General features: G+C 34.7%; 2 protein-coding genes and 1 long non-coding RNA gene across 3 annotated transcripts; 2 read left to right on the top strand and 1 right to left on the bottom strand.

Moving 5' to 3' along the window:
• The first annotated feature begins 21756 nt into the window (after nucleotides 1-21756).
• Nucleotides 21757-22346, top strand: LOC112777605 (uncharacterized). Its single transcript, XR_003190497.2, has 3 exons — nucleotides 21757-21988; nucleotides 22075-22192; nucleotides 22290-22346. It is a non-coding gene; the product is annotated as an uncharacterized lncRNA (long non-coding RNA).
• An 18069-nt stretch (nucleotides 22347-40415) lies between these two features.
• On the top strand, nucleotides 40416-41700 carry LOC112778220 (protein MAIN-LIKE 1-like). The gene is made up of 4 exons (XM_025822567.1): nucleotides 40416-40508; nucleotides 40691-41214; nucleotides 41332-41419; nucleotides 41512-41700. The coding sequence occupies exons 1-4, from the start codon at nucleotides 40416-40418 to the stop codon at nucleotides 41698-41700; spliced, it is 894 nt and encodes a 297-aa protein (XP_025678352.1).
• Nucleotides 41701-43494: 1794 nt separating this feature from the next.
• Nucleotides 43495-44909, bottom strand: LOC112779605 (nicotianamine synthase). Its single transcript, XM_025823932.3, has one exon. The coding sequence runs from the start codon at nucleotides 44903-44905 to the stop codon at nucleotides 43883-43885; it is 1023 nt and encodes a 340-aa protein (XP_025679717.2). The 5' UTR covers nucleotides 44906-44909; the 3' UTR covers nucleotides 43495-43882.
• Between the last annotated feature and the right edge of the window lie 27180 nt (nucleotides 44910-72089).

Raw genomic sequence — 72089 nt, forward strand, 5'->3', positions numbered from 1 at the left:
ATTAATAAAAATATATAAATTTTTTATTAAAAGAGATTAAACAAAAAATATATATAATAATTATTACTATAAATATTTTACAAAGTTATAATTAAAATTAAAATTTAATTATTTTTAATGTTAAAAATATTAAAAATAATTAGTATTTGTCTGAACTGATTTGGATTGATTGAGTAGTCATCTCACTCGTCTACTTAAGTAAGTATTAGAGTTTCGAATCCTGCCTTGTGTATGTAACAACTCATTGGCTAGCAGCAGACTCTTAATAAATGGAGATTCAATTCGTGGAGAATTAGTTCTCGACCTGCCGAGTTGAAAAATACAGTAAAAGAAAATAATATTTGTCTTGAAAGTAGAACAATTCTCATTAATGATAGCAATACTTATGGAGATTTTCCTTTGTTAAAATTTAACTGTGACAGTTTTATTTGTTGGTATCATATTCATTCAGGAAGTCAAATAATATGATCAACGTTATTACCGATTAAAATTTTATATTTTATGACATAATTTTCAAGTTTTTAAACTTATAAACTTATGTCATTACAAAAGCTATTATATTGATTAATATTTTTTAGCAATATTACCAAAACACAGTAGTTGAGTATATTAATTTGTGTAAAAAGAAATTATAATAACTTTTGTTATTTAATATATAATTTATTCTATTGAAAAATAAATTATTATTCCTAGATTGAAATATATTTTTTCTCTATTTTTATATCATTTTATTTGACAATAATTACCATTAAAAAAATAAATGACTACACTATTTTATAATATGATGTATAAAATAATTTTTTTTAAATTATTTCTGGTTAGTGAAAAAAATTCAAAATATTTTCTTACAAAAATTTAAATTTAAATTTGAATTCAGAATTGATTAACAGCTCACTTTTTTTTTAAAATTTTAATAACAAAAACAAAATTAGTTAGATGCAAAATATTCAGCATTTAATAATTTCAATTATTTAAATTTTAATTACCAAAAGTTGAGTAAGAAATTAGTTATAATTTAATAATCGATAATATATATATATATATATATATATAAATAATAATATCTAATATATCATTTAATTTTTTTAACAGAGCTAATGTATAATTTATTGAGGATTGATTTATTGTTTAAATTTTTTTTATAAACTTTGAGGTATGTGAAAATAGTGATCTTATTTTTTATTATTATTTAAAAAATTATTTATAATTTTTTTATTATGTAATTAACTTAATTAATAACATTTATTATTATTTTTCTACCAAAAAAATCATGTTTATATTATTTATATATTTTTTAATACTAATAAATATGTAGGTATTTATACTATTATATTTATTGTCTTAGATAATGACTTAATTTACTTATTTCGTATGTTAAATAATATAAATTATATTTTATATATTAAATTCATCAATTTATCCATATTAAGAAGAGAAAAATTATGCAATAGATCGTATGTTATAAAGATTAGTTAATTTACATATAAATTATCTTTAGAAAAATAAAGAAATAATTTATCACATATAATAATCCTTGATATATGTAGTGTCATGTATATATGAGGATGATCTATTTTAATTCTATGAATGATTATTATTATTCACTTTTTCAATAAGATAGTAAATAATATTTAAAATTAAAAAAAAAAGATAATTAAAATTTTTTTAGTTTGATTATAAAATCTATTGTAAGTATACCTAATTTTTATATATACTAAATATAATCATATTTAATAGTATAATATTTTTATAGTAATGACTCAAAATATTTAGTCAAGTAAGTAAGATCAACCTAGGTCTATTGTTAGGATCCCAAATCCGAATTAGGTTCATTGTCTTAAAACCCGATGTAGATAAAGTTCACGTGTCCTATCTCAAATCGGCTCAAATTGAATTTTCGTTGTTAGTTAGATATAGTAAAAGATACTCGTGTAGGCACAGCGACGGACCCCTTTTCCCGTCCTTTGCTTCCGTTTAAAAAAATATATATCCCCCGTTCGCTCTCCATCTTCGTTGCAAGTCCCCCTATTTAATTATCCCCTTAGCGAATGCAGATACCCACGATTATTTATGGATATTCTTAGAAAATTTTTGAAAAAAATAACAAAGAAAACTATAATATAATAATAATAAAATAATCAATTCAATATAATTCAACACAACTCATAATATATTCATTATAAAAAATAACATTTAAAAAAAATATAAAAACATCTTCCAACATAATAACATAATATAATATTTTAGAGCGAGATTGAGCGACATAATGATGAACTTAAGAGGCAGAGAAAGTGAGTTAGAGGAAGAGCAGATACAAAATTAAGGCTAAGGATGAGTCTAGAAAGAAAAAAAGAGTTTAAATTAGAGATGAAAATTAGGATGACCAAATTTAAGAAATGAATAGGACTCTTTCCATTTTTGGGATTTCACTCTTTCCATTTTTGGGATTTCACTTAAAAAAAGATTGGATATATATATATATAAAAGTAATTTATATTTACGTGGATTTAATGGGTCTTTTGAAAAGGGTACCTATGTTCCTATCCTAGTCTATTTTACATAGATAGGTCTTCGTCTATTTTACATAGATAGGTCTTCACCTGTAAAAATTTTACTAATTCCCATTTTGTCTCAGATTGGCTAGTCTTTTTTTATCATTCCAATTACTAGCATTTGTCGGTTCGTGATGTGAAACTACTCTAACGACTTAGTAAATTCCTAGATGACCAAAGTTCAAACTATATTATTCTCATAAAATAGTAACACCCTTAAAAACTATTAATCAAAATACATAAAAAAATATATAAAACAAAATCATAGAAAATTTTGGCAAAATAAAAAAATTACAAAGATTATAACAGAAGTACAAAAAAAAAAAGAAAGTATAAAATACATTCTAATTATATATATATAAAATAATAGGTAAAAAATTTAAATTAAATTCATTTATTTTATTTTCTTATTCATTATTTATTAAATAATTTAATATTTATTTTGGTCAAATCAAATAATTAGTATAATTAATTATTTACACTTAATATTATTTATTTAGTAATATAACTGAAACATATTGAAATATCAAAAATAAAACTAAATTTAAATATTAAAATAAAATTTAAAAATGTATATTTACTATTTTATAATTTTTTTAAATAAAAAGAGGAAATAATATATTTATAAATAAAAAAATTATTATTAAAAATTGAATATTCAGATAAAACAAAAATAAATTATAACATGTAAAAATAATTTATAAGATTTGTTAAATAAATATTAAAATGTATGAACCGTCGTGATGTCACTAACATAAATACAAATCACACAATATAAACAAATGTATAAAAGTAGAAATAAAATCTTCAAACTCAATTTGTAAAACCTAGTTTAACGGTAATTAATTAAATAACAAATTAGATAAGAGCGAATATAGTTAGAAAATTTAGCAATCGAAATTTAATAATTTAAATATGATATTTGGATTTAATGAATTTTTCTGAGTCGGAAAACATAGTTTTCTGCGTAAAAATGCGGATTGGAATTTTGACCTCTAGTACCGACTGAGATATGTCTGGTACTGCAGTTGAGAAAATTGATTATAAGTAAATGAGGTTAAAAAATTAGAAATTATAATTAGAGAAGGTAGAAATATTTAAAGTGCGATTTAGAGCGCTAATCTTAAAGGTTTTGGCCCAAAATTGGGCCAATGGACAAAAATAAGTGAACCAGGCCTAAGTGGGCTCAAGACCCAACATATATAAATATTAGTTATGACCATTTCAGGTCATTTACCCTAAAGGAAGAGGGTAGGGGCGCTGAAATAGAGAAGAAAGGAAGAAGAGAGAAAACCCTAACTCTCTTTGATCTTCAAATCACCATAACTTTCCCCTCCGGAACTCCGATTGACAAGCCGTTTGCGGTCATACATCACTCTTCTCCTCCTCTTCGAGTCTATCTAAGTTTTGTGATGAGTATCTAACTCTCCTCTGTCCAGTTTCGATTTTCTTTCGAATTTGATTTAGGTTTTGAGGAAATCTTGTGATTTTGGTTGTTTAGGAATGGTCTAGTATGAGCCATTAGTGATATTCATCACAAAATTTTATGGGTTAAGGTAAGAAACCCTCCAACTCTTGTAATATATCATTTTCATGAACCCTAGGTTAATGTATATATGTGAAATTGGTGGAGACTCTCAAGAAGAAGCTCAATTATCTTGGCTATAAGAGGTACGATTTAAGTTTTATTTAAGTACCGTGTGGGGTGATGAGAATTCCTAGGCTAGATGCCCCTAGAAATAAGTTTGGGTTGTGTGAATGGTTAGTACTAATATGCATAGTTGTGATGTAATGAGAATTGATGATTGAGTTGAGAATTGTATGAATTTGTATGTTTGGTGTGTTGAGAATTTGATGAATTGAACAATTAATATTGGTTTGTGGAATATACATTTAAATTGTGAATTTAGACCGGAGGCCGAAAAGAGGTAAGGAAGGTAAGTTGATATGTGTATGGTGTGATGATATAAGAGATTGGATGGATTTTAGATATTGAATGTGTGAATAATTGGTTTGGTTAATGAATAATAAGATTTGAAGAATTGAGCTGTGGAGTTTGATAGTTTTGGGTGAAATTATGTAGATAAGATATGGTTGATTTGGTTGAGTGTAATTATGTGAATGTAGTTGGGTTGTGGTCATTTGGATGAGTGAAAATGAATTTGACTTGTGAACATTAGAAAAATTGGTGATTTCTATTTTTGGGTGAAAACTAATTTTTGACCAACTTTGGAAGTCCATAACTCGGTCCACGGAGTTTGGAATTCTTCAAAATTAGATTTTTATGAAAGTTTATTCAATGATCTTTCCAACGGTTCAGAAATGGTTGAAAAAGAAATTTTGTAGAAGAAGTTATGTATGTTGGAAGTTTGGAGTTTGAAACTGTAAATTCTGCAGCTTTTAACTTAGTAAAAATTTTGGCAGATCGCACTCCCACGCTTACGCGTGGCCGATGCGCACGCGTCGTTTTCAAATATTCACTACCCACGCGTGCGCATGGCCGACGCGTACGCGTCGATGTGCTGATTCAATTGCCTAGCCAAACTTCCCGAGAGTTGTGCGGGAATCGTGCTGGTTTTGTGCGTGGGCCACAAAACGCACCCACGCGTACACGTGGCTGACGCGTAGGCGTCACTTTACTTTTCTCCAATCCACGCGTGCGCATGGGCGACGCGTACGTGTCACTGGAACTTTGCTGCCTTCCACGCGTGCGCATGGGCGACGCGCACGCGTGACCCTGTTTTCACCCTAAAGCTGATTTTGAGTTTTTAAAGCCAATTTTCAGACTTCTAAGCCTCTATTTACATCCTTTAAGTCCTAAATCTTTATAGTATTCCTAGTAATGAAAAGAAGCCAGGACATGTGATAACTTGTGAATGAATTAAAGTGAGAATCAATAATGAATGATGAGTAATAATTGTATGAGTTGCTAAGGATAAAGGTGGGAGTGCTGTATATGCCATGAGCCGAAGGGCTGCATTTGTTAGTGATTTAGGGCTGGTTGTGTATTATGTTGTGAGCTGGATGGCTGTGATCAATATTGGCTTATGGTGGAGTATGTATATACATATGATTGAATGAGATAGAGGTGCCGGGTAAGAGGCGGTGGAAATGACCACTCGCTCCGGGTATATGATTAAGAAGTGTAGAGATGTTGAGAATGTATGGAAAATGAATTGATGAATTAATGATTATGAAGAAATTGGAATAATAATGAAAATAAGCTTGAATTTGATTGTGATATACCTCCAGGTAAGACGCAGTGGTGTCATCCACTTGCTCCGGGTAAGAGGCAGGGACACCGGGCAAGATGCAGTGGTGTTGTCCACTTGCTCCAGGATGTGATGAGATATACCTGCCTGGGTAGATACAGTGGCACTGATTCCACTTGCTCCGGGTTTGGTTTGCAACTCCTGGGGTAGATGCAGTGGTTAGCCCCCACTTGCCCCCAGTCGAGGTTGATTTGAGATTTGTGAAATTATCTGAGTTTCAGATTTTCTTGGGTAGATGCAGTGGGTCGGCTCCACTTGCTCCAAGTTGAGATTCGAGATTCTGTTGATCCTATGTCGTAAGTGTGGCCGAACACTGTGAAAGTTCCAGATGAGCTCGCCCCCATGGATAAACACCAGTGTGGGTGTTGTGTGATTATGATTATAATTGTGAATAACTCGAGTTGGGGATGCACGACAGAGGGACAGTCCAATGGTTAGCTATCAGGACTTGTCGGGTTGGCTTTATAACCGACAGATGAGTCTCATCAGCCATAGGGCATCCTACATCATTTGCATATGTTTGAATTATTTGGGTTTGTCTATTTGTCTTGGATTGCTATATCAAATATGCTATGTTACCTGACTATATGTTATCTGTTCTACTTGTACCCTAATTGTGTATTACTTGTCTGTATTGTTTGTGTTTGTACAACTAAGGGGTCCCTCATGCTGGTGTCGGTTGACGCTGAGGGATGTCCTTGTTGGAATGGAATAATGATATGATTAATTTGAAATGATGATTATTGAATGAGATAAATTGAGTTCTCTGGGTAGATGCAGTGAAGTGATTTCACTGCTCCAGGTTGATAATGAGATAACTTGAGCTCCCTGGATAGACGCAAGTGATTTCACTTGCTCCAGGTGAGGATATGAAGTAATGATATGGTATTGCTGAGATAGAATAGCTGGGGATGGTTTTGTGTATAATTCTGATCCTGGTTTGTTGGAGGGTTAGAAAGTCAGGAAGTATGAGAAATATGAAATAGATTTAGCATTCCCTTATGACAGTTGCCTATTCATGGATTAGTGATAACCTAGGATGGATATTTGATGAAAAGAAGTTTAGGATGCTTAGTGAGTTTTTATTACAATGCATTGTATTTATTTGGCACTTTTACCGTACTAGGAACCCATGGGTCGGGGGTTCTCATTCCGTATATATCTCTTGTTTTTCAGATACAGGTCCAGGTGCTCAGAAGTGAGCTGTGGCACATCTGAGAGATGGCGAAGATCTTTATATTTTCTACTTTATATTTTGCTTAGAATCTCTCCACCTCTATCTTGAAAAACTTATATTATATATTGAACTCTTTTGGACTTGCCTATAGAGGCTTTTATGTTTTATTTGGGAGAGATTAGGAGGTATTGTCGTCATCTACTTTCATATTGTATCCTAGCCGGCCTAAACTTCGTGGGTCGCGACTAGTGACTATCTACTTATGTTATATATCCATATATTGTACTTCTCTTACTCTTCTTTATGCCTTTATCTGTATACCGTTTTTGACTTCATGCTTTAACTTTTAGTTGTCGATGCGTGAGTGACACGAGTTCGCGATTTTATTTTTATCCTTTTCAGGCTTCTCGATTAATACTCCATTCAAATATACTTATAATTATATATTAAAAATCCACCTGAGAGTCATACAACCGTAATATCATTGACTTATGACTCGAGCATAAGGATTTGAATATTAGGGTGTTACATTATGGTATCAGAGCAGTTCGTCCTCATGAGCCTGAGGGATGGAACTGCTTATGTTTAAATGCATACTCTGAGTCTGTGCCTGTGCTAGTTAGAGTATCTGACTAATACGTCTAGCATGAAGTTCATGAGTGTACATTTGGTAAAATAAAGCACTTTACTTGAGATATTGAGACTGATCAACTTGATATCGATTGTTTGGTGTGTATAGAAACCAGATGGCGTCTCGTGGACGCGGTCGGGGACGTGAGAAAGATCGTACTAGTACTCAAGAACCAAAAACCAACCCGAATAACCGATAAACCTTATGGCGGCATTGGAGAACATGGCTGCTGCTATGCAGGCCACTGCGGAGGCTCTTAGGCAACAGATAAACAACAATGGCAATAGTGGAAGTGGAACTCAAGGCCCGATGACACTGGCAACCTTCTTAAAGGTTAATCCATCTAAGTTCAAGGAAACCACCAATCCGACTGAAGCTGATACCTGGTTTCATACTATGGAGCGAGCACTGCAAGCATAGTTGGTACCTGAGGATCAGTGTGTTGAATTTGCTACCTATCTGCTTACTGGGGAAGCATCGCATTGGTGGCAAGGAGCCCAACGTCTCTTGCAGCAGGGTAATGACCCTATCACCTGGGATGCCTTCTAGGTGGAGTTCTATAAGAAGTACTTTCCAAATTCTGCCAGAATGGCCAAGGAACTCGAGTTACTACAGCTGAAGCAGGGTGCTATGTCCGTATCTGAGTATACTGACAAGTTTGAGGAGCTATTCAGGTTTTCCTACATGTTTCAGGGAGCTTCCGGAGACTTCGAGGAATGGAAGTGCATTAAGTATGAAGGAGGGCTCCAGAGCGACATCTTCAGTGCAGTGGGACCAATGGAGATCAGAACCTTCTCAGAGTTGGTGAATAAGAGCAAGGTTGCTGAAGAATGTGTGAAAAAGGTGGCCGCAGAGAGAGGAAGTCATAGAGGACCTTTTCAACAGAACCGAGGAAGGGACCTTGCTCCAAGGGGTCAAGAATTTAAGAGAGCAGGTTATAATCCACGCCTCAACAAGCCCAAGACAATTCCCGAAGGAACAACAACAACAATCATCAAGGGAGGGGGTATGGAAAGCAACCTCAGAATGAAATGACTTGCAGGCGGTGTGGACACTATCATCCGGTGACTCCGTGTCGAGCTGGATTGGGACTTTACTATAGTTGTGGAGGAGATGGACACATGTCTTGGAACTGTCTTGAGAAGGCCACTCGGAATGCTACTAAGGCCCAACAGCCAGGTCGTGTGTTCACCATGACGACGGAGGATACCGCTAGATCCGACGGTTCGGAAAAAGGTAAGTAAATGATTGGTAACAACGTGTTAAAAGTACGCTTAAGTTGGTATTTGATTTGACTATCTTAGATTGAAATCTAAGGAATGTCGGTCATGCTAAGTTGTGGTCTAGTACTTGAGGAAATAAGTGATATGATTAGTACTAGACGAGAAATCAGAGTGACGCAGTGGAAGCAGTGACACAGGATAGTTACGTATGGGAGGTGTAAAGTTGACTAGAATGCCTTAAGCTTAAAATACTTGAAGGGTCTAGTGGGTTAATGCGGGTAATGATTCTCAAGTACTTGAATTGAATGTGGCTATAAACTTTGACTGATTCCGGAGTGGATACGGAAATGATTGTTGGTGTGTAATTAGAATTAGGCAACAAGTGAGTACCAATCGTCGTGTTTGAGAGATGAGTATTACAATTTGATCACGATGACCTTGGATTTAGATTGAAATGTATAATGATTGGATTCAAAGACGAATTTGGTAAACATTAAATTGAAATGCTGATGTTGTACTGAGATTGGCTTTAGAAAAACCATGAAGGGCGGTGAACCCAAATTTATAGGGGAGATTCGGCTGGAATTTTGAAAGAACTTGAAGAGTTTAGAAATCTTAAGTTATGATATTAATCAGTAGTTTTAACTTAAAGGTTTTATGAAGGGTAAGAAGAGCATAACATTTGGTTGTTATTGAGAGAAGCATATAAGAAGCTAAGAGTATAACGGATAGATACAGTCTTAGCTGGAATTAGGAATGGGGTGTTAGAATTGATGTTTAAGAACAGTTAAAGAATGGTAAGAGGTCAGTTGAATATGAGCCTTCTTATGTGAAGCATTAATAGCGAATTTTCGAGGGCAAAAATTTCTGTTAGGGGGGTAGAATGTAAAACCCGATTTAACTGTAATTAATTAAATAATAAATTAGATAAGAGCAAATATGGTTAGAAAATTTAGCAATCGGAATTTAATAATTTAAATATGATATTTGGATTCAGTGAATTTTTCTAAGTCAGAAAACATAGTTTTCTGCGTAAAATGCGCATTAGAATTTTGACCGGTAGTACCGGCTGAGATCTGTCTAGTACTGCAACTGAAAAAATTGATTATAAGTAAATGAGGTTTAGAAATTAGGAATTATAATTAGGGAAGGTAAAAATATTTAAAGTGCGATTTAGAGCGCTAATCTTAAAGGTTTTGGCCCAAAATTGGGCCAACGGACAAAAATAAGTGAACCGGGCCTAAGTGGGCTAAAGATCCAACATATATAAACATTAGTTATAAGTATTTCAGCTCATTTACCCTAAAGGAAGAGGGTAGGGGCGCTGAAATAGAGAAGAGAGGAAGAAGAGAGAAAACCCTAACTCTCTTTGATCTTCAAATCACCATAACTTTCTTTCCGGAACTTCGATTGACGAGCCGTTTGCGGCCACGCATTGCTCTTCTCCTCCTCTTTGAGTCTATCTAAGTTTTGTGGTGAGTATCTAACTTTTCTCTGTCCAGTTTTGATTTTCTTCTTATATTTTAAATTTGGTTTGGGTTTTGAGGAAATCTTGTGATTTTGGTTGTTTAAGAGTGCTCTAGTATGAGCCATTGGTAATATTCATCACAAAATTTTGTGAGTTAAGGTAAAGAACCCTCCAACCAATGGCGGATCCAGAAATTTTATAAGAGGGGGCCAAATTAAATACAAAATAAATTAAAATATAACATAACAAAAAATCAACAAAATATAATTTATAGTATATAGGTCAAAATTAATGATTATATTATATAGAAATTAACATTTAACTACATACTTTAAGATTTTGGTATTTTTAAATTTGTTCTGTAATATTTCATATAACTAAAATGATCAATTTATCATCTGAAATAAATTTTGAAGCATTCTATTTTTCAACATATACAATTATATAATCGCTAAATATTTATCTTTTATCTTGTTTTAAAGTTTTGTTTTAATAATTTTTATTGTTTAAAAAGTCTATTAAATTATTATTATTACCATAGAAAAAATTAAAATAATTTTTTTTATAGTTGTTACTTTTTTACATTAATACAAACCTATATTTTTTAATAATATTTTTATACGTTTTTATTTTTTTAAAACCTATTTGTTAATTGCTACTAATATATTATGATACACATTATAATTTATACATATTAAATCACTAACATGTAAATTTTTTTAATGTGTTAATATATTAAAATATATTTAATCTATAATATATATATATATATATATATATATATATTAATTATATAATAATAATAAACTAATAATATTAATTTAAAAAAAAAAATAGGGAGACCATGGCCACCTTAGCCCCCCCCCCCCCGGTAAATCCGCCATTGCCTCCAACCCTTGTGATATATCATTTTCATGAACCCTAGGTTAATGTATATATGTGAAATTGGTTATGTTAGTGTATTTGGTGATTTTGGTGCACAATTGGGAGGTTGGTGTTGCTTGTGGAGCTTTGGTGAGGCTTGGAGCTAAGGGTTGGTGGAGACTCTCAAGAAGAAGCTCAATTATCTTGGCTACAAGAGGTACGGTTTAAGTTTCATTTAAGTACCGTGTGGGGTGATGAGAATTCTTAGGCTAGATGCCCCTAGGATTAAATTTAGATTGTGTGAATGGTTGATACTAATATGCATAGTTGTGATGTAATGAGAATTGATGATTGAGTTGAGAATTGTATGAATTTGTATGTTTGGTGTGTTGAGAATTTGATGAATTGAATAATGAATATTAGTTTATGGAATATGCGTTTAAATTGTGAATTTGGGCCGGAAGCCGTGAATTTTGGGCCAGAGGACGGAAAGAGGTAAGGAAGGTAAGTTGATATGTGTATGGTGTGATGATATAAGAGATTGGATGGATTTTAGATATTGAATGTGTGAATAATTAGTTTGGTTAATGAATAATAAGATTTGAGGAATTGAGGTGTGGAGTTTGATAGTTTTGGATAGAATTGTGTAGATGAGGTAGGTTTGGTTTGGTTGAGTGTAATTATGTGAATGTAGTTGGGTTGTGGTCATTTGGATGAGTGGAAATGAATTTGGCTTGTGAACATTAGAAAAATTGGTGATTTCTATTTTTGGGTGAAAACTAATTTTTGACCAACTTTGGTGGTCCGTAACTCAGTCCACGGAGTTTAGAATTCTTCAAAAGTGGATTTTTATGAAATTTTATTCAACGATTGTTCCAACGGTTCAGAAATGGTTGAAAAAGGAATTTTGTAGAAGAAGTTATGTATGTTGGAAGTTTGGAGTTTGAAACTGTAAATTCTGCAGCTTTTAACTTAGTAAAAATTTTGGCAGATCGCACTCCCACGCTTACGTATGTGCCGATGTGCATGGCCAACGCGTATGTGCCGATGTGCTAATTCAATTACCCAGCCAAAGTTCCCGAGAGTTGTGCGAGAATCATGCTGGTTTTGTGTGTGGGGCACAAAACGCACCCATGCGTACACGTGGCTGACGCGTAGGCGTCACTTTACTTTTCTCCAATCCACGCGTGCGCATGGGCGATGCGTACGCGTCACTGGAACTTTGTTGCCTTCCATGTATGCGCATGGACGACGCCCACGCGTGACCCTATTTTCACCTTAAAGCTGATTTTGAGTTTTTAAAGCCAAATTTCAGACTTCTAACCCTCCCATTTTCATCCTTTAAGTCCTAAATTTTCACCTTTGAGATAGAATTGCTGGGGATGGTTTTGTGTATAATTCTGATCTTGGTTTGTTGGAGGGTTAGAAAGTCGGGAAGTATGAGAAATATGAATTAGATTTAGTATTCCCTTATGACAGTTGGCTATTCATGGATTAGTGATAACCTAGGATGGATATTTGATGAAAAGAAGTTTAGGATGCTTAGTGAGTTTTTATTACAATGCATTGTATTTATTTGGCACTTTTACCATACTGGGAACCCATGGGTCGGGGGTTCTCATTCCGTATATATCTCTTGTTTTTCAGATACAGGTCCAGGTGCTTAGAAGTGAGTTGTGGTACATCTGAGAAATGGCGAAGATCCTTATATTTTCTACTTTATATTTTGCTTAGAATCTCTCCACCTTTATCTTGAAAAACTTATATTATGTATTGAACTCTTTTGGACTTTCCTATAGAGGCTTTTATATTTTATTTGGGAGAGATTAGGAGGTACTGTCCTCATCTACTTTCATATTGTATCCTAGCCGGCCTAAACTTCATGGGTCACGACTAGTGACTATCTACTTATGTTATATATCCATATGTTGTACTTCTCTTACTCTTCTTTATGCCTTTATCTGTATACCGTTTTCGACTTCACGCTTTAACTTTTAGTTGTCGATGCGTGAGTGACACGACTTCGCGATTTTATTTTTACTCTTTTCAGGCTTCTCGATTAATACTCCATTCAAATATACTTATAATTATATATTAAAAATCCACCTGAGAGTCGTACCACCGTAACATCATTGACTTATGACTCGAGCATAATGATTTGAATATTAGGATGTTACACATTCAATGTAACAATAAATGAAAATTTTGTTATTTATCTACTAAACGCAGTTGTAAATAATGGACAAAATAAAATCATATTTTTATAAATATATTTACAGATAACTAACAAATTAAAAACAAACACACTAAACAATATAGAGCATCAATGATAAAATATAACCTAAAAAAGTTACTTAAATTCAAAAAGAACATTCATGTGATGAATTATAATAAATTTATATATGAAGAGTAAAAATAAAATAAAAAATTAAAAATAAAATAAAGAGAACAATTAAAAGAAGTGAAAGAAGGTAAAATAAATAATGTGTGAAATAAATAAAAAATATATTATAATAGAAGATTAATATAATCAATGAATATAACAGATAAAGGAGAAAAATTAGAATACGATCTCATTAACAAATTTCAAGAAAAAAATTTTGAAAAAAAACCTATTAATCAAATTTTATAAAAATATTATAACAAATTTAAAATGTCTTTAAAAAATAATTCTATTAATCAAAATACATAAAAAAATAATTGATATAAAATAAAATTATAAAAATATTTAGCAAAATTAAGATAGAAAAAATAAAAAAAATTACAAACATTACAATCAATGTACAAAATAAAAAGAAAAAAGGGATAGAAAGTATATTCTAATTATATATAATTAAAATATATTATTGAATTATTAAATTAAAAAATTGAATTGATGTCTAAAAATAATTACTAAAAGCAATAAATTTTGATGACTAAAAATAATAAATTAAACTAAAGAAAATTTAAAAATATTATATGAGAATATAAGAATCATAGAATATATAATATAGGAGTATATATATATATATATATATATATATATATATATATATATATATATTAATAATAAAATAAAATCGTAGCATATAGAATTGGAATCCTTCAATATTTTTAAATGAATTAAATAAATTCATTTAAAAATAACAAATATTCATTCACTACAATGATTAATACCTGTTTTATTTACTGGACCGTACTAATAAGAGAGCAATTAAAAAATATATGTGACCAGTTTAAATAATTTATTTAAGTATCTATTAATTAATACAAAGTATAAACTCGTTACCTTCTCAATAATTAATACTCGTTTTATTTAAGTATGAATTAATAAATACTCGTTATATATATATATATATATATATAAAATAATAAGATAATAAATTAAATTAAATAAATTCTTTTATTTCATTGCCTTATATATTATTTATTAAATCATTTAATATTTATGTGGTTTAATGAATCAAACAAAATTTTAAATAATTTAATATCTATTTTAATTAAATTAAACATTTGATTAGTTATGATTGATGTAATTTAATGAATCAAATAAAATATTAAATGATGGAATATTATTTATTCTAATAAAATAAAATAAAATATAATTAATTAGTTATAATTAATACAGTTGAATGAATCAAACACATTAAATTAAAAAATAATTTAGTTAACTTGTCTCTTAAGGACATATTTTAAAAATATTTATTTTTCAATAATTTTTATAAAATATTTCTTTTTATAATATTTTTAGTCTATGCTCTAAGGACACAGTTAGCAGAGCCTATCAAAAAATACTTAATTAGTTAATACAAATAATTAGTATACTTGATTTAGTTCAATAAATTAAAATAAATAAATATGAAAGGAAGAGATAAAGAAAAAGTGAACGAATAAAAATGTGTAGTTATCAAAAGACAATAAAAAAAATCTTTTTGTATTTTTTATTTATTAATTATTAACTTATTATAATTAATTTCACACTATTTATTATGTATTATTCATCTTACAAATTGACACAATCAATTAGTTTAATTATAGATAATTAATTATAATTGATATAACTTATTTAAATATACTTTCTAAAAAATAACTAAAAAGGCACGTTTTAATTTTTTGTTAAAGTAAAATAAAATAAAATACATAAATTGAATAGATACAAATCTGAAAATTATAAAATTTTATTAACAATTCAAATAAATTAGTACTATAAAAATGAATTCAATGTCTATTTAAAATAATTACCGACCTTCTATTTTTCTAATTATTAATAATTTAAACAAAATAATACATTATAACTTATTTTTTTATTTATTTTAAGTAATTAATAATATTTTATTTTTTTTAATTATTTTCTTGTCTTATTTATCATTCATGCTTTCGATCAAATATATTAATAAACAAATAAACTAAATTAGCTATCTCAATTATACTTGGACTATTCAACAATTCAACATAATCTTTTCAATTTAGGATTAACTACTAACCATAGAAAATAGAAAATTTAGAGTAATTTAGTATTATGAACATTAATTATGTATTGTGAAATAACCTAAAATCATAATGCATGTAATTTATTTTTAAAAAATTAATCAAGCATTATTGTTAATTATGAAATAACCTAAAATTATAATGCATTTTATTTTAAAGAAACAATCAACCATTAATATCAATAAATAAAAATTATCGTCAAAATGCTTTGATTAAAAATATGAAGGGTTAATTACTATTCATTATTAATAATATATCGATTATATCAAAAAGTAAAAATATAATTATCCACATTTACATTATTAGAAGAATTAACATCACAAGTAAAATTTTATCAAAAAAAAAGAGTAAAATTGCATATATATATATATATATATATATATATATATATATATATATATATTGAATTTAAAAAATAAAGATTGTTAAGTAATTAAGATTTTATTTGAAACAAATAGTAAAAAAAAATAAATGTTATAAACTATATTCTTTCATAAATAACTCTTTTAAGTTGTATGTTATGTTTGCCATGGTTTATTTGTATATTATTTAAATTGGCATTATTTTTATAACGATCATTTATTCTTAATAATTGTTAGAGTTTTTGATGCCTTACAATAATTATTTATAAAGAAGAAACATATATATTCTGAAAAAGTTATTAAATAAATTTATTCTTTTTGTCCTATTTTCACATTAAAGAATTTTTTGTTCGGTCCTTTTTTAACTATTATCATGTTATTATAATTGTTAAATAATATTGAAAAAAATCTTTAAAAATAGAAATAACGATGACACTTCGAATAATTAATTCAATAGAATTAAACTTAAACGAATAAGATAATTCAATTAATTATACAGATAATAGTATATTTATAAATATTAATAATAAAAATAGTCTCACTAACGTAAATGACCAATACAATAATTATATGAAAAAATAAATAATTACATAATTGTATAATTTTCAAAATCCTATATTATTGAATTTAATGGACAAATTCAAAAATATCTATACAATAATATCCTAATATTTTAGCATATTGTAAATCATACTATAATATTATTATATATCATATTATAACTTTAAGTCAACTCCTTAAACACATGAAATACACATGATAAAAGAGAATATTACAAAACAAAATTATAGTAAGATTATTTAAAAATACCGTAAAAAAGACACCTCTCTTTTGTTAATCAAAAGCTAGAAGAAAAAAATATGCGCCTAATAATGAGCAACTAAAATAGACAAAAATCTTTAAAAAATATATAAAAATGAAATGTATAAGTAGTGATAAAAGAAATAGAAATTAAATAAATTACAAAAATTGTACCCTAAATACAAGAGAGAGAAAGAGAAAGAGAAAAAAGAGAAGGAATGAGTAAAAAACACATTATGATTTCGTATAAGGAGATGACATTGAAAAAAATAAACTAATTAAATAAATTCATGTATTTCATTATCATATTTATTATTTACTAAAATAATTTGATATTTACTCAAATCAAATCAAATCAAATAATTAATATAATTAATTGTGAGATTTAAATATTTAACCAAATTAATTAATTGATATCATTAATTAGTTATAATTGATTTGCTTTAAAGAATTAAAAAAATAAATCAAAAAACACTTTTAAAGAATTAAAGAATTAACTTCTCATCCTTATTCTCTTCCATTCTCTTTTACTTCTTGCATTTACATACTTTCATTCATTGCATTTTAACTTTGTACATGTTTTTCTTTTCTTTTCTAAATTCACTATTTTTCTATTGGTGTTGGATTTTCTACTCCACTATTGACTATTTCTTCCATTATTTTGATGCTTAGTGACTTGTTTTACATTGTTGGGTGCCATTATTTACAAGTCAATGCTAATCTTTTTTTACACTTGTATTCCTTGTGCATTGATATGAACTTATATTGTCTTTCATGACCCACTCTCTCTCCTTCATTGTTGCAACTCTTGCACTAATTGATATGCCATTTGCCTATATTGTTTTCTCACTTGCATGTTGTAGCTACCATGTAGTTGAGAACCTTATTATTATTTGGCATTAGCCCACTCGCATTTTATATGTTTTTATCTCTTTGTTGTGGGCTCTTCTTCTTCTTTTTTCTCTTCTTTCAGGATGGCCACCAAAAAGAGAAATGGAATACTTCTAAATGGGGGCGACAAACAAGTTTCTCCGCACAATCTTTTGAGAAAGCGCATCAATTGTAGCAACCCGTCCACTTGCACACCTTTGCATGCACCGAGAACGGTGCAATCTTTAAGTGTGGGGAGGTCGATACCGACTTCCGTGGTTTAGTTACTTTCTTTTCAACACCAATTTTTAATTTTCTTTGTTTGATAATTGTTGCATTGCATGATAGATTGCATGTGTAGTTAGTTGCTTGCATTTAACTACTACTTGGTTGAAGTGATATTCTCCTTTTCAAGAAACTTTTTATAGTATTTTACTAATTTGAATTAAAATCTTTGTTGAACTTGTTTGAAGAATTTTATTTAGGAACATGGTTTTAGAGCTCGAACACACAAACCCGGTGAGATTTTGAACCTATTTGATTGGTTGTATCTTATCAACCAATGTTTTATTTTAGTGTGTGTTGTTCTCTCTAAAATTGTGATCTTTGTCTTGCTTGATTCTATATTTCCATTGTTTGATGTATGCATGCCCTTATGTGATTGAGGCCTTGTTTCACTATAGCTCACCTACCCATATGGCTTCACTCTTTTCATTATCCTTTGCAAACTAATGTTGAGCCTTTTAACCCCATTTATTCTTTACTTTACAACATCATTAACTCTAAGCGAAAAATAATAATGTCCTTAATTTGAATCCTTGGTTAGCTTAGACTAGTGAATTAAGTGTTCATGAATTAAGTGTGGCACTACAAGAAAAAAGGCCTATGGCCACACTTTTTTTTTGCCACGCTTTTGTGAGGGTGGCGATTGAATAGAGATTTGGCCACGTTTTTTCTTGCCACGCTTCAAAAACGTGGCGAAAAGGGTCAACGGCCACGCTTTTGGAAGAGTGGCAATTGATTAGAGAAACGACCACGTTTTTTTCTGCCACGCTTCAAAAGCGTGGCCATAGAGAGAAAAAGGGACGTTTTAAAAGTGTGGCGATAGTGTCTCATTACGGACACGCTTACAAAATGTGGCCATATCGTGGTACTCTTTTGGCACGCTTTAAAAGCGTGGCCAAAAGGTTTTTTTCTGCCACGCTTCAAAAGCGTGGCCATAGAGAGAAACAGGGACGTTTTAAAAGTGTGGCGAGAGGGTTTCATTACGGCCATGCTTACAAAACGTGGCCATATCCTGGTACTCTTTTGGCACGCTTTAAAAGCGTGGCCAAAAGGTTTTTTAAAAAAACCCTAATGACCCGGCCCCCAACCCGGTCCCCAACACATTGACGCTCTTTCAACCCGATCCCCAACCCTAATCGAGCTCTTTTACCTTGGCTACCCTGGAAGAGCTCCTCACATTCCTTTTGCCCTTCGCCTTCCAAACCACTCGTCACAATCTTCTTCATCTTCTTAATCTTCATCTTAGTCTTCATACTCTTCTTCTCTTTCTCGTTCTTCTTCTGTTCTTTCTGGATCTCTTTGTTCACCTTCGAATTCCACAAATTTTGAGCTCTACCAAACATGGGCGACGGCAAGGTCAATCTCTCCGACGATCTCTTCTCCTCCAAGCCCTCCGATTCCAAAGGTCTGATCGATTTTCCGCTTCCAACGCTTCTATTTTTTTATTTTCTCGATTTTTTCCGTTGTTTTTACTTTTAGGGCTTTCCCTTTCCATTTTCATTTTCCTCTAAATCGCTTTCAAATGCTCACTTCTCATTTCATTTTTGCAATAATTGTTCGCTTTCTCTCTGTCTTGATCCGTTGAATCTCAATCCCTGATTCGTTCTCTCTCTCAACACGCATGTTCCTTTTTGGTTAATTGATAATGGATACCTAATTTTGAATGTTGTTTTGTGTGTTTTTTGGGGTTAACTTTACTGTGGAATGAAGATTGATCTACATTTTCTCTTTAGTGTTGTGCACAATTTGGGGGATGTTTTAGTGGGGAACGGGAATTGAAAAATAACGATGAAAAGAGGATGGGTGATTGGCGTAATTTGAAAATTTAGGGAATTTGTGAGAAGATATTCAGATTTCGAAACTTGCATTTTGAATTTTGATATTTTAGCTGTTATATTATTTTACAATCCCTAAACTGTAGCCTACTTTTTTTTTTCTTGCCCTAAGAAAATTTTTTCTATATATGAATTCGGTAGCTTCATTAGCTAATAAACAGATTAGCTAAGGTTCTCGAAACCTAAAAAATATTGTATTGAAAGATATCAAAACTGGGTTAGTGTGATCTTAACTTGTTGTTTGAAGATATATATGAATCTGTAAAGGTATGTCTTCTGATTTGCATTTTAATCTTTACAATGATGGTTGTCCGATGTCAATTCACTTTATTTTATAATTTTTATTTTGTATACTTTCTATTTTTCTCAAAACTTGCTATACTTTATGGTAGGAAATCATCAAGCATGTGTTTCTTTACAAAGAGTTGTTTATCTTGTTTCTTTAAATAGCTATGTAAGTTTAACTTGCAGAAAATGTATTAATAAGCTAGAATGTGAGTCAATTTTTTAGCATTTTTCTATTTTCTGTACTAAATTTCGGACTAGCAATTGTGATTAGTTGTAGAATAACCTTATGTATTTCTCTTGTGCTCTTTTGGTTGATGCCTTCTATTTTGAATTCCATCTCTTTCATTGCCTGAAGAGTTTCATATGGAAAATTTGAAACTTGATTATATTAATAAGTTCCACATTTTCAACACTAATGGCCTTCTTTATTATTAGCTTTTCCCTGAAGAGGTTTTATGTTACTGACTTGATATGATGTCATTTCTATTGTTGGACTGTGACTTCGTGAATGAATTTTAAGATAATCATACAATCGTCTTACTTATCAATACTTGATATGATGTCGTTTATTTGAACTAATTAATTACCTTTATTCTTGTTCAGCATGGCACTCTCGGGGTACTTGTCCAAGATTCTGTTAAGAGCCACTACTAGACCCTGTTTTACTGAGCACCTACCCTCTGCCACTGCCGATAACCCAGCGCCACCACTAGGCCGCCACCATGTTGCTCCCGCCATTCACTCATCATCATCAATCTTTCTTTTCCCTTCCCCTGTTCCAATTCCCTGCTTCCCAGGTTCCCCTTTCATCTCATTTGATTTTATTTCTGTTTGATTAATCTGGTTTAGCTCATTTTGTTTAGCTTGTTTAGTTCAACTAATTTAGTTTAGTTTTAATTAGGTGGTTAGAGAATCTAGACTGGTTAGTGGATGTAGGTTTTGTTTTGTTTACTGCTGCTGTTCGGAATGGATTTATCTTTCCTCTGAATGTTGCCCTGGATGAACTTGTTTATTGTGCTGTTTTGGTGTTGAATTCTGGACTTGTGATTGCTGTTTATTGTATTTTTGTTCATTGTCCAAAATAGATGCTGTGAAAGTGTTACTGTTTCATTAATTTTTCTTGGTTTGTTGTTGCTGAGTGCTACTCTGCTTGTTGCTTGGTCCATATTATATGAACTGCAATGATTTCAATTTGTCAAATTGGTTAAGTCATATGAATTCAGTTTGCTGCTTGCTTGAACCTGGGAAACATGCTATTTACTGCTGCTGTTTAATAATTTTTGCTGCTTCGTGCCATGTGATAGCAACTCGTTTCCTCGTTGCGATTCTTTGTGCTTATTATGCATTCATGCTCATTACATCCTTAATCATTGGCTGCTATTGATTTCTCAATTTGCATTTCCTCTTCTGCTCACTTTCTATGCATGCATATATGATGTTGATGAATTTAATTGTTAAAGCATTCATATGAAATTTGATTTGATTGATTGAGTTTGGGAAATAGCCAATTTACTGCTGAAATGCTGCTGGATTTTTCCTAACCTTGTTTTATTAAATGATATCGTTTTGTTTGGTGCAACAAGATCCTATTCTATTTTGTCCCTATTGCTCCAGTAATTTACAGATTCTGTGTTCTTTTCGCCTTTGAAACTGCTCTCATTTCTGCATTCTTCTGAATCGAAGCGAAACGGATCAGGTAAAGCTTGCTTCAAGGGGAATGTAAAACCGGACAATGGAGACTCTCAAAAGGATTTATCAGCCGAGGATAAACTGAGTTCAACATGGAGAGAGGCTTTCATGAAGGCATGTAAGTCTATGGACAAAGAGCTCAGGTCTCATCCGAATTTGGACTGCTTTTGTAGTGGGAGCACGGCTGTCACTATAGTGAAGCAGGTAACACGTTGGAAAAAGAAATAAAAAGATAATCTAGCTATGGTTTCTGATTCCATTATGGTTTTCTCAGTTTCTTCTCTTACCAGGGCTCAAATTTGTTCATGGGATATATCGAGGATTCTCGAGCAGTGATGGGATCCAAGGACAGCAATGACTCCATGGTGGCAATTTAGTTGACCATTGATTTGAAGCCCGATTTGCCAAGTTTGTTATTTGCATCATAATTCATCCTATCTCTTTGTTCCATATGTGATTTTTGCTCTATTTTAACCCATTTCAATTTGGTTTTAAATCCTCATAGGAGAAGCAGAAAGAATTAAACGGTGCAAGGGAAGGGTGTTTGCTTTGCAAGATGAGCATTCGGAGATTTCTGCTTGAAGGAGTATGGTGTGATTTCCATACCTAAATTTTCTCACCGACTGCTTACTGACAAAGATCATTTTGTTGTTCTTGCCTCAGATGGTGTAAGAATTTTAAACCCACATTTCTATTTATTCATCTTTTTTTTACTTTTGTCTATTCCTTTCAAATGTTGGACTATATTTTTCATTATTCTTGTTTAATTTGGTTACTAACTTACTATTATTATTATTATTATTATTATTATTATTATTATTATTATTATTATTATTATTATTATTAAAAAGTTAGTTAGGTATGAGCAAGCTCACTTCTCTAAGGTCGTTATGGGTTGACAACTGCCTGCTGTTGCTGCCAAGATGTCAAGAGGATAGCGGCAAGGATTGGCCACAAATTAAGCATATCAAGCATATCTCTGTCACTGCTACCTCTCAAGCTTACGAGTAATGATATTAACGAAGCCAAACTGGTTCATCTCAACCCCCATATGTAAGCAAGCCATCAACTTATTCACTCTTCAAGCTATTGCTTTCACTAAGCAAATCTTTTAGTAGTATTATTTTTTTCATTGTGACTTTTAAGTTATTTGAACAAAGAAGAAGATGGAGACTTGGCATTACAGATGAAGATCAATGCATGTTAATCTTGGATTTTCCAATGTGAGTTGATTAAAATTTATAAAAACTGAATGTGACTATAATTTATACTTCTTTTTCAATTTGCTGAAGTTATTTTCTATTAAGCTTTTCGTTTGTGCTTGATATATGTTGGATGAAACTTTGTTTTTATAATCAAGAACCAAGCTGTATAAATCATAGTTGTGTCAATGTTAGTTGGAAGATAACACCTCTCTTTTGTGTTCTCTCAAATTTCAAAGGCTGGTATAGCAATAAATTGTTCTTTTTTTTTATCAAACACCAGTGCATCAAAGAGAAACTTTAGAAACACATCTTTAATATCGCTGCTCTGATTTTTGAATGTTGAAAGATGCAACATTACTCTCTTCATTAGCCATCTTTTGCAGGTAAAAAAGTTTACAAATGTTTCTGAAACAATTATGTATGATCTAAGGGAAAGAAGTTTAAGAGGGCTAGAGGAAGGAGGAACAGCAAAGGACTTAAGATTTAAGTTGTATTGTTTTTGTATTTCTTCAGTTTTTAGTTTTGGAATTTGAACTTGGTGCACGAATTGTAAATCACACTTTTTACAACTCGTACCACTAACCAGCAAGTGCACTGGGTCGTCCAAGTAATACCTTACGTGAGTAAGGGTCGATCCCACGGATATTGTTGGCTTGAAGCAATCTATGGTTATCTTGTAACTCTTAGTCAGGAAAACAATAAAATAATTCACTTATCAAATTTGATTGCAAGGAATAAAAGGGCAGAACACAAATTATACTTGTATGCAATGATGGAGAATATGTTGGGGTTTTGGAGATGCTTTGTCTTCTGAAATTCTGCTTTCCTCTGTTTTCTGATTCACACACGCACGTCCTCCTATGGCAAGCTGTGTGTTGGTGGATTACCGTTGTCAATGGCTACCATCCATCCTTCCAGTGAAAAGGGTCTAGATGCACTGTCACCGCCCGGCTAATCATCTGCAGGTTCTCAATCGTACCGGAATAGGATTTACTATCCTTTTGCGTCTGTCACTACGCCCAGCACTCACGAGTTTGAAGCTTGTCATAGTCATTCAATCCCTGAATCCTACTCGGAATACCACAGACAAGGTTTAGACTTTCCGGATTCTCTTGAATGCTGCCATCAATCTAGCTTATACCACGAAGATTCTGATTAAGAGATCTAAGAGATATTCATTCATTCTATGGTGGAATGTAAGTGGTTATCATGCACGCGTTCGTGAAGGAATGATGACGATTGTCACGTTCATCACATTCATAATGAAGTGCGAATGGATATCTTAGATAGGAACACGCATGTTTGAATGGAAAACAGAAATACTTGCATTAATTCATCGAGACACAGTAGAGCTCCTCACCCCCAACAATGGAGTTTAGAGACTCATGCCGTCAAAAGGTACAAAGTTCAGATCTAAAATGTCATGAGATCCAAAATAAATCTCTAAAAGTTGTTTAAATACTAAACTAGTAACCTAGGTTTACAGAAAATGAGTAAACTATGATAGATAGTGCAGAAATCCACTTCTGGGGCCCATTTGGTGTGTGCTGGGGCTGAGACTTAAGCTTCTCACGTGCCTGGGCTGTTTTGGGCGTTCAACGCCAGGTTGTAACTTGTTTCTGGCGTTGAACTCCAACTTGTAACTTGTTTCTGGCGCTGGACGCCAGACTGCAGCATGGAACTGGCGTTGAACGCCAGTTTACGTCATCTATCCTTGAGAAAAGTATGGACTATTATATATTGCTGGAAAGCCCTGAATGTCTACTTTCCAACGCAATTGAGAGCGTACCATTTGGAGTTTTTTAGCTCCAGAAAATATACTTTGAGTGCAGGGAGGTCAGAATCCAACAGCATCAACAGTCCTTTTTCAGCCTGAATCAGATTTTTGCTCAGCTCCCTCAATTTCAGCCAGAAAATACCTGAAATTACAGAAAAATACACAAACTCATAGTAAAGTCCAGAAATATGAATTTTTCCTAGAAACTACTGAGAATAAACTAAAAACTAACTAAAACACACTAGAAACTATATGAAATTAACCCCAAAAAGCGTATAAAATATCCGCTCATCACAACACCAAACTTAAACTGTTGCTTGTCCTCAAGCAACTAGATAAATAAAATAGAATACAAATAATTTAAGACGCAATAATATCTCAGAGTTTTTGAGTGAAGCTCAGATTCTAATTAGATGAGCGGGACTAGCAGCTTTTTGCTTCTGAACAGTTTTGGCATCTCACTTTATCCATTGAAGCTCAGAGTGATTGGCATCTATAGGAACTCAGAATTCAGATAGTGATATTGATTCTCCTAGTTCAGTATGTTGATTCTTGAACACAGCTACTTTATGAGTCTTGGCCGTGGCCCTAAGCACTTTGTTTTCCAGTATTACCACCGGATACATAAATGCCACAGACACATAATTGGGTGAACCTTTTCAGATTGTGACTCAGCTTTGCTAAAGTTCCCAATTAGAGGTGTCCAGGGTTCTTAAGCACACTCTTCTTTTTGCTTTGGACCTTGACTTTAACCGCTCAGTCTCAAGTTTTCACTTGACACCTTCATGCCACAAGCACATAGTTAGGGACAGCTTGGTTTAGCCGCTTAGGCCAGGATTTTATTCCTTTAGGCCCTCCTATCCACTGATGCTCAAAGCCTTGGGGTCCTTTTTATTACCCTTGTCTTTTGGTTTTAAGGGCTATTGGCTTTTTGCTCTTGCCTTTTGGTTTTAAGAGCTTTGGCTTTTTCTGCTTGCTTTTTCTTTTTCTTTCTCTATTTTTTTCTTTTTTTTTTCTGCAAGCTTTTGTATTCACTGCTTTTTCTTGCCTCAAGAATCATTTTTATGATTTTTCAGATTATCAATAACATGTCTCATGTTCAACATTCTTTCAAGAGCCAACATATTTAACAGTCTTAAACATCAAATTCAAAAGACATATGCACTGTTCAAGCATTCATTCAGAAGACAGAAAGCATTGCCACCACATGTAAATAATTAGAATTTATCTTATTGAAAACTCGAAAAATATTGCCTCTTATTCTAAAGAAATTCTTCTATTTTATTCATGTTTAATGATGATGATAAAATTGAATTATAGCTTAATTGGAGATAAAATCAAAAATATAGATACTAATTACTACTATATGACTCCTAAGGTAAAACTAAAAGAAAAACAATTATCACAGAGTTAAGGCTAAGATTTGAATTCAACAACCTTTGTTCTGGGAAGTGGATGTTCCTCTAATCTGCGGGGTACTTGGTCCTTCAAGAGATAATTTCTGGCGCTTCAATTCCTTTAAATCACGCCCTTGCTCCTCCTGTTCTTTAAGCAACTAGCAAAGAATGCTACTTTGTTCCTTCTGTTCTTTCATTATTTGTTCCATAGCTTCTTGCATCTTGGTAATAGATGTTTCAAGATACTCCCAGTATTCAGATTGAGGGATTTCTGGGAGAAATTCCTGTGTTCTCTTCTTGATGGGGTCATCCTGTGCTTGTTGTTTTTCCATAGATGCTTTGGTGATTGGTCGCTCAACTGAGATATACTCAGTTATTCCCATCCTTACTCCAGCGTCCTTGCAGAGCATAGAAATCAAGCTTGGATAAGCCAACCTGGCATCTTTGGAATTTTTGTTTGCAATTTTGTAAAATTCAGTTGAAATCAGTTGATGAACTTCCACTTCTTTTCCCATCATGATGTAATGGATCATCACTGCTCTTCTAATAGTGACTTCAGAACGGTTGCTAGTGGGCAGCAGAGAATGCCCAATGAAGTCCAGCCATCCTCTGGCGACTGGTTTGAGATCTTCTCTTTTGAGTTGATTTGGGACACCCTTCGTGCTGGTGGTCCACCTGGCTCCAGGGATACATATATCCTCTAGAATCTTATCAAGGCCCTTGTCTGTTCTCATCATTCTCCTATTGAAGGAGTCTGGATCATCTTTCAGCTGAGGTAGCTTTAAGATCTCCCTGATCTTGTCAGGGTGGGTATGAACAATCTTTCCTCTGACCAAGGTCCAATAGTCATAGAGAGCAGATCCAGATAGTCTTTGCTTATCTGTTTGCCACATATTAGCATAGAACTCCTGGACCATATTCCTTCCCACTTTCGTTTCAGGATTAGCTAGGATCTCCCAGTTCCTGATTCAAAATTGCTCCTGGATCTCCAGATATTCGTCTTCTTTCAGATCGAATCTAACTTCTAGGATCACTGATCTTAGACCCATTATTTTGTAATAATGGTCTGAATGTTCTTTAGTTAAGAACTTCCCTTGATTCCAAAGTGGTTTTGGAACACTCTCTTTCTTTCCTCTTGGAGTGGGTTGTTTTCCTTTAGGAGCCATGATCTTAGTGGGTATGGTTTAGTGATCACGGATAAACACACCAAACTTAGAGGTTTGCTTGTCCTCAAGCAAAAGAAAAGAAAGGAGAGGGATAGAAGGAGAGCTAGTGTAGGATGGTGGATGAGAGGAAGGAGGCCGAATGGGTTTTTAAAAGGGAGGGGGTTTTCGAAAATAGGGAGAAAGATAAGATAGAAGATATGATTTTAAAAAAATAAGTATGATAAGAAAAGATATAGTTTAAAATTGAAAAGATATGAAAGATATTTGAAAAAGATAATATGGAGATTTGAAAAAGATATTGATTAGTTGAAAAGATTTTTGAATGAAAAAGAGATAGATTTGTTTTGAAAATTTTGAAAAAGAGTTGAATTGGATTGAAAAAAAAGGATTTGTGCTTATGGATTAAGATACATTTAATATTTTTAAAGAAGGGTTTTTAGAAATTAGGGATTTTAGAAATCAGGGTTTGTAACATGTTTATGCAAGAAATCATGAATTGAAACATGAAAATTAAGATTAAAATGAAAAATATAAAGAAAAAACGAATTTACCTCCTCCCCACCATCCTGGCGTTTGAACGCCCAAACGCTGCATGTTTTGGGCGTTCAACGCCCAACTACTGCTTCTCCTGGGCGTTCAACGCCCAGCTGTTACTTCTTTCTGGCGTTGAACGCCAGGAACTCCTTTGTCACTGGGCGTTTTTCTGAATGCCCAGGATGCTATAAATCTGGCGTTAAACGCCCAGAAGATGCTTCTTTCTGGCGTTTAACGCCCAGATGGCTATCCTTACTGGCGTTCAACGCCCAGTGGATGCTTCTTTTGGGCGTTGAACGCCCAAAACAGACTATTACTGGTGTTTTCTTGCCAGTGAGCTCTTTTTCTCTGTTTTTTATGCAGAATCCTTCTGTAACCCTGTGAACTTATACAATTGACTCTTTACCTTAGTATCAGTGAACTTTATATAAACAAATAAAATCAAGAATAGGGCAAAATGCTTAGAGGAAGTGATACCCCATGGCTGGGTTGCCTCCCAGCAAGCGCTTCTTTATTGTCTTTAGTTGGACCTTGCTGAGTTTTTAATCTAGCCTCAGCCTTGAGCACTCTTGCTCAACATTGCCTTCAAGATAGTGCTTGATTCTCTGTCCATTAACAATGAACTTCTTATCAGAATCAATATCTTGAAGCTCCACATAACCATATGGTGATACACTTGTAATCACATATGGTCCCCTCCACCGGGACTTCAGTTTCCCGGGGAATAGCCTGAGCCTAGAGTTAAACAACAGAACCTTTTGTCTTGGTTCAAAGATTCTAGATGACAGCTTTCTGTCATGCCACTTTTTTTATTTCTCTTTAAAAGCTTGGCATTTTCGAAAGCAGTGAATCTGAATTCCTCTAGCTCATTTAGCTGGAGCAATCTTTTTTCTCCAGCTAATTTGGCATCAAAGTTTAGGAATCTGGTTGCCCAGTAGGCTTTATGTTCCAGTTCCACGGGCAGGTGGCATGCCTTACCATACACAAGTTGGTATGGAGAGGTTCCTATAGGAGTCTTGAATGCTGTTCTGTAAGCCCACAGAGCATCATCCAAGCTTCGTGCCCAATCCTTTCTACGGGTACTTACTGTCCGTTCCAGGATTCTTTTTAGTTCTCTATTAGAGACTTCAGCTTGCCCATTTGTCTGTGGATGATATGGAGTCGCCACCTTGTGGCGAATCCCATACCGGACCATGGCAGAGTAAAGCTGTTTGTTGCAGAAGTGAGTGCCCCCATCACTGATTAGTACCCTGGGAACACCAAACCTGCTGAATATATGTTTCTGGAGGAACTTCAGCACTGTTTTAGTATCATTGGTGGGTGTAGCAATGGCCTCAACCCATTTTGATACATAGTCAACTGCCACCAGAATATAAGTGTTTGAGTATGATGGTGGGAAAGGCCCCATGAAATCAATACCCCATACATCAAACAACTCAATTTCCAAGATTTCTTGTTGAGGCATGGCGTAACTATGAGGCAAATTACCAGCTCTCTGGAAACTGTCACAGTTACGTACAAACTCTCGGGAATCTCTGTAGAGTGTGGGCCAGTAGAAGCCACATTGGAGGACCTTGGTGGCTGTTCGCTCACCTCCGAAATGACCTCCATATTGTGACCCATGGCAATGCCATAAGATCCTTTGTGCTTCTTCTTTAGGCACACACCTACGGATTATGCCATCTGCACATCTCTTAAAGAGATAGGGTTCATCCCACAAGTAGTACTTTGCATCAGTAATTAATTTTTTCTTTTGTTGCCTGCTGTACTCCTTGGGAATGAACCTTGCAGCTTTGTAGTTTGCAATGTCTGCAAACCATGGTGTTTCCTGAATGGCAAACAAATGTTCATCAGGAAAGGTCTCAGAGATTTCAAGAGAGGGGAATGACGTCCCTTCTATTGGCTCTATCCGGGACAGATGGTCAGCCACTTGGTTCTCTGTCCCTTTTCTGTCTCTTATTTCTATATCAAACTCTTGCAGAAGCAACACCCATCTTATGAGTCTGGGTTTTGAATCCTGCTTTGCGAGTAGATATTTAAGACCAGCATGATCTGTGTACACAATCACTTTTGATCCTACTAAGTATGATCTAAACTTGTCAATGGCATAAACCACTGAAAGCAATTCTTTTTCTGTGGTTGTGTAGTTTTTCTGGGCATCATTCAAAACACGGCTAGCATAATAAATGACATGCAGAAGCTTGTCATGCCTCTGTCCCAGTACTGCACCAATGGCGTGATCACTTGCATCACACATTAGCTCAAATGGTAATGTCCAGTCTGGTGCAGAAATAACTGGTGCTGTGACCAGCTTGGCTTTCAGCGTTTCAAACGCCTGTAGACACTCTGTGTCAAACACAAATGGTGTGTCAGTAGCTAGCAGATTGCTCAGAGGTTTTGCGATTTTTGAAAAATCCTTTATAAACCTTCTATAGAATCCTGCATGCCCCAGAAAGCTTCTAATTGCCTTAACATTGGCAGGTGGTGGTAATTTTTAAATTACCTTTATTTTTGCTTGATCCACCTCTATTTCCTTATTTGAAATTTTATGCCCAAGGACAATCCCTTCAGTCACCATAAAGTGACATTTTTCCCAGTTTAAAACCAGGTTGGTCTCTTGGCATCTTTTCAGAACTAGTTTCAGGTGATCAAGACAGGGGCTGAATGAGTCTCCATATATTGAGAAGTCATCCATGAAGACTTCCAGAAATTTTTCCACCATATCAGAGAAAATAGAGAGCATGCATCTCCGGAAGGTTGCGGGCGCATTACACAGCCCAAATGGCATCCTTCTATAAGCAAACACTCTAGATGGACATGTGAATGCTGTTTTCTCTTGATCCTGGGGATCTACTGCAATCTAGTTATAGCCTGAGTAGCCATCCAAAAAGCAGTAATAATCATGACCTGCCTGTCTTTCTAGCATCTGGTGTATGAATGGTAAAGGAAAATGATCATTTCTGGTGGCTGTATTGAGCCTTCTGTAGTCAATACACATGCGCCACCCTGTAACTGTTCTTGTAGGAACCAGTTCATTCTTTTCATTATGAACCACTGTCATGCCCCCCTTTTTGGGGACAACTTGGACAGGGCTCACCCAGGGGCTGTCAGAAATAGGATAAATAATCCCAGCCTCCAGTAATTTGGTGACCTCTTTCTGCACCACTTCCTTCATGGCTGGATTTAGCCGCCTCTGTGGTTGAACCACTGGTTTAGCATTATCCTTCAATAAGATTTTGTGCATGCATCTAGCTGGGCTTATGCCCTTAAGGTCACCTATGGACCACCCAAGAGCTGTCTTGTGTGTCCTTAGCACTTGAATAAGTGCCTTCTCTTCCTGTGGATTTAAAGCAGAGCTTATGATCACTGGAAAAGTGTCACCTTCTCCCAGAAATGCATATTTCAGGGATGGTGGTAATGGTTTGAGCTCGGGTTTAGGAGGTTTTTCCTCTTCCAGAGGAAATTTCAGAGGCTCTTTTATTTCCTCTGAATCCTCCAAATCAGGCTGAATATCTTTAAAGATGTCTTCCAACTCTGATTCGAGACTCACAGCCATGTTGATCTCTTCTACCAAAGAGTCAATAAGATCAACTTTCATGCAGTCTTTTGATGTGTCTGGATGCTGCATGGCCTTGACAGCATTCAACTTAAACTCATCATCATTGACTCTCAGGGTTATTTCCCCCTGTTGGACATCAATGAGAGTTCGTCCAGTTGCTAGGAAGGGTCTTCCTAGAATGAGAGTAGCACTCTTGTGCTCCTTCATTTCCAGCACTACAAAGTCAGTGGGAAAGGCGAACGGCCCAACTTTGACAATCATCTCTTCAATCACGCCTAATGGGTATTTAATGGAGCCATCAGCAAGTTGGAGACATATTCGGGTTGGTTTAACTTCTTCAGTTAAACCAAGCTTTCTGATAGTGGATGCAGGTATTAGGTTGATGCTTGTCCCAAGATCACATAAAGCTGTCTTGGTGCAATTACCTTCTAATGTGCATGGTATCAGAAAACTCCCAGGGTCTTTAAGTTTTTCAAGAAAGCTTTTCAGAATGACTGCACTGCATTCTTCAGTGAGGAGAACTCTTTCAGTTTCTCTCCAATCCTTCTTATGACTCAAGATCTCTTTCACGAACTTGGCATAAGAAGGTATTTGCTCAAGTGCCTCTGCAAATGAAATCTTTATTTCAAGAGTCCTGAGATAATCTGCAAAGCGAGCAAATTGCTTATCCTGCTCCTCTTGGCGGAGTTTTTGAGGATAAGGTATCTTGGCTTTATATTCCTCAACCTTAGTTGCTATAGGTTTATTTCCTACAGAGGTAGGTTGAGAAGCCTTCTTGAGGGATTTATTATCAGCACTTGCAGGTGTCTGATCCCTCACTGGCATTTGAAAGCCAGGGTTGGAAGCTGGAGTGGCGTTAGACGCCAACTCCTCATCTGGTCCTGGCGTCTGAACGCCAGAACTGTGCTTCCTTTGGGCGTTCAACGCCAGTTCCCTGCTTGTTTCTGGCATTGAACGCCAGTCCTGAGCATGGTTTGGGCGTTCAGCGCCAGCCTTCCACCCAATTTCTGGCGTTTTAGCGCCAGAATTATTTTTCCCTGGGCTCTTGCTGTCCTCAGATGAAATTTGGGTAGTTTTCTCATTTCTTGGCTTCCTGCTGCCTTGAGGTGGGGTATTTAATGTCTTTCCACTTCTTAATTGAACTGCTTGTCATTCTTCTGTTATTTGTTTTGACAGCTGCTGCTTTGTTTGCCTCAATTGTTCTTCCATATTTATGTTAGCCATCCTTGTTTCTTGTAGTCTATCCTTGAATTCGGCTAACTGCTTTGTTAGAAAGTCCAGTTGCTGATTGAATTCAGCAGCTTGTTTTACAAGACTGAGTTCAGCAGTTACTGTTTTAACCTCTTCTTTCATGGAAGGGTCACTGCTTAGGTACAGGTGCTGATTTCTAGCAACTGTATCAATGAGCTCTTGAGCTTCTTCAATTGTCTTTCTCATGTGGATAGATCCACCAGCTGAGTAGTCTAGAGAGATTTGAGCTCTTTCTGTAAGCCCATAATAGAAGATGTCTAACTGAACCCACTCTGAAAATATTTCAGAGGGGCATTTTCGTAGCATCTCTCTGTATCTCTCCAAGGCATCATAAAGAGATTCATTATCCCCTTGTTTAAAGCCTTGGATGTCCAGCCTTAGCTATGTCATCCGTTTTGGAGGAAAGTATTGGTTCATGAATTTTTCTGTCAGCTGTTTCCATGTCCTTATGCTAGCCTTAGGTTGGTTATTTAACCACCTTTTAGCTTGGTCTTTTACAGCAAATGAAAACAGTAATAATCTGTAGACATCCTGATCTACTTCCTTATCATGTACTGTGTCAGCAATCTGTAAAAACTGTGCCAGAAACTCTGTAGGTTCTTCCTGTGGAAGACCGGAATACTGGCAACTTTGCTGCACCATGATAATGAGCTGAGGATTCAACTCAAAACTACTGACTCCAATGGAGGGTATGCAGATACTACTCCCATATGAAGCAGTAGAGGGGTTAGCATATGATCCCAGAGTCCTCCTGGACTGTTCATTTCCGCTTAGGTCCATGATGGAGAAAGGGAGATGATTTAAAATAGAAGAAAATATTTTTATTTATTTAATTATTTATTTATTTCGAAAACAAAATAAATTAAAATAAAATAAATAAAAATAGGTGAAGATTTTCGAAAAAAATGAGGAGAGAGAAAGTGATTAGGAAGTTTTGAAAAGGATATGATGATTTTTGAAAAAGGTTTTAAATTTTGAAATAAAAATCTGAATTTTAAAGGTAAATTTTGAAAATTTGCTTTAAAATAGAGAGAAAAGATATTTTTGGATTTAAAGAGGAGAGAGAAAAATAATAAGATAGTACAAGATTTAAAATTTTTAGATCTAATGCTCCTTGTTTTCGAAAATTTTGGAGGGAAAACACCAAGGAACACCAAACTTAAAAATTTTAAGATCAAGACACAAGGAAACTCAAGAACACTTTGAAGACTCACAAGAACACAAGAACATGAAGAAAGAACACCAAACTTAAAATTTTTAGAAAACCAAACTAAAATTTTCGAAAAACAAAGAATAATCAACAAGAAAACACCAAACTTAAAGTTTGGCACAAGATTTATTCAAAGAAAAAGTATTTTTGAAAAAGATTTTTAAAAAAATAGGCTAGCCAATTACTAAGAACATAAGCACCACGCTCTAGCTAATTGAGCTATAAGTTTAAAATATTTTAACAAGGTATAAATAATAAAAGACTCTAAACCAAAAAGAAAAATTTTTCCTAATCCAAGCAACAAAATAAACCGTCAGTTGTCCAAACTCAAACAATCCCCGGCAACGGTGCCAAAAACTTGGTGCACGAATTGTAAATCACACTTTTTACAACTCGTACCACTAACCAGCAAGTGCACTGGGTTGTCCAAGTAATACCTTACGTGAGTAAGGGTCGATCCCACGGAGATTGTTGGCTTGAAGCAATCTATGGTTATCTTGTAACTCTTAGTCAGGAAAACAATAAAATAATTCACTTATCAAATTTGATTGCAAGGAATAAAAGGGCAGAACACAAATTATACTTGTATGCAATGATGGAGAATATGTTGGGGTTTTGGAGATGCTTTGTCTTCTGAAATTCTGTTTTCTGATTCACGCACGCACGTCCTCCTATGGCAAGCTGTGTGTTGGTGGATTACCGTTGTCAATGGCTACCATCCATCCTTCCAGTGAAAAGGGTCTAGATGCGCTGTCACCGCCCGGCTAATCATCTGCAGGTTCTCAATCGTACCGGAATAGGATTTACTATCCTTTTGTGTCTGTCACTACGCCCAGCACTCACGAGTTTGAAGCTTGTCATAGTCATTCAATCCCTGAATCCTACTCGAAATACCACAGACAAGGTTTAGACTTTCCGGATTCTCTTGAATGCTGCCATCAATCTAGCTTATACCACGAAGATTCTGATTAAGAGATCTAAGAGATATTCATTCATTCTATGGTGGAACGTAAGTGGTTATCAGGCACGCGTTCGTGAAGGAATGATGATGATTGTCACGTTCATCACATTCATAATGAAGTGCGAATGGATATCTTAGATAGGAACACGCATGTTTGAATGGAAAACAGAAATACTTGCATTAATTCATCGAGACACAGCAGAGCTCCTCACCCCCAACAATGGAGTTTAGAGACTCATGCCGTCAAAAGGTACAAAGTTCAGATCTAAAATGTCATGAGATCCAAAATAAATCTCTAAAAGTTGTTTAAATACTAAACTAGTAACCTAGGTTTACAGAAAATGAGTAAACTATGATAGATAGTGCAGAAATCCACTTCTGGGGCCCATTTGGTGTGTGCTGGGGCTGAGACTTAAGCTTCTCACGTGCCTGGGCTGTTTTGGGCGTTCAACGCCAGGTTGTAACCTGTTTCTGACGTTGAACTCCAACTTGTAACTTGTTTCTGGCGCTGGCCGCCAGACTGCAGCATGGAACTGGCGTTGAACGCCAGTTTATGTCGTCTATCCTTGAGCAAAGTATGGAATATTATATATTGCTGGAAAGCCCTGGATGTCTACTTTCCAACGCAATTGAGAGCGCGCCATTTGGAATTCTGTAGCTCCAGAAAATCCACTTTGAGTGTAGGGAGGTCAGAATCTAACAGCATCAGCAGTCCTTTTTCAGCCTGAATCAGATTTTTGCTCAACTCCCTCAATTTCAGCCAGAAAATACTTGAAATTACAGAAAAACACACAAACTCATAGTAAAGTCCAGAAATATGAATTTTGCCTAGAAACTACTGAGAATAAACTAAAAACTAACTAAAACACACTAGAAACTATATGAAATTAACCCCAAAAAGCGTATAAAATATCCGCTCATCAGAACTCGAGATTTATTTTGTATGAGTATTAGTTTTTTAATGTATAAAATAATTATAGCAAAAATTATATATGGCACTAATTATTATTTGATTTGTCTTGTGATAAAAATTGCATACTATATTTATAAGTTTGGTAATAAAAAAGAACTGAAAAATTTATATTTTGTATTGATGAAGGTAAAAATCAGAAAAATGATTTTTTTTTTAAATTTTACAAGGCTATTGCCACGCTTTTAAAGCGTGGCCATATCTCGCTATTACCACGCTGTAAAAGCATGGCAATATCTCTCTCTTTCGCCACGCTTTAAAAGCGTGGCCATATCTCTCTCCATTGCCACGCTTCAAAAGCGTGGCCATATCTCCCATATGGCCACGCTTTTAAAACGTGGCCATATCTCTTACATACAGCCACGCTTTAACAGGTGGCCATTTGTAAAAAGCGTGGCAAAAGAAAAAGCATGGTGATAGAGCAACCACCACCCTTTCAGACGCCACCCTTTCAAAAGCGTGGCGATAGCTTAAAAAGCGTGGCAATAGAGCTGTTTTTTTGTAGTGTGGGGAAATTGGATTTGCAACATTTGGTTTGGAAATTAGGCATATTGTATATTTTTGGTGAAAATGAAAAAAAATGGTTGAGCACATATTCTTACATTCAATACCTTAAGCATATGCATTAAGAAAAAACAAAAGAAAAAAGAAAAAGAGAAAAAGAAAAGAAAAGGAGCAAATAATAAAAGGGGACAAAATGCCCCAAAGTAAATGGTGATAGCAATGCATATGAGTTGTACTAAAAATTGGGATGCATGAAAATGTGGAAAACATAGTTAATGGGTAGTTAGATTTTATATTCTGATTACATGGATTGTCTTAGGTTCGGCGGGAAGTTTGGGTTAATCGAGGATTCAGATTTTAGTCCACTTAACCAAATATAATCCTACCTTGACCCTAACCCCATTACAACCCTTGAAAAAACCTCTTGATATGTGTATTGGTGCATTAAATCTTTGTTGATTGTTAGAAGAAGAGCAAGTCCTAGAAAGCAAGCTTAGTAGAGAATTGAGAGAATCAACCCTTAAACACTAGAGTGATTAGAGTGTATACCCTTCTAGTGAGGATTCGATGCTCGATTCTTTGTTCCCGGCTTTCACGAGCTTTCTTCTTGCAAGTCCATTTGTACTTCATTTTATGATTTAAATTAGTGGAATCCAGTTCATATTTGTTCTTGGAGAATTCGATTTGCTTTTAACCAAGTAGGTAGAAGCATTTCACATTTAGTTACATTCATATGGATAGGTTGCATTTCATACATTCTACCATTCCTCTTCACCTCCTTTATAGCTTCTCTTGAGCTTAGCATGAGGACATGCTAATGTTTAAGTATGGGGAGATTGATAAACCGCTATTCTATGATTTATTTTGTATTGAATTGAGCAAATTTTATCAATTATTCTCACACTTATTCATGTAAATTGCATGTTTTACATTTTCCTTCCTAATTTCGTGCTATGATTGAAAACATGCTTCTTTGGCCTTAAATTTGCTAATTTTAATACTCTCTTGTTACCATTCGATGTCGTGATATGTGCGTTAAGTGATTTCAGGTTTTCTAGAGCAGGAATGGCTTAGAGGATGAAAAAGAAGCATGCAAAAGTGGAAGGAACTCAAGAAATTGAGGTTTTGGGAAGCTGGCAGCGACGCGTACGCATGGGCGACACGTACGCGTGACAGTTCAGAAGGTGAGCGACACGTACGTGTGGACGACGCGTATGCGTGACCAGGATTTTGTCAAGCGACGCGTACGCATGGGCGACGCATATGCGTGACAGAGCGTCACGTGCTGCAGATATCAGAAAACGCTAGGGGCGATTTCTGGGCTGTTTTTGGCCCAGTTCCAAGCCCAAAAACACATAATAGAGGCTGTAGAGTTGGGAGAATCCATCATTCAACATTCATTTACATAATTTTAGGTTTTAGATGTAGTTTTCTAGAGAGAGAGAGGAGTCTCTAGGTTTTAGGGTTTTTAGGTTTAGCTTTTCTCAAATTCAGATTTCTACTCTACTTTAATTTAGTTTCTCTTCTACTTTTATTTGTTTCAGTACCTTAGTTATCTATTTCTCTTGTTGATTACTTTATGTTGCCAATTTAGTTTATGAACTCTTATGTTTCCTTTGATCCATGTTAATGCAATTTATGTTTCCATATTTATGATTTCTTTCTTTAATTCGTGTTATTGATGCTTGCCATTGGTTGTTTAGATTTAGTATTCCTTGTTACTTTTCTATGCTTTTATTTTGTGCCTACCAAGTGTTTGATAAAATGCTTGGTTGGATTTTAAATTAGATGTTTACGTTCTTAACTTGGATTGATCAATTGGAGACTCTTGAATTGTCAAAGTCTCTTGTTGGTTGGTGATTGAAAGTTGCTAGTTGGCTTGAGTTTCACTAACTCTGATCTTTGATTAGGACTTGTGAACTCAAGTTGAATTGCTCACTTGACTTACCTTCAATTGTTAGAGGTTAACTAAGTGAGAGCAAAAGGCAATTACCATCACAAGTGACTATGATAATGAGGATAGGAATTCCAATTCTCAATCCTTGTCAGGACTTTTCTTAGTTGTTATTTTATTTTCTTTGTTACTTTCTTGTTTCTTATTCCAAACCCAAAAATATACTTTCCCATAACCAACAATAAACTACACTTCCCTGCAATTTCTTGAGAGATGACCCAAGATTTAAATACTTCGATTTATTTTTATTGGGTTTGCATTGTGAAAAACAATTTAAATTCTGACTGAGGTTTAATTGTCGGTTTAGAACTATACTTACAACGTGATTATTTTTGTGAAAATATTTACCGACATTTTTCCTCTGTCAGCCACTTTGAATTGCTACAGGTCAACTTCCATCCACATTCGTAGAATGCCTAAATTGAGATATATTCATCAAACAAACAATCAATAAAACACTTATCCGTACTTTCTCATTTTGGGTACATTTATACATAAAAGAAATTATACATAAAGAAAAAAAAAAGAAGAAGAAAAGAAGGGTTGAAATAACAAGAGTAATAAAAATTATGATTCTTATAATTTTGTGTGGCCATCTATATATAGTAGACCAGACAACTATGATTATCTAACAAAATTAATTTGTATTTATGCACTCAACTTGAATAAGTAAGAAATTATCTTATTTTAATTTAGTCTTTAATTCACATGATTTGAATTTAGCTTAATATATATTATTTGATTTGATTTGATTTGATTATTAGTTAAAAATATCTCAGTTGTTTTATTCATAAATTTATTATTTAATAACTAATAAATTAATCAAATTAATTAATTAGTACACACAATAAATTTGGTTTAATAAATTAAAAAAATTAAATTAAAAATACTAACAGAATATTAAAATAAATGAATTAGGAAATATTACCAAATTAAATTGATATAAATTATAATAAATTATATGATATTTAATTATCGAATCAAATCAATTAGTTGATATAGTTAGTTTATCATAATAACTTGTATTTAATGAGTGAAAAGAAATAAATTGGGAAACACTCTCAGAAGCATGCCACGTCAGCTCCATCATTAAGTGCATAAATCTGATTTTTATATAATAGAATAGATAGATAGAATAGATAGATGTATATTTATATTTTAGTATATATTTTTTTAGGGCAAAACACCCTAATAAGCCAAGGCAAGATTTAAGTTACGTAAATAAGCCAAAGTTAAAATCGTTTCAGCAATGAGCCAAACACTATTTTAATGTAATTCGAACCAGTGTGGTTCGAACTACAATCCTTAATAATTCGAACCAGAGTGGTTCGAATTAGGCTGAGAAAAGGTTGCATGTAATTCGAACCAAGGAGGTTCGAACTCTAATCCCATGTAATTCGAACAGGGCTAGTTCGAATTACACACTCGAAAGCAACCCATGTACCTGGTTCGAATTACCCTCAAAGTGGCTCCTTAGTAATTCGAACCGACCTGGTTCGAATTACTCGTGATTTGGCTATATAAGGAGTTCGAATCAGCCTCATTCGAACCATTATTCCTGTCCCCTGCCCCACCAAATCCCAGAGAAAACGACCCAGATTCTCTCTGACGAAGACCTGAACGGAATACTCTGCTAATGGGGGACGATCCGGCAAGGTTATATCGCTTGGACGGAGTTGCTCATATAGCTGGGGTCATCAACGACGAGGTTAGTTCAGAAATAAGTTCGTGCTAGCGGTATATGTGACTAAGTGATTTTGCATTTGGTTTTAGTGGTTTATGTTGGTTTTTTTATGTTGGCGATATATGTTAGTTGTTTTATGTTAGTGGTTTGTGTTAATTGTTTTATTTTAGTGGTTTGTATTAGTTGTTTTATATTAGTGATTTGTGTTAGTTGTTTTATGTTAGAGGTTTGTGTTAGTTGTTTTATTTTAGTGGTTTGTGTTAGTGGTTTAATGTTAGCTATTTTTTTGTTAATGGTTTTAGTGAAGCTGTTTTACGTTAGTGGTTCTAGTTAAGCTGTTTTATATTAGTGGTTTAGGGGGGTGGTCTATGGTAGTTGTTTTGCATGTAGTTGTCATTCATGGATATTTATGTGGTTTGATTTAGTATGATGTTTTGTTGATGATTTATCGTGTTGGTTATGTTTGTCATTGGTTATGAAGCCGGTTCTAACAATGCGGTGCTTGTCATGCGCAGCCTCAGCGATGCATCAGGAGCATGCGGCGGCAGCAGGGCAAGCGACTCGATGACAGATACGTTCCGTACTTGCAGATGGCCGGACTATACCATCTTGCAAGGCTGAACGACAGATGGTTCCGGTTAGACGAGGCCCTAGTCAATGCATTCGTGGAGCGCTGGCGTCCGGAGACGCACACGTTTCATATGCCGTTCGGAGAGTGCACGATCACACTTCAGGACGTGGCATACCAGTTGGGTTTGCCGGTGGACGGGCGTTACGTGAGTGGTTGCCTATTAGAGTTCCAGATATACATCCAGGGTGGCCGTTCAGCCTGGGTGTGGTTTCAGGAGTTGCTTGGGGTGACTCCTCCTCCCAGTCAGGTTCAGAAGTACGCAGTGAACTGTAGCTTGTTCCAGGAGACCTTTGGTGAGTGCCCCGACGGAGCCGATGACGAGACTGTGCGGAGATATGTCCGTGCGTACATCATGATGTTGTTGGGTACGCAGCTGTTTGCGGACAAGTCAGGCAACCGCGTTCACATCAGATGGCTTCCCTATGTAGCTAGGCTGGAGGAGATGGGTACCTATAGCTGGGGTTCTGCGGCACTAGCATGGTTGTACCGGTGCATGTGCCGAGTGGCGAACAGACATGTGGTCAAGTTAGCGGGCCCACTTCAGCTACTTCAGTCTTGGATCTTCTGGCGATTTCCTCTGTTTAGGCCTGCAGGGTATGAGACATTCAGCTGGCCGTTGGCCTCGAGGTACTCTACTCAACCTTCTCTATTTCAACTTAATTTGCATAACTCCATGTTCATTAATAATGTATTACATACCCAAAACACACATTTAAGTAGCCATAGGACACATGTATGATGCAGGTGGTCAGGTTACAACCCTTCCGGTAGCGAGAAGGGTCCTAGAGTGCAGATGTGGAGGCTGAGGATAGACCGGTTACAGGACAGGGAGGTGAGCACTCAACTTAAACATTTTCTTTATTTAACCACACTTTATGAGTTGTGTCCATGACTTGTCCTGACAATGGAGGGTTCTCCGTGCAGTTTATCTGGATGCCGTACAGCAGCCCCGACGTACTTCAGGTTGTGCATCCAGAGGCATTGGAGCATCGGCATATGGCGTTGTGGCGGTCTGTGACGTCGCTGATCTACTTTGCCGTCATAGAGTGGCATCAGATAGATAGGGTGCTTCCGCAGTTCGGAGGGGTGCAGCCCGTCCGGGTCCCGCCCTGAACATCGACTTTCTGATGTCGAAGGATGGCAGAGGCGGTGATAGATGGTTCCCGTACCACTTGCAGAAGTGGCATCTCTATTGGGAGTCCCGTGCGGAGACCGTGCTGAGGTTCGATGTTGTTGCCGACCCTGGACCATCGCATGAGTTCCTCGAGTGGTGGCTTCAGCATGGAAAGAGGTTCTTGTCTCCGGACATGCACTTGGGGGATCCGAGAGCGGTTCCTATTCCAGTTGAGGCCTCACAGCGGGGTGTTGGGCGAGTTCCTGACATGGATCGACCTGAGGACGTGCCGGATAGGCGGCGGGTTGAGAGGAGAACTCGTGTCGGGACACGACGGAGCCAGCGTGACTGGAACTGGCTTGAGCATGCTATGGACGATGATGACGATGCGGGTCCCGCTGGAGGCAGACGACGAGGCCAGGGAGGGAGGCGGAGAGGGCGTGGTACGGGGGACCACCCCTGTTGTGACCACCCCTGTGTACGAGCCAGCGGTCCAACCTCGTCGCCCTGTCATCCTCAATCATATCCGGCTCGACGTCATCCTCCTCTGCATCACCCAACAATCCGTCTCCGACGCCAACCGGTGGAACGCCCTGTAAAGCGTTCGGCATAATATCAAATGATCCTACCTCGTCGCCTACGCCGTCATTGAGATCAACAGCAAAAGACGGAGAGGCGACAGGTTGGACCGCTGGCTCGTACACAGGGACGGATGAAGAAGCAACGGCAGGCCTGAAACTGGAACCGGCTGCCGTGGCTACAGTGGTGGTATTTCGGTTCGAACCCCCTGAGTTGGATACCACATCAACCATCTTTGCCAACAATTCTGGTGTCCTCACCTCCGGAAACTGCCTCCGACAAAAAAACATGACTTGCAGGTCCTCATCACTACAAATGGTGAAACAATCATACTTCACGGTATCCTGCAGGACCATGATTGGAATGCGGTAGAAAAACTTCTTAACCCGCTTCGCACCTTCCAGACCAAGTTTCATCAGCACAGATCTAACAAGGTCATCATAGCTCATCGTTGGACTAACGACAATACAGAGAGGATCCTTATCTGTGAACTTCACACCCGAACGAGTTTTCCTCTTAAAGGATCCTTTGTGGTGAACCAAAACAACAAAACTCTCCTCACTAGCCATCTTAAACCCTCTAATGAGAGCAACTCACGTTTACAACCATATATATACTGCTCTGTCTACCACTAAATCGAACCAGCCTGGTTCGAATTAGGGATTGTGTAATTCGAACCAGCTTGGTTCGAATTACTTGATGCAGCTTCTCTCTCTATAATTCGAACCAGCTTGGTTCAAATTACTAACAATGCTAATTCGAATCACCCTGGTTCGATTTACTTGAACCATTTTCTCTCTCTGTAATTCGAACTGCCTTGGTTCGAATTATTCATGAATGCAGTTCGAACCAATGTGGTTCGAATTATATTAATATATGGTTTGGCTCATTGATGAAACGATTTTGGTTTTGGCTTATTTACGTAATTTCGGCCTGGCATTGGCTTATTATGGTTTTTTGCCCTATTTTTTATTAGTGTCTGATTTTGGTATATACCTAGCATATTAATTTATACAACTAACTGTGATTAGATTAATATATTTAGACTAAATATATTTATCTAAAAGTTACCAAAAAATTGACAATAATAATAATAATAATAATAATAATAATAATAATAATAATAATAATAAAGAAACACGGTGATTAGGAGAATTAAAAAGAAAAACATTATAACATTGTTCAATTGGCTTGAAAGAGAAATGAAGCTCTGATTAAATAAGACACACAATATATATCTTCTTTTATTTGTCGAAATTCATGAACAACGCAAAAGAAAATCGACATATATTGCTAGATAGTACACAATAAATTAAAATTTTCAAATTATAAATGGCAAACATTAACTAGGTTGCCAAATGTTAATTACCATACTGTTGTTATATTAATAATAAAATAATTATGATTACGGTAGTCCTGGGAATCATAGCTTATTCCAGCAGCAACCGTAACGCATCATCATAGTAATAGTGATTGCAATTGCATTAGCTGCATTTTTTTTTATTTTAGTTTCTGCAATTCTTACAATTGCAATAATAATTGCAACCGTAATTTAAAAGTAAATATTTTCCCAATAAAGAGGGAGAGAATTTAGGAAATTAATTAAAGCTGCTCCTCAGTTACCAATTCCTCAATCATGTTCCCATTGATGAGAAGGTTATTATTACTGAAGACTGATTCAACCTCTTTGGACGATGTTGAAATAATCGGACATTTTTGCGCAATCACAATAGAATTGATAACCTCATCAGTAGGGTGAAAGACGGACAAAACTTCAAATCCTTTGAGATCAAAAGAAGGATTGACTACCGGATATAGAAATGCTCTGGCACTATAGGCACTTCTTACCATAAGAAATGCCCCAGGTGCCATATACTTACCCAGATGGTCAATTACTTTCTTCTTCTCCTCATTTTTCATTCCCACGAGCGCGGCAAGAAAAACAACATTGAACTCGTTCAAACCATGCGACACATCTAATATGTCGCTAGTGTGAAAGACCATGCGCTTTGACAGGTCATGATCCGAAGACACCAACGCCTTGGCCATAGAATTGGCCAAAGCGTCTATGTCATAATTATGGAATGTGGTGTTGGGAAAGTGGTTGGTAGCCAAGACAATGGAGGTTAAGGGAAGAGGGCCAGAACCCACGAAGGCAATCTTGGTGGGAACAGCCTGGCAGTGCTGGCTAAGAATGTTGAATTCGAGACAACTAAGTTTGAGGTAGTTAGAGTAGTAGGGAAAGACGTGAAGACGTCCAAGTGGGTTCTCACCGGAGGATGACGACACCAAAAGCGCCGAATAATGCATCTCCAAGAGCGATTCGGCTTCGGCGCAAAGACGAATTAGGTCGGATCTAGCTTCTTGGACGGTTGTGGAAAGTTTAGTGATGTCGATGAATGGGGTATGAGGGATGCATGTGCGAACGAGTTGGGTGAAGAGGGTGTCCACATCTTGGGAAGGTTTGAGGGTGTCTAAGGTTGAAATCTTGTGGTAGAGGTCAAGCACTTTGTTCACTAATGCCTCTTGTTCTTGGCAAACCATGATGTCGACACTATGAGGAGAGAGTGAGGGAGAGTGGTGTTCTTCACTGTTACTCTTTAACACATATAGCTCATGGAACATTGAGAGATTATGGTAATATTTATGCTTATTTTTGTTGGGACCACATCAGCCCTAAAACCGCTTTTTTTAATCAGGAAATATATGATGTTGTGTCAAGGTGGGGAATTGCACTACCGTTTTAAAAAGTGATAATTGCTTTTTCCTTCAAATAAATCTCGAGTGCTAAGTGTTTTGGTTTCTTAACAAGATATTTGAGTTAGAGTTCCGAAAATAATTAAAAAAATAAAAGTTATTACTAAAAAAATTCTATCATTTCCATAGGACTTCATTTTCGTCTTTCTAGATATAAAATCTTATGTCTAGTTCAATTGGGACAACGAAAAATAAATAAATTTCATAGCGTATCGTATTTTGTTATTTGATAATAAAGTATACATATTTATAAAGTTTATATTATGATTAAATACGTAAAGTATGTTTGATGAGCTAGATAAAAGTGGGAATACATTTTAACCAAATGATTTTTATGGGACATATATAGTAAAGTTAAAATTCACACTTATTTATATTATGATAATTGAGGATAATTCAAGAGTGTTTCTAACTTTATATACAGAAAGTGTACGTGAATTAGTCATCGGGAAGTATAAAAACTAATTAAAAAGCTAATTGAGAAGAAAAACTTGACTATATGTTGCAAAATAATAATTAGTCGTTATTTTTTTTAATTGTTATAATACTACTACTTTCGTTAAAAATTTAAATGAATAACAAAAAATAGAAAAATAATTATATCTCTAATATTAATAAATAGGTGGGGATATCCCTTATAAAATTAAAATGTTGTAATGATATTACAAATTAGCAACATCTTAGTTGGCACTACTATGTAGTATGTACCCATCATATTCTAATATGATTGCTGTGCCATAAGAAAGTTGAATGTATACAAAAAGTTCGAATTAAAATCTTTAGTATAAAAGAACTTACATTATCATATATAAAATCTTAATTTCTCATGAATACAACTCATTTAATTTTATTTCAAATATAAAAAGCATTTTAGAAACTTAAAGAAAAGGCAGCATATGATAGGATATTAAGAGAAATTTTATAGAAAATTTCAGGAAAAAAGTAAGAATTTTATACTACATTCATACAATTAATGACATATATAATTGATTAATTATAACTAGTATGAGAATTCAATGTAGTGTGAATGGTGAATTTTTTACTTGTATAAGACTATAGGCTTGTTTGGGTGAGTTTTTAAGAAAATATCTTTTTTCGAGTTATCTTTTTTAAAAAATCTTATGCAGAGGTAAAAGTAATTTTATATTTGGATATCTCATGTAAAAAGATCTTTTTATCTATCAATTATGTTTGGGTATAATAATATAAAAGATCTTTTTATCTAACAATTATTGAATAATTTTCTATATTTAAATTATACAGCTTAACAGTTGTAAAAGAATAAGAATTTTATATGATTTAGTTAACTAATTGAGATTTTGGAATTTAATACTTTAATTTTTATAAACAAAGAAAATTAATTATATTATTTTTAATTTTAAATTAGAATACATGATTAAATGCTAATCAGTAAGTTGATAATCAAATAATATTTTTCAATATAATTTTAATGGATTAAATTAGATTTTTAATTGATACTCTATACTCTAATTTAATTAAAATTACCAAATTTTAATTTATCTAAAAATCTCTAATTTCACATTTGTCCCAAATTAAATCCTAATCCTAAAATCAAGCACACTAACCTTCACTCCTTCTAACCCAACCCTAGCCGCCTTGTTCTCCTTGTTACCAAACACAGCGGTGGCAATAGGAAAAAGAAAAAAGAGAGAAAGGAAGAAAGAACGGGAGGCAGAGGAGAGGAAAGAGAGAAAGGGGGTGTGCCGGCACTGGTCAACTCTGCCGTCGTCGTCGCCGCGCCCTACCGATCGTTGCTGAGAAGGTCGAACAGAGGGGAGAGAAAGCTAGCGTTGAGAAAGGGAAGGGTCGCCGAGCTAGCGCCGTCGCGTCAGCACGGCTGTGCCGCCACAAATGAGGAGAGATGCGTCGGAAGGAGAGAAGGTCCGCGGTGGAGAAAGAGAGAGAGCGCTCGCGAGGGGTGTCAGAGATGTGTTCCGCCGCCGTGCTGTGTGAAGTCACCATCGTGCCTCGAGCCTCGCCGTTGTCATCCTCGGCGCGAGCCCTTGCCGTCATCGATGGGGCTGAATCCGCCGCCGGTTTGAGCTGAGGGAAAGGAAACGCGTATAGGAGAGAGAGCAGGGGGCTTCGTGGCAGCTCCATCGCGCTGCTCCTGCCGAGCCGCTGCCAAGTCCTGCCGCCAATCAGAGCCCTAGCCATCGCCGTCGAAGGCGCCACCGCCGCCACTGTCATCAATTGGGATCAAAATTGTTGCTGTGTTCCCAGAGCTGTCATGGAAGTGGCTGATTCGGTCCCAATTCCTCCATTGCTGAGACTATAAGCTTTAATCCTTGTCTTGGTTCCATCCTGTTCCTCTATCTTTCTCCTGTTCTAGCTAAGGGAACCTATGTCTCTATTTAGTACTGCTACTCTATTTTCCTGTTTGTTGTTAGGACCATTATGGTGGTGTTGAGGCCATCAGGAAACTGTTAGAGCTGCTATTGATGAGTTTGATATTGCTACTTCAATTCTGGTTTGCTCTTCTCCTTGATTACATTCCATTTGCACATTTTATTGTCATTCCCACACTTGTTTTGATTTAATTCTAGTATATGCCCTATTTTAAAATTCTCAGGGTTGTGTTCACTTTCGATACCTATTCCATTTGGATTCTCTATTCAACTGTAACTACCATTACCGTCATGGATTTGTTGCCGTTGCTGCCATGAAATGAAAAAGGAAGGGAGTTGTCACGTTTAATCTACGCAGGTTCAACTAAATTGAGGTAGGGGTTTATTTTAAATTAAAAATACTCTGGGCTTTGAATACCTGACAAGCTTAGTAAGTTAATGCAAATAGATGGATGTCTGTGTTGAAAATGATTTTCTGTTGTAACTGAAGGGTTAGGTTTGTTGGTTATTGGTTGATTTTTTTGAATCTATGGTAAAATCGATTGAACGCGCTGATTTTGGATTCTAAATAGAAATTGATAATAAATGATCTTGAATAATGGATTTGGAATTGTTAAACTGAAAGGCTGATTTTTATTGTGTTGAGGATTGAAAAGAGGGGACCAGTAATGGGTGACATATTCCAGTTTTTAGGGGAGGTGCTGCTGGAAATTTTCTAAGAAATTTGAAGAAGTTTTGGTTGTGACTTGGTAGATGATTCTGATTTAAGTAATTTTAATAAAAGAAGTATGTTTTGAATATTTTTAAAGATTATTAAAGAGAATTGAATTCTTATGATTTGGTTAATTTGTGGTTTTAAATTCATTTGATTTCTTTTAGCGATGAAACGAGATTTGATTAACTAGTAGAATGCTTTAATATAGTAAACTGAGTATAAGATTAAGGGATTGGGAATAAGAGAGTGAGTTTATAGTTTTTTTTTAAATGAAACTGATTATAACGGTTAAGAGGAAGAAAGTTAATTTAAGAAATATAATGGAGAATGTGTGGTATTGAGTTGGAGGTGAATTTAGTGAGTTGTTTGAGGGTTGTCCTTGAAACTAAGGTGGAATTTAGTGACAATTAGGTTGTTTGAGATCTGATGATGATTCTGGTTAATTATAGTATTGTGGGGTGATGATTGAGGTTGATGACGTTGGTTATGATATTGATGACAAGATTTGTGATGAATGAAACATGGTTGAGAATGATGTGGATCTTGATGAATTATGATTGAAATATTCATATGGCTTATTTATTTGAATTATCTGAGATACGAGTTTTCCTGGGTAAAGTACCGTGGCTTGCCACCACGTGTACCAGGTTGAGACTCGATACTCTGTTGACCCTACGACGTAAGTGTGACCGGGCACTATATAAATTCCCGGGAATGTTACCCCCATTGAGCAATATTGATTATTTGAGAAAAATCTATGCGTAGACTCTTGGGGATGCACGTCGGGGGACAGTCTAAGGACAATTCAGACTTGTCGGGTTGGCTGGATAACTGACAGATGAGCCTCATCAGTCATAGGACAGGCATGCATCATATGCATTTGTATGTTTTGATTGAATGTGCAGTTGTTTTGGTTTGCCTAATTTCTTAGCCATGTTTATCTGCTACTTGTTTTACTTGCTGTACTTGAATCTTATCTGTGATTTCCTTGTTTGTCCTGTATGTGTATGTTTATCTGAGAGACCCTTTTTGGAGGAGATGTAATGAGGGTGTTTTTTTGTTTGTGGTAATGAAAGTTGAAGCAGGTGGACTAGGTGTTCCCTGAGTATTCTAATGTATGTATTATTTGGATAGGAGTGAGCGAGGTAAGTTGGATAGGAAGTCATTAGGCACGTCTTTGATCCTTTTGCTTCTTTAAACTATTCATCTTACTGGTTTGTAAATTAAAGGGATTTCTTTAAACACCTTTCAAAGTAAGCTTTGTACCAAACTTTTCTAAAATGTTATTTCAAGGATAAACTGCTTTATGATGAAACTAATTCTATTTGCAAGTATTTCTATGTTTTGATGGTATTCCCTCCCCTACTGAGAACGTGTGGTTTGTTCTTACCCCGAAATCTTCCACCCTTTCAGTGATAGGTTCGAAGAATCAGTTTGAAGTTGCGGGTGATTATTGACTTTATCTATGCGTTGTGTTATCTTCATAGAGTTCCCTCGCTTGTTGCTTAAGATTTTTATTTTATACAGAGGGATAGGTATTGTATCTGAGTTTTATTTTGACTTACTTGTATAAGATTTATTATTATTAGTAATTATGTAATTATTGTTAATTGGTGATATCTGATATATGATTTTTAATGAGTTATAAACAACTCTCTAGCATTTTATTAAAGATTGAAATGCGAGTTCAAACTAAAGGCTCAATATTACATGGTTAGTAAGGAAAATAGGTTAGTAACGCCTTACTTTTGGTACGATCATGACGTATTGAAGGTTGGGTTGTTACATTATGGTATCAGAGCAGTTTATCCTGATTAGAGCCTTGGGAATGGACTGACTATGCTTCATTGCATACTTTGAGGGTTTGTCATGTAGTAGGTCTTGTCCGAATAACAAGAATTAGAGCTTTATACACATGACTGTCTATTGATTATTGTTGTTAGCTTACCGTTACATATCTGCTGATGTTAAGTCTGGCCAACTTAATGTTGGTAGTTTATGTGTACGGGAAGATTAACGGGTTATCATAGACGAAATAGAAGTAATAGGTAACGCTTATAACGCGATTTTGGAACGTTAGGAGTTAATTCCTGAGGTTACTTTGTTATGTGTCTCGAAATTCTGCTGATGACATGTGACTTGTTCCTCCTTGATGTGCCTTGAAGTCTTTATTTGAGATTTCTTTCTTGAAAAATAGTTTGACTGTTTTCCAACCCTATCCCTTTGTTTATATGCTTTCTGCCTTATGTTGTTTAAACTCTTTTTCTCAACTCATATACTTTGAAATAACAGAGTGATCATTGAGATCTTTGCGATTTTGCTATTGATTAAGTTGTTTTTCTTGAGAGTATTGCATTCTTTTTGAATTAGCTGCAAATTTGTATGAATTGTCATATTCTGTGAACTGATTTACTTTTTGCATATTTCAATACTCTTGAATATCTTTTATAGGGTTGTGATTTTAAGTATCCTATTCACTCTTGTTTTAAATCTTTTTAAATAACTTCTGGTCTATCCTTGTGTAAGTTGTTATTGACTTTGCATTCTTTTACTTGAACGGTGTATCTCTTTACTGTGAGTTAAACTTGGTTTGGTGCGACACAACCATCTATTGAAGTTTTAATAAAATCGTTTTTGACTTAGCCTACATTTCTTTACCTTAAACTTTGAAAATTTTTGTGTATGGTTTAAATTTGTTTGTTTGTAATACATCCTCTATTCCTTTTCATGAGTAAAACTTTATCTCAGGTTTCCTTCTAACTAGAGTGCAGTTTCATACATGCTTTTGCTTAGTCGGTATTTGAATACCTTTCGGAGTGTTTGAGAAAATATAATTTTGTCCTTACCCAAATTAAATATTTTCTTTTTCAAAATTTGCATAGTTTATTTCAAATTAAAATTATATTGGAATAAAGCCACGTTCAAGTTTTTGTTATTCTTTTTAAGGATGTTTGCTGCTTATCTTTTCTTTTAGACCGCGAAATGAATTTTTCGCAAGTTTTTAATTCTTTTATGAATAATGCATTTAAAAGTATTCTTAATCGTACTCTTGAGTTCTGTGAACCTTGTTTTGGGTTTAAGATATTCTTTTCTGTAAACCTCATGCTTCTTTGATTCAGCTTGAACTCATTTCAAAATATTGTATTGTTTTTCATTTTGTTGGTCCTATCAAATTCTTTTGATTTAAGTTTCTTATTCGAAATACGATTTGATTCTCCTTTTTAGCGCATCTCAATGTCCTTGAATATCCTTATGAGGTTGAGATTTCAAGAATACCCTTGGAATTTTGGTTTTAGGTCTTTTTAAAGAAATTTCAAGTCAATCTTTTCTTGCCTGATTGTGTCCATAGCCCTCTTTTAAATCTGATGGAGATGTTTTGAATTTAGCATGCTTGTATTCATATGAGTTCTTGAAAGCATATGTATTTTGAGACTTTATCTCAAATCCCCTTTTTGAAACAAATTTGGATTCTTTTCAACTTTATTGCAATTTCGCTACATATCTCTAATTGACTAAATATTTATGAATTTTTGAGAAATTACTTTTGGTTCTTAACTTAATTAAATTCCATCTTTCAAATTTTACATATTCTATCCTTACCTTAAGAATAGTTTTGATGTACAAGAACTTGATTTTCCTTCTAATCCTATTGCAATTTAAGCATATTTTTGTTTGGTTATATGCTTAAACATATTTTGAGATTCTTGAAGGAAGATTTTGTTTCATTTTATGAACCTCACGTAATATATTTCAGCCCAGGTATGTTTTAAAGCAATGCAAACATCTATAGTTTTGTTAGTTCTTTTAAATATTTATTTCATATCTTTTCTTTTTACAAAGTAAGATAATCCTCTTCTTAAGTTCATTTATTCTTTGTAGATATTCCATTTAATTGTGTTCCTAAACATTCTCTTAAATTTTGTAAACGACGTCCTTCACTTTGGTCACTCTCTTCTTATGAGTCTTATACTTTAAATTCAGTTTGAATTCAATTCTAACGAATGTACCATTTTCTTCTCATTGTCTCCATTGAAGTTTTTTTGAACTCTTCATACATTCGCCTTTTATTTTTATAAAATACTATTTGAATCTGTATGAGTATCTATCTTGGTCATTATACTTATATAAATTCTATACTCTTTGACATGACATTAAAATTAATTCCGTACAACATCGATCCTTGAATCTTTGAAAATGTTAAGTGTTCCTTTTAATCAGGCCATATTGGCTTATGCGTTCCAATCGTGCTGTGTAATTTGACGTGTCATTTGCCCTTTTTCTTTTCTTGAGATGTAATTTATATTTCTTTGCTTCATAATTTGTACCTTACGCATATCTTGATCCGTTTACACTTCCAACTATGTTAAGACTCTTGCAGCACAATTATTGATCTTATATTCTATCATGAGCTATGAAACCCTTGGGGTTGTTCGAAGTTTTTCTGTTGCGATGCATCACTATTGTCCTTAGTCATTCTTCTTTTATAAAATCTCATACTTCTTCGACTCAGCTTGAATCTGCTTCAAACTAATGCGCTGTTTTCTTCTTATTGATTCTATCGAATTTCTTTGATTCAAGAGTTACCCTTGTAGTTGCCAATTGATTCCTTTCCAATAATCTCATTGTTTGTATATCCTTATTTACTTGTGATCTCAGTAGTTCTTCAAATCTTTGTAAGGGTTGTTCTTGTCACTTGTCCTTCTTTTTCTGAGGTCTTGTGTCCTTCTAAGTAAATTCAAGATTTGTTTTAATGTCACTGCGTCCTTTAGATATAACAAGCGATACATTAGTTCTTTAGGACATGTTTTGCAGACATAGAATGTGAAGTTTACGAGTATGCACGACACAAGATGTTGTGAAGCATTGCTTCATGTGAAAGGATTTTGTAGATGTTAAACTTGTGACCAATAGTAGGTGTGTGGAATAATTAATGAGGTTGAAAACTGTTGGACGAGTTTCCCAATAAAGCACAGTTGGGAATAGTGAAGCTATGCCCTTATGGAGTTAGAAGGTGGAAGCTTAAAATTAGTACAAGATCTGTTTGCAAACGTTATCCCGTTTGTTTATACCAACTTGTTTTTCAATCTTTTGTCACTTTGAATACCAGTTTGTTTTTGTAAACACCTATCTTAAAGATTTATTGATATCCCATACCACTTTGTATTTTTATCCAATATTTAAAAATTTATATATAAGTCAAGATTTCTTGTTTTTATAAAATATGCAAAAGTAAAATATTAAAATTATGAAATATCTTGTATATAATTTTAATTTTCGAGGATGAAAATTTTTATAAGCTGGGTAGAATGTAAGACCCAGAACTTTCGAAAAATAATATTATGAGTTAATTTCAATTTATTTATTTATTAAAGACTTTATTTTTTATTAAAAGTAATTAAATCAAATTCTGATAATTAAATTAGAAATTTTACTTAATTTTACAATTATTGAATAATTTTCTATATTTAAATTATACAGCTTAACATTTGTAAAAGAATAAGAATTTTATACGATTTAGTTAAATAATTGAGATTTTAGAATTTAATACTTTAATTTTTATAAACAAAGAAAATTAATTATATTATTTTTAATTTTAAATTAGAATACATGATTAAATTCTAATCAGTAAGTTGATAATCAAATAATATTTTTTAATATAATTTTAATGGATTAAATTAGATTTTTAATTGATACTCTATACTCTAATTTAATTAAAATGACCAAATTCCAATTTATCTAAAAATCTCTAATTTCACATTTGCCCCAAATTAAACCCTAATCCTAAAATCAAGCACACTAACCCTCACCCCTTCTAACCCACCCCTAGCCGCCTTGTCCTCCTTGTTACCAAACACAGTGGCGGCAATAGGAAAAAGAAAAAAGAGAGAAAGGAAGAAAGAACGGGAGGCAAAGGAGAAGGAAGAGAGGAAGGGGGTGTGCCGGCGCTGGTCAACTCTGCTGTCATCGTCGCCACGTCCTACCGATCGTTGCTGAGAAGGTCGAACAGAGGGGAGAGAAAGCTAGCGTTGAAAAAGGGAAGGGTCGCCGAGCTAGCGCCGTCGCATCAGCACGGCTGTGCCGCCACGGATGAGGAGAGATGCGTCGGAAGGAGAGAAGGTCCGCGGTAGAGAAAGAGAGAGAGCGCTCGCGAGCGGTGTCGGAGCTGCGTTCCGCCACCGTGCTGTGCGAAGTCACCATCGTGCCTCGAGCCTCGCCATTGTCGTCCTCGGCGTGAGCCCTTGCCGTCGTCGATGGGGTTGAATCCGCCGCCGGTTTGAGCTGAGGGAAAGAAAACGCGTATAGGAGAGAGAGCAGGGGCTTCGTGGCAGCTCCATCGCGCTGCTCCCGCTGAGCCGCCGCCAAGTCCTGCCGCCGATTAGAATCCTAGCCATCGCCGTCGAAGACGCCACCGCCGCCACTGTCGTCAATTGGGATCAAAATTGTTGCTGTGTTCCCAGAGCTATCATGGAAATGGCTGATTCGGTCCCAATTCCTCCGTTGCAGAGACTGTAAGCTTTAATCCTTGTCTTGGTTCCATCCTGTTCCTCTGTCTTTCTCCTATTCTAGCTAAAGGAATCTATGTCTCTGTTTAGTACTGCTACTATTTTTTTCTGTTTGTTGTTAGGATCATTATGGTGGTGTTGAGGCCATCAGGAAACTGTTAGAGCTGCTGTTGATGAGTTTGATATTGCTACTTCAATTCTGGTTTGCTCTTCTCCTTGATTACGTTCCATTTGCACATTTTATTGTCATTCCCACACTTGTTTTGATTTAATTCTAGTATATGCCCTGTTTTGAAATTCTCAGGGTTGTGTTCACTTTCGATACCTATTCAATTTGGATTCTCTATTCTACTGTAACTACCATTACCGTCATGGATTTGTTGCCGTTGCTGCCATGAAACGAAAAAGGAAGGGAGTTGTCACGTTTAATCTACGCGGGTTCAACTAAATTGAGGTAGGGTTTATTTTAAATTAAAAATACTCTGGGCTTTGAATACTGATGCTAGGGTATCTTGGCTAGTTTTACTAGCCATTTTTTGTATGTTTTAGGTTGGTTTCATGCATTTTCTTAGGCAATAAGTAAGTATTTGGATGAGAATTGTATGCATCCCTTGATTCAATCAAACATTGTTAAATATGTGCATTTTCATGAGATTTATGCAAGGATTATTTGATGTTATGAATGATGCAAAATCTTGTGATTTAGCAAGGCTTTGATGCATGTGATTGGTTGATGATAGGTGAAGCAAAGAGCCCTGGAGCAAGGAGGAAGTCACCAGGGGTGTTGCCAACTCTAGAAGGGCGTTGCCAACGCCAATGTATGAAGCAATGAAGTGAGGAAGCCCTGGATGATAAGAGGCAGAGTGCACGTTGCCAACTTGGGGGAAGGAAGGCGTGTTTGCCAGCAACGCCAGCAAGCTTGGCAGCCTTGGAAGGCAATCCACGTTGCCAACGTGAGGAAGAGGAAGGCGTGTTTGCCAGCAATGCCAGCAAGCTCCAGCCCTGGAAGGAGGCATGCACGTTGCCAACTTGGGAAGCAAGGTTAGCAACGCCACTTTTGGGTTTCTTGGCAGCATGACCTTGTCTTCTTCAAACAAGGATAACTCGAGCTACAAAGCTCCAATTGAAGTGATTCCAGTGACATTGGAAAGTAGGGATCAAGAGCTTTTCAAGCATATATAGTACTATATGGTGAACATTAAATTCGAGGGAGAAATACGGCCCAAAAGTGCATAGATGAACATGGTATCAACCTGCAGTAAGGCCAGCTAACCTCTTCATCTTCCATGGAGTATATCTTGAGCTCTAGAGCTTTAAATGATGAAGTCTCAACGGAATTGGAAAGTAGACATTCATAGCTTTCTAAAAATATATCATAGGATGGGTTTGACATACTTTTGGAGCTTCAAAAGCTGGCTTCATTTGGAGCCTCAGAAATGAGCACGTTGCCAACGTGGGTTCTATAGGCGTGTTCAATGGCTACGTGGGAAGCAATGTTTGGAGCTAAAAAAGAGCATCGAGCACGTTGCCAACTCAAGAAAGCATTGGCGAACAACAATGCTAGGAAGCTTTGGATGGTGAAGAATGGAGGTAGCACGTTGGCAACTTGGAAATACAAGGGAGTGTTTGCCAAAAACGCTGGTGAGCTTGGCAGCCTGACCTTACCTTCTTCATTGGAGTATATCTTGAGCTACAAAACTCCAAATGATATGATTTTAACGGCGTTGGAAAGTAGATATCTAGAGCTTTCCAACTATATATCATAGTATGGGTTTGACATTCGTTTAAAGCTTCAAAATCGGGCTTCATTTAGAGCTTCAGAATCTGAAGGCGTTGGCAACTTGGAAATACAAAGGCGTGTTTGCCAAAAACGCCTGTGATTTTAGCAGCCTGACCATGTTCCCTTCAATGGAGCATAACTTGAGCTACAGAAATCCAATTGAAGTGCTTTCAGTTGCGTTAGAAAGCTGACATTCAGAGCTTTCCAACGATGTATAATAGTCTATAGTGAAGCATGAAATTGAAGCTCAAATCATGGTTATCTTTAAGCCCCAAGAACAAGAGCAAAGACTTGGACCTCCAGGGAACTAACACACACGTTGCTAACTTGGGCTTGTGAAGGCGTTATTGCCACTAACGCCCAAGTGACCACTGGAGCTTGGTTTTGGTTCAATTAAATTACTTCAAGGTCAATCCAACCTCAAGCAAGCAAAGCCCATAAATCTCAACCAATCAAGGCCACAAGAATGATCTAGAATAGTGAATTTTAATTTTGATTGTAATTTGCTTTTAATTTTATTTCATTTTGAAATTTAGGAAAGCCTATATAAAGGCATTAGCTTCACAGAATTAAAAGGCTGGAGACAGAGGAGACCAATTTGGAATTCTGTGAATTGGCACACTCCATTGGGAGTGGGTCTTCAGACCCCTCCCCTCAAACACTCTTCTTCCCTTCCTCTTCTCTTCTTCTTTAGTAGTAGTTTAGTTTACTTTGTAACTTTCATTTATGAATTCTTGAATTTTCAATTTCTGTTTTGAATTCTCACTCTTTATTTTCATGCACTTTAACTTCATGCAATTTAGTTTTCATTTGAGAGCAATGATCACTTAATTCCCTTTGCATTTGAGAAAGGAGCTCTGTTTTAATTTTGATTGAATTGATGTTTATTTCTCCTTCTCTTCTTCACTTTATCTTCATACTTGGATATCTATTAGAATCCTTGCAAGAGAGTTTTGTTCTTCAAAGATCCTTGGATCTATTAGAATCCTATTGTGAACCTTGAGAGAGGGATCATAGGATTCAGTTTGAGCTCTCTTGGCTTAATGAATTTGATTCTTGATTTAGAGTTGGTATGTGACATGTAACCACTCTAATATTGGGGTCTTTGGATTTATGTAGTATGAGATTAGAAATCATGTTTGTTTATCTAAGAGAGAGTCTTTGTGCTTCATAGATCCAATTAGTACCGAGAGGGGGATTGGATCTACTTGAATTACATGTGAGCCTTGAGAAAGGGATCATGGAATTCAGATTAAGGCTCTTCTCTCATAATCCTCTTGATCAATACATTCTTGGTTGGTATGTGAGATGTAACCACTTTGAAATGATGTCTTGAGGGTTGTGTGGTTTTTGGATTAGAAATTGAATTTCACCTCTTCTCATGACCAATTAGATCACGAGAGTGGCAATTGATTATGTTAAGAGAAATTAAATCACCAAGAGATTGGGATTTAATTACTCATAATCTGCCATGGATCTATCTTACATGATTGAGAAGGAGTGAGACCCGTTGATTCATGAGGAATCAACATCTCCAATCCGTTATGTTTGCCATCTTTACTTTCTAGCATTTTATTTTCTTGCATTTTACTTTCTTGTACTTTCTATTCCTTGCATTTCACTTTCTAGCACTTTATTTTTCTGCACTTTACTTTTACGTCATTTATTTTTCTTGCACTTTATGGCTTTCCATTTAATTTCTAGTCATTTACATTTCTTGTTGTTTGCTCATCACTCCAAAATGATTGTCTAACTAGAATAATCAATTTACTATTGATTGCTTAATCCTTTAATCCTCGTGGGATCGACCTCACTCTAAGTGAGTTTTATTACTTGATGCGACCCGGTATACTTGCCGGTAATTACGTGAAGTCCTACCTTTCGCGTATCAAATACCTGACAAGGTTAGTAAGTTAATGCAAATAGATGGATGTCTGTGTTGAAAATAATTTTCTGTTGTAACTGAAGGGTTAGGTTTGTTGGTTATTGGTTGATTTTTCTGAATCTATGGTAAAATCGATTGAACACGCTAATTTTGGATTCTAAATAGAAATTGATAATAAATGGTCTTGAATAATGGATTTGGAATTGTTAAACTGAAAGGCTGATTTTTATTGTGTTGAGTATTGAACAGAGGGGACCCGTAATGGGTGGCATATTTCGTTTTTAGGGGAGGTGCTGCCGGAAATTTTCTAAGAAATTTGAAGAAGTTTTGGTTTTGACTTGGTAGATGATTCTGATTTAAGTAATTTTAATAAAAGAAGTATGTTTTGAATATTTTTAAAGATTATTAAAGAGAATTGAATTCTTATGATTTGGTTAATTTGTGGTTTTAAATTCATTTGATTTCTTTTAGCGATGAAACGAGATTTGATTAACTAGTAGAATGCTTTAATATAGTAAACTGAGTATAAGATTAAAGGATTGGTAATAAGAGTGAGTTTATAGTTTTTTTTTTTTAATGAAACTGATTATAACGGTTAAGAGGAAGAAAGTTAATTTAAGAAATATGATGGAGAATGTGTGGTATTGAGTTGGAGGTGAATTTAGTGAGTTATTTGAGGGTTGTCCTTGAAACTAAGGTGGAATTTAGTGACAATTAGGTTGTTTGAGATCTGATGATGATTCTGGTTAATTATAGTGTTGTGGGGTGATGATTGAGGTTGATGACGTTGGTTATGATATTGGTGACAAGATTTGTGATGAATGAAACATGGTTGAGAATGATGTGGATCTTGATGAATTATGATTAAAATATTCATATGGCTTATTTATTTGAATTATCTGAGATACGAGTTTCCCTGGGTAAAGTACCGTGGCTTGCCACCACGTGTACCAGGTTGAGACTCGATACTCTGTTGACCCTACGACGTAAGTGTGACCGGGCACTATATAAATTCCCGGGAATGTTACCCCCATTGAGAAATATTGATTATTTGAGAAAAATCTATGCATAGACTCTTGGGGATGCACATCGGGGGACAGTCTAAGGACAATTCAGACTTGTCGGGTTGGCTGGATAACCGACAGATGAGCCTCATCAACCATAGGACAGGCATGCATCATATGCATTTGTATGTTTTGATTGAATGTGCAGTTGTTTTGGTTTGCTTAATTGCTTAGCCATGTTTATCTGCTACTTGTTTTACTTGCTGTACTTGAATCTTATCTGTGATTTCCTTGTTTATCCTGTATGTGTATGTTTATCTGAGAGACCCTTTTTGGAGGGGATGCATGAGGGTGGTTTTTTTGTTTGTGGTAATGAAAGTTGAAACAGGTGGACTAGGTGTTGCCTGAGTATTCTAATATATGTATTATTTGGATAGGAGTGAGCGAGGTAAGTTGGATAGGAAGTCACTAGGCACGTCTTTGATCCTTTTGCTTCTTTAAACTATTCATCTTACTGGTTTATAAATTAAAGGGATTTCTTTAAACACCTTTCAAAGTAAGCTTTGTACCAAACTTTTCTAAAAGTTTATTTCAAGGATAAACTTCTTTATGATGAAACTAATTCTATTTGCAAGTATTTCTATGTTTTGATAGTATTCCCTTCCCTACTGAAAACGTGTGGTTTGTTCTCACCCCAAAATCTTTCACCCTTTCAGTGATAGGTTCAAAGACTCAGTTTGAAGATGCCGGCGATTATTGACTTAATCTATGCGTTGTGTTACCTTCATAGAGTTCTCTCGCTTGTTGCTTAAGATTTTTATTTTATACAGAGGGATAGGTATTGTATCTGAGTTTTATTTTGACTTACTTGTATAAGATTTATTATTATTAGTAATTATGTAATTATTGTTAATTGGTGATATCTGATGTATGATTTTTAATGAGTTATAAACAACTTTCTAGCATTTTATTAAAAATTGAAATGCGAGTTCGAACTAAAGGCTCAATATTAAATGGTTAGTAAGGAAAACAGGTTAGTAACGCCTTACTTTTGGTACGATCATGACGTATTGAAGGTTGGGTTGTTACAAAAAGTCATGCTATGATGCATTTTTTTTTCAATAACATCCTCCTTGTAGAAGAATCAAGGAACGATTTAGATAAAAAAAATTAGATTTGTGGAGAAACACTTTAAAGGAGTATGGTGTGTGCATAAGTCGTAAAAATACAGAATATATAGAATGTATGTTTAGTATAAGAAAGAAAAACACTAACACAGAAGTAAATTGGAGAAAAGATCATTACCATAAGTAAAGAGATTTAAGTATCTTGGATGCATTATACAAGAAAATAGAAAAATCTAAAGGATATCAAACACAGGATTAAAGTGAAATGGTTAACGTGAAGGATATGACTTGTTTTACATGTAACAACCAAAAGTACCTAACTTTAACACTTAATGGTAAATGTTATCGCACATTGCCACTAAACCAATGATATTATCCCGGAAACATAGCGTTGGTGGCAAAAATGAGCATGAGCATAATTTAGTGTGATATAAAAAATGCTTAAATGGATGAGCGACCAAACATTTTATGGACGAGTTAATAATTAAAATCGTCCTTGAAAGATACCTTAATTTCTATTTTCATCCCTAAAAGAATAAATTAATCAAATTCGTCCCTGAAAGATAACGGACCTGGTCACGTTAGTCCTTCTGTCATCTCCTTCGTTGAGGTGGCTAACGCTCACTGACGTAGCCTATTAATTGCCAGTGTGGCACTCACTCAGTAGTACCCTCTTGTTGTTGATAAGATAAGTTTGTTAGATCAATTCAAATCAGTCCCTAAGGTAGCATTTGGTAATGAGTACTGTGACTAAGACTGGGGACTAGGACTCAATATTGTGTTTAGTGACTAGAGACTGGAACTAAAATTTCAGTCTCTGTCCTAAAAATTTCAATTCCCTCAGTGCCTCCAAAAAGTGGGGACACAAGGGACTAAAATTTTATAGAATAGGGACTGAAACTTTAATAACATTTTTTCTGAAAATACCCTCATTCAACCTTTCAAATTTCAATAATTCTACCCTCCCACAACCCCATCCCCCCTTCTCCAGACAACATCATCTCCTTCTCATCCAACTATCGCCTCCCCCATGTTCTTCAACCGCTACCATTCCCATCTTCGGTAATCAATACAGCAGCAAGCAAAAGCATATCTAACACAACACAACCCAACCTTAGTAATCAACATGAAGATTCCCAAGTGAATTGAGAAGGGAGGTTGAATCAAGGAATTATTTTTAAAATAGGTTATGCATAATTCCGGTTTTAGAAGATTATTTTTAATTTTGTCTCGTTAGCATAAAAAAATTGAAATGACAGAGAAAAGGGAAGAAGAAGAGCGAGACCACGATATATCCTGATTCGGCCACTCAGTGCAATGTGACCTATGTCTAGTCTCCACCACAATAATAGTAGAATTTCTACTATAATCAAGATTGATTACAAACACCAATTTCAAGAGACTCACACTCTTGTAAATCATAAATCACCTAAGCTATCACAAGCTTAGTAAATTGCCTAGGTGCTCACCCAACCTAGTTAAGGAGAACCAAGTGCACTCTAACCTAGCACATTTTTGAAGTCAAAACACTCAAATAAAGGATAAATGGCTTTTCTATGCACTACTCTCTTTGCCTTTTGTAACTCTCAAAATAAGCTTAAATCTAAACAAAAGATAAGTAAGAACACACTCAATTAACAAGGAAATAAAAGGTTGTTTATGTAATCTACAATATGGTTATTCTTTCAATTTCATGCCAACATTACTTATTCATGTTTATTATCAATCAATGCACATTTGTGCAAACAACACAGTCGAACTTCAACATAACATGACACTACCGAACACTAGAGAGATAGAGTGCCAAAGATCAACAAATTGAAATCAAAATTTCAGCTTTGAATTATGTTTTCAGTCGCTTATGTTGATCTATTTATAGAAACAAAGGACGTGGTTAGTTTGGTTATTGCAGCCTTAATATCGGTCACCCAAATATACATCACTTTGTGAGATAGCATCTGAGCCATGATTGTAACGCGGCCTAGATGTCAGTTTATAATTTTTGCAACTTTAAAAATTGAGTACGTTGCAAGTATAGTCTAAATCAGTAACCAACTCAAAATCAAAGTTTAAAAGGTTGTCACAAAAATCAAATCAATAACGGGAGTTGAATCCCGGATCGTTCTCCCTTAGACTTGCAATTGAATGCACATCATTGGTTACGAAATTTAGGGGTTTTGAATATGAATGCGGAAAGGTAAAGTAACTAGAAATTAAAGAGCAATCAACAACACAATTGCAATAAGTTAAGACAATAAACAAGTAAACAACTATCTAGTAAGCATGAAATTGAGATAACAATAATTAAAAAGTAACTACACTAGGAAGCAATGGAATTAAACTAAAAAGACTAAAGATTATTCTTCTTCTTAGGGGGTCTTTTTGCAGTTGGTGGCCTAACTGAAGGAGGCATTACTGGATCAGGAACAGGTTGAGGAACTGGAGGAGTTTCCTACAACAATTGGAATATATAAGTGTCATGCTTAAAAACACCTTATAAAATGAAGTTGTAAAAAACATTAATAGACTCACTGTCGGGGGATTGAGATGTTGTTGCTTCAACAGCTTCAAGAGTTTCCTCCCAGAACATCTTCTCTAGTCTTGTTGTCTCTTCTTTATCATCCACATCAGCCCCACCAACAGAAGGATGTTGACTTAAAGTTTGTCCTCCAACACTCCCAGCCATTGCCTCCTTCTTCTTGGAATAGTTACGACTGTTGTGTCTAGTCTGCAATACAGATGTCATGAAAATAAACCTGGACATTCAACATACAAGTAATGTAAGGGTGTGAAGTATGGTATACCTTTAGGCAATACTTGCAGATGATGGGGCTATATTTTTTGGGAGCCCTATGAGGATCTGGGGTGGGTTCTTTTGGTCCATCGTTCTTTTTGTCTCTTTTCAATTTTGGTCTCCCAATTTGCTTCTTGTATATTAGGGGCAATATAGGAGGTAGATCAACATGCTGTCAGTATTTTTGACTTAGAACAGGCTGGATAACAAATTGGTATGTGCTATTATATGCTCCATAGAAAACCAGTTATATGCATATTCTTCTGGTCTCCTATTCTAGTATGCAAGGGCAGCACATGCATGCCTGCAGGGCAACCCAGTCAGTTGCCAAAATCTGCAGCAACAAGTCTTCTTTTCAATATCCACCATAATTTTGTGTGGCAAGCACTGTACTTCGTATATATGTCCAGAATCATCTTCAATAAAAAACGGAGATCAAACTAAAAGGTAGAAGAAGATCCAAAATGGCCTTACATGTGGGAAGGTCAAACTAAAAGAGATCTATATGAAAATAATTTCATGATAAACATAATACATAATATGACATGATAGTATTATTTAATTTATATAGTTAACTCATCTAATAAGATAAATCTTTGTTGTTATATAAAATATCTTTGAAAAAAAAAAAGCAAAAAAAAAAAAGAAAAAAAAAAGTAATAACTCATCATATCCAAGTTTAAATTCTTGCTCTATATAAATAATGTTCCTTAAATATTCATTCTAGAATTAATATATTCTATTTAAAATATATAATATTATAAATAATTGTTCAATAAATTGAAGCATAATTATCTTAGTATAGAATTGCCTCTTAATTCAGGAACACCTAAAGAATTTGTTTTAACTGACACATTTTAATTAAATGATGGATAAAATATATTTTTTATTTTTAAAATTTATTAAAAATTTTAAAAATATTCTTAAATTTTAATTTATTTTAATTTTATTCTTAATATTTTTTATTTGCATCAATTTTATTCTTATCTTCAAATTTTTTAATCAAACTATAGTCAAATACTATTTTTTGTTTTAATTTTACTCTCCAAATTCTATTCTCATTCATCATTTTTTATATATATTTTTTTTATCATTAATGCAGCTTACTTGCCCCTTTCTCCTAATTCTAAGTTTTTAACCATTTTATTTCCCAAATAAGCTTTAATTTATTCTTTTTTCATTTTTCGTTGGCATGTCTTGAAATTTGAAAGTGAAATTATTACTGATAAGGTGGCAACTAAGAAATATATTTTATTTTTAAGAAAAGAGTAAGAAATAGAGGGCCGTGAAATAAGCATGAATTAAAGATGATGGCATCTCTTTCAATTCGCATTGTTGGTTTGGGTGATGGTGGTAGAATTGAGATACACCACTTGCAGTGGTCAGAGTTGGAACGCAAACGGCAGCAAAAGTGTTGGATAGTTATTGTTGTTGGTTTTGTTCTTGATGATAAAAATTATGCTCTTCTGCCAATTTTTTTTCTTGAATCAATTTTTTGAGATTTTTTTATTTCTGTTCTTTTTTCTATTTAGAAATAAGATTAAAGGGAAGAGATGGTGATAACAGTGACAGTGGTAATAAGGAGGTTGGTGATGAAGTATTTGGAAGAGAGAAAATAATATTTTGGAGATGACAATGAAAATGAATAAATTTTAGAGAATAAAATTGAAAAAATATATTTTTGACTATAGTTTGACCAAAAAAATTGAAGAGAAAGATAAAATTGATGCAAATTGAAAATATTAAGAAAAAAATTAAAATAATTAAAATTTAAGAATATTTTTTAAATTTTTAACAAATTTTAAGAATAAAATATATTTACCTTAAGATTGAATCTTTGCATTCGATCACAATTAAATATTGGCACTATATTGAATAATAACCTGTCAAATAAACTTTCGTTTTTGAAAAATGCTATGTTTACAATTTCTTTAGAACATTCTAATGAACAAAATTTTATTTATAGCTTACACATGTCATTTGGAACTTCTTCATTTGCAAAGTCTTTTGTAATGGATAAGAGAATATATGAATTTCACATAAGAAAATAGATCCTTTTAATTTTTTATTTTAATTGAGTGAATAAAGTGTAATTTTTAATTTTTGAAATTTTTTTATATTTTTTTGTTTTATTTATAAAATTAATAATAAGATATTACATTTGACTCTCTCAAATAAAAAAATTGAGAAGATCTATTTCTTTTCATATAGTCTTCTCCTTCCATAAAAAAATTTATTTTCAAGCGATTTAATTTGGTTTAACTTTGTACCGAATGATATGATTGTATTTTAATATTATATTCTATTTTGACGAGTATTCATTATTAAAAAAAAAATAGCTATTGATAAAAATTATTTTGAAACAATTTCTGTGTTAGATATTGTTACCGGAGTGTGAAAATTTTTTTGTTTTTCTAAAAATAAAATAGAAATTACTGTAATTTTGCATCTCTACAATTTTTATTTTCTGTGCCGCTATAAAATAAATCTGTTGTAATTCTATGTTTAACTGCAGTTATTCCATCCGCTATTAAAAATGTCGCTAAATCGTGTAACTGCATAATATATTTACAAAAGCCGCAAGAATTATTGGACTAACACTATTATTTTTGTTTTAATTAAAAATAAAATTAAATTCGTAACTTTTAAGTGAATATAAAAAAATTATAGGGTTTGAATTGTTGTTCATTGGGAACTAAGACTGTATTATATGAGCATTAAGAAAGTGCACATTAATCTCATCTTATGGTTTTGACGTTATTCAACTTCTGGAAAGTGAAATAAATATATATTATCCTAAGTTTGATTCCGTCCCCTTGTCCCTAAATTCTCAACGGTGCAAATGAGATTGAGATGTGATCATTCCTACATCTCTTCCTAGCAATTTATTTAGCGCCTATAATTCATTAAAAAATTAGAAAAATTAAATCTAACTTAATAATGCGAAGAGAGAAACTAAAAGAGCTAACATTTCGCTATTAATTAATAATTAATTAACACTTTTTAAACTTGATTTTCATCTCCATGTCACATTTCCCCTCTCAAACCTCTCGAATATTTTCTTCTTCCCTCGCCACACACACTCCCTTTCAATTAATCTTTTTTTTCTCAAATTTTCCCTTACAAAAACTTTCATCATTTTTCTTTCCTCCACAATTAAAAACCTACATGCAAAATAATCTAAAACATATCTATTTTCAACTAATCAAATCTTAAAACATTATGTGCTTGTATAAAAGCATGTTAGAGTCACAGACAGAAAAAAAAAAAAAAAACAAATTTTGATTTATAAATTCTAAGTCACTAGTTAGTGCAACCTATATCTCATTCCAAATATTCTCGTGAAAAATTGGGTAAAAAACATAAATAAGTTAAGGGAGGCTAGAAATTACGTAAATTCGCCAAGTTAAAAATTGCTTCATCAATCAACCAAAACACTTCTCTATGCAATTCGAACCGAATCAGCTCGAATTGTTCAGCGAAATTCAGACTGATTCGAACCAGCTTGGTTCGAACTAAAAACATACATAATTCGAACTAGATGAGTTCGAATTATATAGGTGGAAGCTTCCCAAAGTAATTCGAACTAGGTTGGTTCGAATTACACAAACCATATTTCGAACCAGGCTGGTTCGAATTAGTGAGAACCAGACCTGTATATATATGGTTGTAAACGTGAGTCGCTCTTATTAGAGGGGGTAAGATGGCTAGTGAGGAGAGTTTTGTAGTGTTGGTTCACCACAGAGGATCGATTAAGAGGAAAACTCGTTCCGGTGTGAAGTTCACCGATAAGGATCCTCTCTGTATTATCGTGAGGCCTACGACGAGCTATGATGACCTTGTTAGCTCTGTACTGCAGAAACTTGGTCTGGATGGTGCGAAGCGGGTTAAGAAGTTTTTCTATCACATTCCAATCACGGTGCTCCAGGAAATCGTGAAGTATGATTATTTCACGATCGGGAGTGATAAGGACTTGCAGGTCATGTTTCATTGTCGCCGGCAGTTTCCAGAAGTGAGGACACTAGAACTGTTGGCAAAGTTGGCTGATGTGGTATCCAGCTCAGGGAGTTCGAACCGGAATACCACCACTTTAGCCACGGCAGCCGGTTCTAGCTCCAGACCTGCTGTTGCTTCTTCTTCCGTCCCTGCGTACGAGCAACCCGTCCAACCTGTCGCCTCCCCTTCGTTCGCTGTTGATCTCAACGGCAGTGTAGGGGACGAGGTCGGAACAGGGGAATTTCTGCCGACCTCTTTACAGTGTGTTGCACCACCTGGGGTTGGAGAGGGATTGTTGGGTGATCCAGAGGACGATGATGTCGAGCCGGATATGATTGATGATGACAATGGCGATGATATTGGAGCGAGTGAGCCTGCCGGGATGGGAGGTGGTTCTAGCTCTAGCACATAGCAGTATCCACCACATTTTTCCTCTTTGGACTTGGATGCCATGAGGCAGGAGGGGGTTTCTGGGCAGCCTGCTGGATTTGGAGCTAGACATGCGGAAGGGATTGCCGGTCTGACAGAGTTCCAGGTTGGTCAGCAATTTCAGGATAAAGATGAGACCCTGTTAAGTGTGAAGACTTACAGCATCCGCCGAGGGGTACAGTACAAGGTAGTGGAGTCTGACTATCGCCGGTATGTGGGCAAGTGTTCTGAGTTCGGGAATGAGTTTTAAAACCGCATGCGAAACCACTAACATAAACCACCGACTAAACCACCAACTAAACCGCATGTAAAACCACTCAAATAAACCACTTGCAATACCACTACGATAAACCGCTACTAAAATCGCATGCAAAATCACTAACTTAGATAAACCGATACCACAAAGTTTTCTATCAACTAACCTCGTCGTTGATGACCCCGACTATATGAGCAACTCCGTCCAACCGATATAGCCTTTCCGGATCGTCCCCCATCGGCTGAGTATTCTGTTCGAGTCTTTGTCGGATCAAATCTGGGTCGTTTTCTCTGGGATTTGGTGGGGTATGAGAATGGAAACGTGGTTCGAATGAGGCTTATTCGAACTCCTTATATAGCGGAGACCTGTGTAATTTGAACCGGCCTAGTTCGAATTACTATTCGAGGCAAACTTTGACTAATTCGAACCAACTAGGTTCGAATTACTTGCTGAAGCATTCTAAGGTGTAATTCGAACTCTCCTAGTTCGAATTACTCCAATCCTAGTTTGAACCAACTAGGTTCGAATTATATTCATCACTTGTTCCATCATTATTCGAGCTACCTTGGTTCAAATTATGTATTTTTGTAGTTCGAACTAACCTGGTTCGAATTATATAGTAATGTGCTTTGGCTCATTCTTAAAGCAATTTTCAATTTGACGGATTTGGGTAATTTTTGGCCTCCCTTGACTTATTTCTGTTTTTTATCCTGAAAGATTTAAGGAGTTTGTTTCTTAATTATCAAACAAATTTACATTCATAAAGTTTGTACTACATGCTCTAGAGTCATTTATCCACTCTAAACTCTTTTCTTTAGCAATTGTTTTTAATACTAAATTACTAACTCATTATCACAACATAAGTAAAGTATGTTTTCAAATGTATATCAATAAATTTGCAATTTTTGACGAATATATGAGTCACCTCAATTGCCTTGGTGGAAGTAAAATCAAATGTCTGTTTAACATTTTTTCTAAAAAGGTTCCTCCAACAAGAATGAGTATAATCTGTAGTGGATGTGAATTGATTTAACATTCAATAAAGTCGATATCTGAATATTATAGTCTCTAATTTTTCTGGTTTCATATATATGAACATATAATATTTTGTTCTAACAAAATCTATTTAGCTGCTACATAGTTATTTATTCTTAAATTATTCAATTTTTGCCTAGCCCACCAATAATGTACATAATAATTAAATGGGTATAAATTTAGTGAATTTTAAACTTACAACTACCAAAACATACAGGGAACCTTGTATTTCTAGGCTTTATAATTATTCTTGGGTAGGAGTGTATATGGCTCGATTCGACTCAAAGATTCCGTCCGGACTCGAATATTTTAAGGATTAGTTTGATGTGATTTCATTGGGTTTAGGGTCGGATACGGATCTCAAAAATATACTCGATCATTATTTAGGGTCAGGTCTGCGTCAAGACGAACCCGATTTCACTCGACCCATGTGCACCTTAAAGAAACTAAAAAAGTATATAGGTTTTAAATTAATTCTAATATTATGTTATATTAATTATAAGCTTATTGTTTTATTTTTAATCACACTTGTTGAATTAGAAAATAGATAAAAAAAAAAGCTTCAAATTAGAATTTATAGACAAATTCAAGTTCAAATATGGATTTTAACTTCTCGACAACAAGTTTCTTCTTTATAAATAAGTGTATCATAAATAAGTTTCTTTATAAATAATTTGTTTTATAAATTATTGTTTAAGTTTTAAAGGTCCGGTTTTCACCCAATTTGGACCCGGTATAATTGTGATTCGAAAATATTTAGATTTCATTGGATTTAGGGCTGAGTTATAGTCTAAAATAGACTCATCAATATATATTTAGGGTGGAGTCTGGGTTAGGACAAACTCATTGTTATGTATGAATTTTCTAACGGGGTATCTCTTAACCCGACAAGGTAACGACTAATTCGTCGCGGATTGCAGCTTTATTTATATTAAAGGTCTATCGCTGGCCAACGGGTTGCTATATACACAAGGCGGAATTCGAACTCCCGACACTTGCTTAAGCAGACTAGTGAACTGACCACTCGACCAATCCAAATTGGTTAAACTTTTGAAGACTTAAGTAAAACAAAATAGCATAGAATTTTATTTTCGTTAAGGTTCAAACTGGTAGATAATTTTAACGTATTCTTTTTATTAGTAGAACAGTAATAACATATATAAACCAAAACATAAATAGCTAATATAATTATTTATATATATCCCCACAAAATAGAAAAAAACATCTAACAATCTTATTCTTTCTTATACAGATGACTGTTAGTAATATGAATTTTATCTCTGAAAACTGACCATTGAAATATTGAAAAGAAGAGGGAAGGAAAAAGCATTGATCTTCGCTATCAAAAAAATACAAAAAGCAAAATGCGACTACTCGACGCTGAAACTAAAAGGGAGAAATAGTGCAAATTGCAAAATGCGCTTTTCTATACGGTATAGAAGGTTGGAAGACATACAAGAAAATGAAACCAAAAAAAAAAATGTTGCTGAAATGAACACATCTTAGCTTGTATATTTTTTATTACAAAAAAGCTATAGCTTTTCCTAGTGATTGTGGTTCTCACTTTACCATCTAGCTAGCTTTTGGTTTCAGTGCACCATCACAGCTTTAATTTGTTTCATTCCACAATGACAATGGGAGATTACTTAAAAATAAAACAGAGCAATAACGAGCACGTTGGTTGGTTATGAATGAATTGAAATCCACTAAATCACTGTGCAAATGAATGTGTGCCAAACACATGACGCCCTGTGCCACACACAACAAACCTTCTTCCCCCACGAGCATACCACACCTCTCACTTTCTCCATGCAATACCAACTCACCTTTTATTTTTGTTTTTACAGTTATAAAACAATTAACATTTTTTTAGATTTTTTTATGTTAGAAATATAGTTATTTATGTATAATTTTCTGTTGGTTTAAGGTTTTAAAAACAGTTATTTTATGATATAGATATCAGAACTTTGATGATTGAAAGATTTAGAATTCGATCTTTGATATCTTTCAAAAGAAAAAAATTATACAAATTCAACAAATATTATATAAGAAAACATGATGAAGATATAAATAATTATATGTTTTTTATTAATTTAAATTTTTTTAGACAAATAATTTTGTGACAACTACTGCTAAGTGTTGGATATTTAGATGAGGCTAATTTTTTTTTAATATTGGACTGCAATTGGTGTTATATGCTATTATGATATACTTGTGTGTTTTACTGGTATATTGAAAACAAGTAGAAATTGTTGTTCGCAATTTGTAGGCAGTAGAAAGAGAACAAAAAAAGACAGAGAATAAAAGGAGCGATTAATGTAATGATGTGAAAAAAGTTTTGAAAAGAAGAAAATGAGGGGCGACTTGATGGATGTTGAGGGCGACTTGATGGATGGTGGGAAATATTTGTTAGGAAAAAATAAAAATATTTGAATTTCAGCGACTACAAATAAGGATTCAATGATGGATTCATTTTGTTGTTCTTCTTTTTATTCTTTTTTTCTGTTTTTATTTTTTTGGTATATTTGTTGTTCTTGTATTTAATTTTAAAAAAATAGTGAAAAAAAATGGGTGATAGAATTAATTTGAGTTATGATGGTCAAATTTTATTTTAGACATCCGAACGTGTAAGATTTATGTGTGAGAATCTATGTAATATTGTTGTTCCTTTTATGATATTATTTGAAAAAATTTGGATCCTCTAAGATAAGGAAGTTAGTAAAGTGAATGATTAGTCACCATTAATTTTGTAACTTCTGCCCTACTATCTTAATTTAAGAGTGATTAACTATTCACTTGACTAATTTACCATCTTCTTTACTTTAAAGAATCTTAATCTTATTTGAAGAACTAAAGGTATAATTTGTGAAATGATAGATCTTCAAATATTAAAAAAAGTGACTAGTGTTGTGTACAGATATTTGTAATAATATTTGAAGGATGCATACAATTCAAGATGAAATATGTCATTCATGAAGCAATAATACAAGAAATATTTTCAATATATCACGAAAGTCGATCACAAGAGTCCATCATCGAGTTACATGTTGAGTTCGAACGCTTGCCTTATGGGTTGAAGAAGCTTATGAAAACATGAATTGAGAAGGCTATATAATAGTGAAAGTGAAGATGAATTTGAAGGCAACTATGAAATAGATT

This window comes from Arachis hypogaea, chromosome 19, assembly GCF_003086295.3.
Source record: "Arachis hypogaea cultivar Tifrunner chromosome 19, arahy.Tifrunner.gnm2.J5K5, whole genome shotgun sequence".
Classification (NCBI taxonomy): domain Eukaryota; kingdom Viridiplantae; phylum Streptophyta; class Magnoliopsida; order Fabales; family Fabaceae; genus Arachis; species Arachis hypogaea.

Excerpts from the sequence above, each read along its gene's own strand:
- LOC112778220 (XM_025822567.1), top strand. The coding sequence starts at position 40,416 with ATGTTTGTCATTGGTTATGAAGCCGGTTCTAACAATGCGGTGCTTGTC. Across the intron at positions 41,215-41,331 it reads AGCTGGCCGTTGGCCTCGAG|GTGGTCAGGTTACAACCCTT; the intron begins GTACTCTACTCA and ends TGTATGATGCAG. Across the intron at positions 41,420-41,511 it reads ACCGGTTACAGGACAGGGAG|TTTATCTGGATGCCGTACAG; the intron begins GTGAGCACTCAA and ends TTCTCCGTGCAG.
- LOC112779605 (XM_025823932.3), bottom strand. The coding sequence starts at position 44,905 with ATGTTCCATGAGCTATATGTGTTAAAGAGTAACAGTGAAGAACACCAC.